The following is a 72089-nucleotide window of genomic DNA, read 5'->3' as shown; positions in this document are numbered from 1 at the left end:
ACAGGTCTGCTGTGCTACACTCAGCTCTTCCCTAGCAGGCTACCCTGCACCCAAAACTCAATAGTGTCTGCTGCCAGCTCATCTGATGTAGTTTCTGCACAGGAGAGAATTCCTCTTCCTCAAAAGGGGAATCTTCTGGAGAGGGAGGGATAGGGGGCAAGGATTTATCCTTTCTACCCCTAGCTTTTGGGAGCACTTAGTTCATTGTTGCAGGATCCAAGCTTCCCTGTCCTCTTTGCTTCTGGGCCTGAGCCCTTGTGAGATCAAAGATATGCCCTGGAATGCCCAGCATTGCTGCATGAGCCTCCAACTCTACTTCAGCCCAAGCTAATGTCTGCAAATCATTGCCTAGTAAGCAGTCTACAGGTAAATCATTGGCTACCACAACTTTCTTTGGACCAGTAACCCCCGCCCAGTTGAGATTCACAACAGCCATGGGGTGGCTAAGAGTGTTGTTATGAGCATCAGTCACATGGTACTGTTGACAAAGTAGGTGTTGATGAGGGTGAACCAGTTTCTCAATCACCATAGTGACACTGGCTCCTGAATCCCTGTAGGCCTCAACCTCAAAAACATTTATTAAGGGAAGTTGCTTATACTTACCCATATTAAGGGGACAAGCAACCAAGGTGGCAAAGTCAATACCACCATCAGAGACTAAAACAGCCTCTGTCATCTCCCTAACAAGACCAACCCCAACTACATTACCAATGGTGTGCCCAGCTACACCCTTTGATTGGCTATTTGTAGTAGTCTTCCCACCACCACTGCTATTACTAGGGACACTAGAGGTCGCATTTGAGGTTGTGGTGGTGGGAGCCTTGGTGTTTTTCTTTGGACAAGTGGAATCTCTTGCCCAACCGCCTTTACTTTTACATAAATAACACCATGGCTTCTTTTGATTTGTTAGAAGAGGATTTGGACCCACCTCCCCCAGAGGATTTTTGTGGGCCTGATGAAGACTGAGAATGTTTTTTATCTTTGTCCCCACCCTTGTCAGAAGACTTACCATCCTTCGTCTTGCCATCCTTGTCACCACCTGTATGAGCTTTTCTGATCACTCTTGTTCTGATCCATTTATCTGCCTTCTTTCACAATTCTTGAGGAGAGGTCAGATCTGAGTCTACCAAGTACTGATGCAACAAGTCAGACACACAATTATTCAAAATATGCTCTCTCAAAATACAATTATATAGGCTTTCATAGTCAGTCACCTTACTGCCATGTAACCATCCCTCCAAGGCCTTCACTGAACAGTCTACAAAGTCTGTCCAGTCTTGAGAGGACTCTTTTCTGATATCTCTGAACTTAATCCTGTATTGTTCAGTAGTTAAGCCAAATCCATCTAAGAGTGCATCTTTCAAAACTCTGCAGTTGTTGGCCTCACTCTCTCTGACAGTAATGAGCCTATCCCTACCCTTGCCAGTGAAAGATAGCCACAACATAGCAGCACACTGCCTTTGAGGGATGAACAGTACCATACAGGCCCTCTTAAGTGCAGCAAACCACTTGTTCATGTCATCCTCCTCCTTGTAAGGGGGGACAATTTTGTGCAGGTTTCTTGAATCTGTTTCTCTTACTGGATGACTATCAAGAATACTGCTGCTGCCACCATGGGGAACTAACACCAACTTCTGTCTTTCCCTTTCTACATCTAGAGATTCCCTGTTTAGGGCCACCTACTTCTGTCTCAGCTTCAGTCTGGCCTCTCCCAACCTCAGCTTTCTGAGTTCCTTGTCTAGGGTGTTATCCTCAGGGTGAGAGGCCTGGGAATTCTCTGACACTGAGGTGATGTGGAAACTGGCAGAAGTGGACCTGTCTCTAACTGCCTGAACTCTACTTACCTGGCCTTTTGGAGTGAAAGGTGCCTTACTGATGTGTGGCCCCCTCCCATTACCAGCTTCAATAGATGGGCTGTTAGCTTACAGGTCTTTGGAGGAACTCTCCCAGAGTCCTCAGGGCCCTCCCCTGATTCCACCTGGGTACCCTCCTCCTCTACCTTCTGATTCTGGGATGGGCCAGACTGGTTCTGGTCACTTTCTAGGAGAAGGCTAAGGAGAAGATCTTTGGTAGGGTTCTTAACAATACTTAAACTTCTTTCTATGCAGAGACCCCTCAAACTTTTAAAGTTTAAATTGCTTTCTGCACAACTTTGGGAGTGGCCTCTACTACAGACATAGGGGGTCATTCCGAACCTGGCGGTCCAAGACCGCCAGGGCCCACGGAAGCACCGCCAACAGGCTGGCGGTGCTTCAATGCCCATTCTGACCGCAGCGTTAAAGCCGCGGTCAGAAAAGGGAATCCGGCGGTTTCCCGACGGATTTCCCCTGCTTGGGCTGAATCTCCATGGCGGTGCTGCGACCCCCTTCCCGCCATCCTGTTCCTGGCGGTTTTTACCGCCAGGAACAGGATGGCGAGAACGGGTGTCGTGGGGCCCCAGCACTGCCCATGCCACTGTCATGGGCAGTGTAGGGGCCCCCTAACAGGGCCCCATAAAGATTTTCACTGTCTGCATTGCAGACAGTGAAAATCGTGACGGGTGCAACTGCACCCGTCGCACCCCTGCAACTCCGCCGGCTCCATTCGGAGCCGGCTTCATTGTTGCAGGGCCTTTCCCGCTGGGCCGCCGGGCGCTCCTTTGGCGGGCGCCCGCCGGCCCAGCGGGAAAGCCACAATGGCCTCCGCGGTCAGCGGCCAAATGGCGGTTTAGGCACCCGCCAATGTCGGAATGAGGGCCATAGTTGCAAGAAAGAGTTTAAGATAGAGAGAAAAAAGGTTTAGAAACTTTTAAAGAAAAGAGAAAACCTTTTCAAACTTTTCAAAACTTTTAGAAAGTTTTAGAAAGTTTCCAGAAAGAGAGTTAGACTGTTTAGGTTAACTGTGTATATTTTAAGTATTTAGAATATGTTTTTCTTATGAAAAGCACCAATGACTAAGTAGTAAAGCAGTTACAAGTACTTATCCCACCACTGCACCACCAATGTAGGAGGCTGGCCTGTCTTATAGTGGGTACCTGATAGAATTTACACCTTGTGCCAGGTCCAGTTATCCCTTATTAGTAGATTAGTAGTGTTCTAGCAGCTTAGGCTGATAGAGGTAGCGATAGCAGAGCAGTTTAGGATGAACTAGGTAACATTCAAAGCTCCTACTATACCACTTATATCATATAGGTACTATGGGCCTCATTACAACATTGAAGTTAAATGCTGCTTACCGCCGTGCAGAAGACCGCCAACACTCCGCCGCGGCTGCGGAATTCCGCCACAGCTATTACGACCCACAGCTCAGAAACCGCCAAAATCTAGACACCCACAGAAGTCCGCCACACCAAAGGTCAGTGATAAACTGGCGATAACAAAACCTCCACCATCACGCCAACAGGAATACGCCGACACTATCACGACCCACGAATCCACACGGCGGTCTTTCAACCGCGGTATTCACTGGCGGTACACACCGCCATGCTCAAAATACACGCACATTTACAAAACACACATACACACACCACTCCCACACACCCAATACAATATAAAACACCCACCCACATTACCCACAAACCCTTACTACCAAACATTTTGAAGAAGGCCAGAGAGACACCTCGCACATCACCCACACCACCCCATGGCACCAAAAAGACACCCCAGGTTTTCTGAGGAGGAGCTCAGGGTCATGGTGGAGGAAATCATCCGGGTAGAGCCACAGCTATTCGGATCACAGGTGCAGCACACTACCATAGCTAGGAAGATGGAGCTATGGCGCAGAATTGTGGACAGGGTCAACACAGTGGGACATCACCCAAGAACACGGGATGACAATAGGAAGAGGTGGAATGACCTATGGGGGAAGATGCGTTCTGTGGTCTCAAGACACCAAATTGCGGTTCAGAGGACTGGCAGCGGACCCCCACCTCCTACCCCACAACTAACAACATGGGAGGAGCAGGTCTTGGCTATACTGCATCCTGAGGGCCTTGCAGGAGTAGCTGGAGGAATGGACTCTGGTAAGTTAAATCTTTCATTACTTCATCCCCCACCCTACCTGCATGCTATCACATACCCCACCCTCGTCCTCACCCCCATCACTCCAACTCCTCACATATGTCCCACTACAACAAACCACACATCCCAACACCAAGCCCTGCATGCAACAACAAAGCATGGACACCCATAACCAATGCACGTCCAGTACACATATCCAACAGACCCCTAAACAATTATCACACAAGATCCTACACAGGAATGGAAGCACTGGGGTACAGGGTCACCCACCTATTGCACATGATGCCACACACAGATGCAATAATCATGCCTTTACACCCCTGCAGGACTCCTACCCAACGTCACCGAACAGGAGGTTCCAGACATGTCCACTCCACCCACAGAAGAGGCCCACAGTGATGACAGCAGCTCTGTCCAACTGGATCTGGATGACCAGCCCGGCTCATCTGGGACCTCGAGACAGTCGGTTTCCCTGACACAGTCACAGGCCACCACAGAGCCTCTCCCCTCAGGAAACTCCAGCACAGAAACCACCCATCTGGCCCATACCTCTGTCCCCAGGACACGTCAAGCAGTAGTGTGTCCACCACTACAGGGAACCCAGGCTAACCCACCACCCAAAGAACGGCAGGGACGTGGGGGCAGTGGTAGTGTGTACACAGTTCAAGGGACAGAGGCCCAGGAAAACCGGGGAACTGGGAGGGCTGCTGTGCGACAGGGGGAGGACAGGCCCAGGGAACCCACTCTCCACGAGGCCCTCTCCAACATCATGGAAGCCTACCATCATTCCCAGAAGACGATGGCAACGGTACTGGCCAAGTTTCAGGAGACCCAGCGGCTGCAGGAGGAACAGTATTTGGGGTTCAGGGAGGAACTCAAATCCATCAATACCACAGTGGGCACCATTGTAGGGGTGCTGAAGGACCTCATGAACACCAGGAGTGACACTGTGGCACAACAAGGGGCCCCTGACACTAGCCTGGATGATGAACTGCCCACCACCTCCGCCGGCGCTAGTGGACAGGAGGCACCGTCACAGGACCACAACACCAGCACCCCACCCCCTGCAGATGGAGAACCACCCCACAAACGGTCTCTGAGATCCAGGACAAAGACAGAGAACAATGCCAAGACCCCGCCAAGAAATGAGACCACCCTTATTGTCATCCTTCTGTCCCACTTTGTCACCCTGTCCATCCTTAAACTGCCCTAGCTCCACTTCCATTGCCCCTTTGGACAATGCACTTGTGAGACAAATAGGCTGGACTCTGCCATGGACATTCCTTCACCATCACCCCTGACCATTTTACACCCCGCCACTATTTAGCACTTAAATAAAAACCCTTAAATCACAAAACAATCTAGAGTCGGTCTGTGCTTTCACAATTGTGTATGTGCAATAACTGAGGGAAATAGCAATGTCCATTGTATTGTCAACATACCTATGTCACACAGCTCTAGTCCATGAGGTAACATAGCAGAGGTCACACAGTGGGACCCACATCTGTGAAATCGAAAGTCAAAGTGACAAATCAGGGTCCATACACTGGGTGAAAGTGACAGACAGAGGAGAGGTCGAACAATTTTATCAGATGTAGGAGGCAGTGATGTCTTCTTACCTGTGTATCACTGGAAGTATTGATGGATCACAGTGTTTCTGTTGTCTATGTTTTCTTCTTCTGTCTTCTCTTCTTCACTGTCCACAGGCTCCACAGCTGCCACAACACCTCCTTCAGGACCATCCTCCTGCAGAAAAGGCACCTGTCGTCGCAAAGCCAAGTTGTGCAGCATACAGCAGGCCACGATGATCTGGCAAACCTTCTTTGGTGAGTAGTATAGGGAACCACCTGTCATATGGAGGAACCTGAACCTGGCCTTCAGGAGGCCGAAGGTCCTCTCTATAACCCTCCTAGTTCGCCCATGTGCCTCATTGTAGCATTCCTCTGCCCTTGTCCTGAGATTGCTCACTGGGGTCATTAGCCATGACAGGTTGGGGTAGCCAGAGTCACCTGCAAATGTTGAGGGACAACTGTTAGACACACACTAACCCTTAGAGAGAACCCCATACCAAGACAACTATTCACACTATATAGGGTCCATGTCCTCACATAATAGCCACACACGGTGCCTCTGGAGTTGCCCCATCACATAAGGGATGCTGCTATTCCTCAGAATGTCATGCACTGAGCCAGGAATCTTGGCGTTCACATGGGAGATGTACTGGTCGGCCAAACACACCATCTTAACATTCATTAAATGGTAACTCTTCCGGTTTCTGTACACCTGTTCACTCCTGCGGGGGGACCAAGGCCACATGTGTCCCATCAATGGCACCTATGATGTTGGGGATATGTGCCAGGGCATAGAGGTCACCTTTCACAGTGGGAAAACCCTCCACCTGAGGGAAAACGATGTAGCTGTGCATGTGTTTCAGCGGGGTACGTTAGAGAACATTAGCTGGGACATGCCTGATGCAATGGCCACTGCTGTTTGAAATGACCCACTTGCCAGGAAATGGAGTACTGACAGGACCTGCACTAGAGGGGGGATTCCTGTGGGATGGCGGATAGCTGACATCAGGTCTGGCTCCAACTGGGCACACAGTTCCTGGATTGTGGCACAATCAAGTCTGTGGGTGACTATTAAATGTCGCTCTTCCATTGTCGACAGGTCCACCAGCGGTTTGTACACTGGAGGATGCCACCATCTCCTCTTCTGCCCTAGCGGATGTGCTCTATGGATGAAAACAGCAATCAGAGTGTCAGCCAACACTGAGGTACGAAATAAACAACGTTATTGCACACATTTGTCAATCCGCTATGTGCCTGTCTTAGTGTGTATGCAAGGCCTACATTGGTGTGACGCATTTAAATTAATGTCATGTGGCCCCTGAAATGGCGACAGCCTGACCTGTAATGTGGGATAAGGGGATATGAGGTAACTGCGCTGGCGTTGTACACCGTCGCGATAGGCGGTCAAAGACCGAGGCGCAGTCCTGCATTGGTAAACACTGGACCCTATGGGTCCCAGGAGCCAATGACGATGTATGCCGCGGACGTGACCGCCATTTTATCTCTGTTCACTCACTTGATACCTGATCTTCGACAGGAGAGGACCTACACTGCAAGTGCTGCTGTGTCCTCAGTCTGGAAGTGACAATGGCTCAAGTGTCTGGGGAAAGGGCCCCTACCTTCACTTCGGAGGAGTTGGAGAAACTAGTGGATGGGGTCCTCCCCAGTACACGCTACTCTATGGTCCTCCAGACAAACAGGTGAGTACACTGTGAGCATGCTGTATGGGCAATGTCTGTTTGGAGTGGTGTGGATGGGAGATAAGGGGGGGGAATGAGGCGTGCATGAAACATCGGTGAGTGGATGTGCGTCAGGGCAAGGGTGGGAACGTGTGCCAATGACTGTGATGGTCCAGACGGTTACAGTTTTTCCTTTTCCCCTGTATTATTCCTGTAGGTCAGCACCCACCAGAAGAAGGATATTTGGCGTGCCACCGCCGAGGATGTCCGGGCCTTGAGGGTCCAACACAGACAGAGCACCCACTGCTGTAAAAGATGGGAGGACATTCGCCGCTGGAGCAAGAAGACGGCGGAGGCCCAGCTGGGGATGGCCTCCCAACGTGGGAGGGGTGACCATCGCACCATGACCCCTTCCTGATGTTCCGGATCCTGGCGGTGGCGTATCCGGAGTTGGATGGGCACTTGAGGGCATCACAGCAGCCACAAGTTGGTGAGTACACTCACATCCATCTGATTCAGCGCACATTGGAGTTGTCTGGGTGGGGGTGGTGGGCTGTGGGTTCCCCAAGGCTAGGGCGAGCCTTGTAGGCAAGGACCCATTGTGAGGCAGGCTCAGTGGCACCCCATCCCCACCAGTGGTAAGAGCCATCTACACCTAGTCAGGCTTCTGTGAGTTGCGTGTGTGCCTCAATTGGGCATAGGCCTTGTACCCCATGTCCCTGTGATCAATTAGGGAACTCAAAGTGCATGGCGTAGTGCAGAGGGCAGCTGTGTCTGTAGTGTCCGCCAACGGTAGTGGTATTGCATGCACTGAACATGTCTTTCTACTTTCTTTCCCCCCCTCTTTGTGGTCTCCCTGTTCTTGTGTGCATTAGCATCATCAGGCGGAGGAGCTGTGCCACCGGAGCAGGAGGGAGCTGCATCCCACATGGCCCTGGAGGGCGAGACAACGGACTCTGAAGTCACCAGTGGGAAGGCGGGGGAGGGGAACTCCACGGAAGGGACAGGAGCTGAGACCAGCGACTCCGACTCCTCCTCTGATGAGTGCTCCCTTGCGGTGGCGGGCCCCTCTGTGCCCACTGCATCTACAGTTACAGCCGCCAACCCCCTACCAGCACCGCCCTCCAAGCAGCCCCTCAGCGTGTGCCCCGTGGCCGCTCACCCAGGAGGGTGGGCATCTCCTTCGCCCCAGGCACCTCAGCCCCTGCCCCAGTCAGCCCTGCTGCCCTCAGTGAGGAGGCCATTGACCTCCTCAGATCCCTCACTGTTGGGCAGTCTACCATTCTGAATGCCATCCAGGGTGTAGAGAGGCAGTTGCAACAGACAAATGCATACCTGGAGGGCATTCATTCTGGCCAGGCAGCCCAACTGCGAGCATTTCAAACTCTGGCCTCAACACTGATGGCAGCCATGGCCCTGTGTCCAACCTCCCCCTCCAACTTCCTCCACCCAGACCCAATCCCCAGTACCTTGGCCTATCCCAAGCACACCATCAGACCAGCATGCACACACCTCAACACACAAGGGTAGCTCTGGCAAACAGAAGCACCACACATCCCACAGGCACTCACACAAGCATCATACCCATACACACATACAAACCTCCACTGCCTCCACTGTGTCCCCCTCCTCCACATCTCCATCCTCCCTCCCTGTCACATCTCCACTCACACCTGCATGCACTACATCTTCAGCCACTACCTCCATCACCAGCACGTCCATCACCACACACTGCTCATGTGCACTCACCACCCCCACTACCATTCACACATCCCCTGTGTCATCTCCCAGTGTGTCTGTGAGCCCTCCTCCCAAACTACACAAACGCAGTCACACACCCACCCAACAGCCATCCACCTCACAACAGCCTCCAGCCCATGCACCTTCACCCAAAGTCAGTAAACGAACACCTCCTACAACCACTACCTCTTCCTCCACTCCAAAACCCCCCTCCATCTACCCGTCCCAGTGTGTCTAAAAAACTTTTCCTGTCAAACCTTGACCTCTTCCCTTCACCTCCCCCCCTTCCGTCCCCTAGGGCCCGCCTTTCTAGGTCCCAACCCAGCACCTCAGCCACCACATCACCGGGAACAGTGGTGCGAGCAGTCCCCGGCTTCTGGAGTGCGCCAAGCAGCAGGGCAGCCAGTGTCCCAAGGAGCGAGGAAAAGGACATTCCCCCACCTCCAAAACAAAAGATGTTGCACACAGCCTGGAGGGAGAAGGCCAAAACACCTGCCACGAAGTTTGGATTGGCAAGATAGCTGTGCCACCATCCAAGGTGGGGAAGGGCCATGGAAACAACTCTGCATCCTCCAGCACGCCGTGGGACACCTTCTGACCAAAGGAGAAGGTCCTGGCACCTTCCGTTGTTGCAGAATCTTTGGCTTCTTCCACCCAGAGGCAGCCCTTTTGCACCTTCATCCGGGGTTTAGTGGGCTCCTGCCCCCCTGGACACTTGTGTGACTCTTGGACTTGGTCCTGTTCGTTTGCAGGTCCTCAGGTTCAGGAATCCATCTTCAGTGCTTTGCAGTCAGTTGTTGTCTTTGCAGAATCCCATATGTCGACTTTACTGTCTTTATAGGGTAGTAGGGTAACTTTACTCCTACTTTTCAGGGTCTTGGGTTGGGGTATCTTGGGCACCCTTAGTGTTTTCTTACACTACCAGTGACCTTCTACACACTACACTAGGCCTGGGGTCCCTTCGTGGTTCGCATTCCACTTTTGGAGAATATGGTTTGTGTTGCCCCAAGGCCTATTGTCTCCTGTTCCATTCTATTGTGTCCTACAGTGTTTGCACTACTTTTCTAACTGTTTACTTACCTGATTTTGGTTTGTGTGTATATTTTGTGCATATTACTTACCTCCCAAGGGAGTATATCCTCCAAGATAATTTTGCCATATTGTTACTAAAATAAAGGCCCATATTTATACTTTTTGACGCAAAACTGCGCTAATGCAGTTTTGCGTCCAAAAAATTAGCGCCGGCTAACGCCATTCTGAAGCACCATGCAGGCGCCGTATTTATTCAATGGCGTTAGCTGGCGTTAGCCGACCGGCGCTGCCTGGTGTGCGTGAAAAAAAACCACGTACACCAGGCAGCGCCGGCGTAGGGAAAAATGGCGTTTGGGCGTCCAAAAATGGGGCAAGTCAGGCTGAGGCAAAAAAATTGTCTTAACCCGATTTGCGCCATTTTTTTGTGGCGCCCAGACGCCATTAACATGACTCCTGTCTTAGTAAAGACAGGAGTCATGCCCCCTTGCCCAATGGCCATGCCCAGGGGACTTATGTCCCCTGGGCATGGTCATTGGGTATAGTGGCATGTAGGGGGGCACATATCAGGTCCCCCTATGCCAATAAAAAAAATTAGAAAAAATACTTACTGCAACTTACCTTTTCTTCCCTGGAGTGGGTCCCTCCATCCTTGGGTGTCCTCCTGGGGTGGGCAAGGGTGGCAGGGGGTGTCCCTGGGGGCTTGGGAGGGCACCTCTGGGCTCATTCTGAGCCCACAGGTCCCTTAACGCCTGCCCTGACCCAGGTGCTAAAATCCGGCGCAAATGCAGGTTTTTAAGTCCCGCCCACTCCCGGGCGTCATTTTTGCCTGGGAGTATAAATCCGACGCAATAGCATCGCAGTCATTTTTTAAGGCGGGAACGCCTACCTTGCATATCATTAACGCAAGGAAGGTGTTCACGCAAAAAAATGACGTTAATTCCATGAACTTTGGCGCTAGACGCGTCTAACGCCAAAGTATAAATATGGAGTTAGTTTTGCGTAGAATTTGCGTTGAAAAAAATTACACAAATTCGGCGCACACAGAGTATAAATATGCCCCAAAGTACCTTTATTTTTAGTAACTCTGAGTATTGTGTTTTCTTATGATATAGTGCTATGTGATATAAGTGGTATAGTAGGAGCTTTGAATGTCTCCTAGTTCAGCCTAAGCTGCTCTGATATAGCTACCTCTATCAGCCTAAGCTGCTAGAACACCTCTCATCTACTAATAAGGGATAACTGGACCTGGCACCAGGTGTAAGTACCACAAGGTACCCACTATAAGCCAGGCCAGCCTCCTACAACAACACAATGCCAAACAACACCAACACAGACACAGCACTGTCACCAAACCTAGGGGCCACCTATCCAGATCAACAACCCTGAAATGGACTGAACATGGGCTTGTAAGTAAGAAGGTATTTTCCATTCACAACATGCACAGACAGGACAAGCAATGTTACAGGCACAGATATATCCCCTCCCACCTGGACATCATGCTTCAATGTACAGCCTTACCCACTCAAAACTTGCAAGCCTGAATTGCCACATTCTAACAGGGTACACCTGTCATGTGAATCATCACACAGTAACAGAACCCACCCACCGAGCTAATGTTACCAAGCATGACTGACAACAACCCCTATGGAGCATGGTGCATATGTCACAATCCACTATCCACAAACTGTGGTAGCAGTGCTGCATCGGTCATTGCCATTGCTGGAAATCAAGTCAAGCCACTGTATGCATCAGCAAAGAGACAATCATTCTCACCTCCACTAGTTAACCCTCTCACACTCCCCTCTGCCAGTGCCACCATGGAGAGGATACCAGAGATTCCCAGCCCTCCTCAGGATGAAGGTCCCAGTGAGGACAACGCCACTGGATGTCTGGACACTGATGACCTAGCTGGCCCACCTGGAAACCTTGGTCTGTCTACCACACCGTACCTCACCCTGCCTGCATCAAACCCCCCACACCCTGTGCCACCAATATCACGGCCAATCCTTAGTCCCCAAACCTGTGTGCCAAGGACTATTCACTCAGTAGTGTGCCTCAAAGTACAGGGACCAGAGTCAAGCCCTCACATCTTAGACACTTAAGGCTCTGGTGAAACTGGGAGTGGGCACACTGTGCCAGGTGCACCACACATGGAGGCAGGGGGCGTGGGAGGGAATCTGTGGGCCACAGGACAGGGCACTCAAGGCAGTCATCTGACCAGGAAGCCATCTCCCACGTCCTGGGAGCATATCAACAATCCCAGGACAGGTTGGACGAGATCATTACCATGTTGGGGGAAAACCAAAGGCTGCAGAGGGAATACCACCAGGAGGTCATGCAGAAGTGGCAGGCACATAATGCCACAATGGTCTCCATTGCAGGGCTGCTCAGGGACATTAACACTACCCTGTGTTCTTCCTCCACCCACTAGCAGGTCCCTTCCACTAGCCACATCACATCTGAGCCCTCAATATGTGCGGCAGCTGGAGGAATGGGAGCCCTGCCAGGGGAACCAAGGCTCTCAGGTACCCCTACCTCTCAATCAATCAATCATTTGTTAAGTGAGCTACTCACCCGGTACGGTCTCAAGGCGCTGGGGGGGTGCTACTGCTTGAATAGCCATGTCTTGAGACGCTTCCTGAAGGACAGAAGGTCCTCGTCAGACGTAGGTTGACGGGGAGGGATTTCAAGGTCTTGGTGGTAAGGTGGGAGAAGGATCTGCCGCCGGTTGTGGGACGGTTGTGAGGGCGAGGTTGGCGGAGCGGAGCTGGAGTGTCGGGACGTGGAAATTGAGACGCTCGTTGAGGTAGGCAGGGCCGGCGTCATCAAGAGCCTTGTTAGCGTGGATCAGGAGTTTGAAGATGATCCTTTTGTTGACGGGAAGCCAGTGGAGGTCTCTGAGGTGGGCTGAGATGTGTTCGTGGTGAGAAAGGTTAAGGATAAGTCGTGCTGAGGCATTCTGAATGCGCTGAAGTTTTCACTGGAGCTTGGCCATTGTTCCCGCATAGAGTGCATTGTCGTAGTCCGGTCTACCGCTAATGAGGGCGAGGGTGACCGTTCTTCTGGTTTCAATGGGGATCCATCTGAAGGTCTTGCAAAGCATGCAGAGGGTGTTGAAGCATGAGGATGAGATGGTGTTGACTTGCTGGGTCACAGTGAATGATAAGTCCAGTATGAAGCAGAGATTGCGTGCGTGGGTGGTGGGAGTTGGAGCGGCTCCTAGAGTGGCAGGCCACCAGGAGTCGTCCCATGCTGATTTGTTGGAGCCAAAGATGATGATCTCAGTCTTATCTGAGTTCAGTTTGAGGTGGCTTACCTCCATCCAGTTGGCAATCGCATGAAGTCCATTGTGAAGGTTGGTCTTAGCGGTGGTGGGGCTCTTCGTGAGTGAGAGGATCAGTTGTGTGTCATCCGCGTAGGAGACAATGTTAAGGCCATGGGATTGGACGATGTTGTTGAGTGGCGCCATGTAGACGTTGAAAAGGGTGGGGCTGAGAGAGGATCCTTGGGGTACTCCGCAGATGGTCTTGGTGGCTTTTGACAGGAACGGAGGGAGGCGGACTCTCTGAGTTCTTCCGGAGAGGAAGGATGTGATCCAGTCCAGGGCCTTGTGGTGGATACCCGTGTTGTGGAGGCGTGCGCGAAGTGTGTGGGGCCAGACGGCGTCAAAGGCTGCCGAGAGGTCAAGGAGGATGAGGGCCACGGTTTCGCCTTTGTCGAGCATGATGTTGTCGGTAGCAGCAATGTGAACGGTCAAGGTGCTGTGGTTCTTGTGGAAGCCAGATTAGAAGATGTTGAGTACAGACCTCTGTAGCTGATGAACCGATGCCCATCGAGACATCCAGCTGGAGCAGATACCAAGACTACACCCACTACTAGGAAGTGACTCTATCATGATTTTTCTCCCTTTTGTGCCACTAGTACATCACACTGTTGTGTTTAATGACATATTTCCATATTCCCATGGCCTTCGACACTGGACCTGTGCTACCTACATCTGTGCCACCTACTCTGATGAATTCAACCACCATGACTCCACTCATCCCCTGTTGGACAATTAATGCTAAATAAACACTGCAGATCACAGCAAATGCATATGTATATTTATTTGTACTATTACAAAAGTTTGTTCAGCAATATGTTATGTGGGTATGCCCCCCTGAAGCAACAGGCAGTGTAATTGACAGCAAAGGGAGTCATCCTCTGCAGGAGACAAAGTACAATGGATAGTACTAGAGGTGGTAAGTGCCCTGGGATATCCCTAATTTGTCACCATGGTGTGTGCATGGCATGTATGGCACAGCCTTAGCAATCCCTATGCTGCAAGGCTGAGTAAGTGCCTACATCATGTCAAGATGGACATTTGGGGGCATACCTGACGGCCTTTGACTATTACAGCTTGGCTTGGGCAATAGGTAATGGCAGATAATGAGTGGTTTGGGTTTGCATGACACATGGCTTGCTGATGTGATTCAATATTTGGATTCAGTCTCCTCAGGCTGCCTTATGTGGTAGTGCGATGTATAATTGGTATACAGCCAGTGGTGTGTGTCTACTGAATGCTAAACTTACCCCTCTGAGATGTGTGTTGTCTGGCCTCTGTTACAGGTTTTTCCATATGTGGAAGTCTGTGTGTGAGGCTGGAGTTGTCATGATGCATAGTCCAACTGGTGTACCTGCGTGTGTGGTAGCATTGGAAGTGATACATGATGTTACATGTGTGTTCCAGTGGTACTTCTGTAGTGACAGTGCACTCAGTGGATGCTTATGGATGTGTTATATGTGGTACATGGCCCATTGTTGGTACACTAAGCAGTGTGCTGAGTAGTTGTAGTATATATGTTGGGTGTCAGCTGCACTGGCTCTGTGATAGGGTCTGACTAATCACATGCCTATACCACAGATACCTGTGGTACAGATCAGATGTGCGTCTGACTTGTATTGGCTAACTCAGAGTAGTTCTCCATAATGCTATCACTGTACTGAGTGGGCAACCATGTAATATGACAGGTTGGTGCAGTGTGGTCTGTGAGTGGAGTTGTCTTCACTGTATTTGACATGTCACAGAGGACATGGACTTATTAGGTGTTGTTACTGTAGAGGCCTGATGTGTTGTGTTCAGTCAGCTGCACATCCTATGGGTGAAAGCGGTATGAAGAGATAAGATGAGTATCCAGGCATACTATTGATAGTGCATCCCGGCCATGATGTGCCCGTTAAAGGGGCTTTGAGTGGCATCATGGGGTTGACTCTAGTAGAGCTGTCCTAATTAGATTTTGATGTGAAGGATGGCATACAGGTGTGGGTAGAAGAGATATGTACAGACATGATGTAGATAAAGTGTAATGGGAATTGCTATTGCCTAGCTATGATATGTATTGTCACAAATAAACATGTTTTTCCATGTCTATGGGAGGAATAGGTGACCTTTTTCTCCCTATCTGCCTCTCTCCCCCTCCCTCCCTCTCACCCTTTTTGTGTTTCTGAGCATCGAAGGAGAAGGGGCTCAGGCTGGTGGGGAAGCAGCAGCCCACTGGTCCCAGGAAGCTGGCACCAGCAAGGGACGCAGTGGAACAGAGGACAATGGGAATGCCATACAAATAATCTGGTCAGAAACAGTTTCTTCCATAAGGTACGATAGTGCAGCCATGAGGGATCAAGATGCCGACAGTTTGAATAGCATAGTTGGGAAAGTTTTTACATCCTTATTCCATCTACCAGGTAACACTTCGCAAGCCCAAATTATGCTTGAGTTTGGCTATTTAAACCAAAATATAGCTAGGAAGTGCAGTTACATAAAAACCTTGGAATCACATACAGCTAACAATGGGGAACCAACTTTGCCAGGCCCTCTGGAAGGAGCTTAGGGCCAGATGTAGAAAGTTGTTTGCATGGTGCAAACTGCAAAAATCGCAGTTTGTGCCATGCAAAAAGCCTTTTGCGATGCACATTCACAATTTGCAAGTCGGTACCGACTCGCAAATTGTGAATGCGACTCGCAAATAGGAAGGGGTGTTCCTTTCCTATTTGCGACTCACATCACAATCCAGAATTGCATTGTGACCGTGAATGCGTTGCAAAGCAATTCGCAGTTACCACCAGTGTCACACTGGTGGTAACCCATTCGCAAAAGGGAAGGGGTCCCAATGGGACCCCTTCCCCTTTGTGAATGTTGCCAAAAAAGGTTTTTCAGAGAAACCTCAGAGAAACCGAAACCAAACGGTTTTGTTATTTTTTTATTTATTTTGCAACTCGTTTTCCTTTAAGGAAAACGGGCTGCAAAATAAAAAAATAAAAACTGCTTTATTTAAAAAGCAGTCACAGACATGGAGGTCTGCTGACTTCAGCAGGCACCCATCCCTGTGAGTTCAGGGACTCACTATGGGGTCGCAAAATGCAACCCACCTCATTAATATTAATGAGGTGGGTCTTTGCGACCCCATAGCGAGTCGCAGATGGTGTCTGAGACACCGTTCTGCATCAGGATTTGCGATTCTGCACCGACTCGCAATTTCAGAATCGCAAATTCTGACATTGCTACATCTGGCCCTTAGTTCAAATCCCATAACGAAATCCAGACAGTATCTAGAACAAGCACTGGAAGATATGGAGGCATGCGATTTGTGGGAAGCAAATCTCTCCCTTTTTGCTTTAAAAAAAATGATGAACCATATAGCGAAGAAGAAATCAGTGCTCATGGACAAGAACTTGTTAGCAGTCAGATCACATTCATGGATGGTAATCAATGAATATAAAACTCTAAAATGCCAACCATATTTGGAGGCCTGATGGTCAAAAGCTGATAAAAATGTATTTAATACACATCGATGTGGCCTCATTCCTGGTGGTGCCCACCTAGCACCCTGGGAACAAACCAAATTAACTCCTAAGTGTAGGCTGTGTGGGTGCGGAGCGGAGGATGTTACTCACCTGATTTGTATTTGTGAGGGGTTACTGAATGAGAGTAGGTCTTTATTAAAGGTAGCCTTTAATCAGAGGGGCATATAGTCCTGTAGAGAAGCGGTGATTGCTTGCTTCAGACCTTACGACTATACCATGAATGCAAGACTTACAAATTGTTTACATTTGGTATCCAAAAAACTACCATGTGCTAACTAATTAAGATAAAAAAATAGATACCTCTTAATAACTAGCCTATGGAGAGACTGATAGACTGTGACATAAACCTATTAATGAGGTAAAAAGACTTGCAGACAAGAACTAGGCAATAGACCAAATATTGCATTTTACACTCCCAAATGGAACAGGGTCGGTTATCAGTTGTCAAATATAAGGGGGAATCTCCTGAGTAAACATAAGAAATCAGGCTTATTCCCAACATGTAAGGCCTTTGGCCCCAACATTTTTTTGTCTGCTGTGAAATGTGACTTTGCGGATGACATTATCGCTTATGAATCTTGTAAAATAGCTATTGAAGAGATGAGGTGATTCATGGGTGGATAAAAATGTTGTAATCTCATAGTATCTAAGGATATCCCGATACCTGGTACATAATATCAGATTGATAAATTGGCCGCAGAGTAGCACCATAAATATGCAAGTCCTGGCTCTAATGCATACACACTATATAGGAAGATCTCGACAACATAGATAAATAATAGTGGCTCATATTTTAATTATATGTAGAAGTATAATCGGTTGAAAAATATGCTTTTTATGTTGAGTTTTCTAATGGAATAACTTACTACGAAGGCTTTTTATATCATAATGATGGTTTTATTTGCATGGATTTATTAATTGATTTCTTTTATATGTGCTGTATTAGTTTTAATTAAATATGTATTTAATAAACTTCTCTCTTGTCTCTCCCATGGGGGAGACCAGATCTATCACCCCTTCTTTGGAGTACTCCCTTGTGGACCCATCTGGGAACCCCCAGCACAATCTTTGTCTACCACCCCAATTACTACCACCGCACTCCCAGTTGCTCCCCACCCACTTGCCTGTGCCCACTTACCCACGAGGGTGGGCATCTCCTTTGCTGCAGGCACCTCTGCCCCTGCCCCAGTCTGCCCTGCTGCCTTCAGTGAGAAGGCTATTGACCTCTTGAGGTCCATCTCTGTGGGTCAGTTGACCATCGTGAATGCCATCCTGGGACTGGCATCTCAAGTCCAACAGAGAAATGCATTCCTCGAGGGCATTCACGTTGCCATGTCTAGTCAACAGAGATCCTTTCAGGCTCTGTCCTCCACTCTGATGGCAGCCAGTGTCCCTTTGTCTTCTGCCCCCCCAACTACCTCTACCCAATCCCAAACCCTTCGCCCCATAGTCATTCAAAGCACACGTACACACAAGCACACATCCACCTCAACAGACAAGGGTAGCTCAGACAAACAAAAGCACCACAAGACCCACCACTCACATGCACACAAGCAACACCCACCTGCAGACACACCAACATCCACTCCCTGCACTGACTCCCCCGCCACCCTTTCCTTCACAGATACTATACCGGATACACCTGCAGCCACCACACCATCATTCATGGATCCAGCCACCAGTCCTATCTTACCCACAGTCAGCACAATATCAAACCCACAGACATCCACCCCAGTCACCACATCCGCAGCCCCCACAACCTCCGACACCCCCACATGCAGCACATGTACCCTACCTGCAGACACAACCCCAACAGACAGTCACCCATCGTTCACAGCATCTCTCTGCAACTCCTCCCCCTCCTCCTAAGACACCTAAATGCTTGCACTTACCCACTCAACCGACACAAAACACCCACAAACATTCCATGCATGCACCTGCACCCAAGACATCCACCAAGACACATCTCACAACCACACCCTCTCCCTCCACACCCAAACCCTTTTGCCATGTCCACCCCGTGTGTCTAAGAAACATTTCCTTGCAGAGTTTTCCCTTTTCCCTACCCCTCTCCTACCAAGTGAAACCCCCAAGCACTCTGTGTTCCTCCCCAAGTCCGTGCCTTCCACCTCTAAGTCCTTCCCTGCCCCAGTATTGCCCATGTCCCTCCCCTGTGAAAAAGTCTGCCCCTCCCATGCCCAAGGCCAAACAACCCCCTCCCAAGCACAAACCCAAGCCCAAGAACCCCCATCCAAGCCCAACCCTGTCTCCATCCCCCCATCCCTGAGGTGCCTGCCTGCCCCCTTGATGCCTTTACCCTGTGGAGGTTATTTAGCAGTCAGGAGTCAAGTAGGGGCACAATGAAGTGCCATTAGTGCATTTGGCACTTGGAACTTTGGACTGGCCAGTGGCCACATGTTTGTACATAGTTCAATATTTATTTATTTCACTATTTATCATTATGAATACATCTGGACCAACCTGGTGTTGGGTTTGATGGTAACATTCTTGCCCTGCTTTTCTTTCTACATGGCTGTTTGGTGTTTGTGGGCTTTGGTTTGTATGTGTGTGTGTGTGACATGCGTGTGTGAGGGTTGTGCTAGCTGTTGTGCCTGGCCTGCATGTTATGTGTGTGGCTCTGCCATTTGTCCCGCTGTCATTGCTGTGGATTGTGTGTAGGATATGTTTGTTACATGCATAAATGTATGTTAATCATGTATTGTTTAATTAGAGATGTGTAATGGCGGTGTTGTGTGCCCTTGTGTGGTTGTTGTGTGTGGGGACATGTGTGTGGTGGTGGCTATTTCATATACATTGTGTGTGGTGTGTGCGTAGTGTGACATATGCTTCGTTGTGTGGCAGTGTGATTGTGTTAATTGGTTGCATGGTGTTGTTACATGATGTGGTAAGTATATGTTGTCATGGGAGATGTGCAGTGAGATTGCTTGGCCAAGAGTTTGTGTAGTTGCGGTTGTCGCGTTGTTGTGTCACTCAGTGGTGTTGTGAATGATTGTGTTGCACAGTGCCGGTACTGTGCATGGTTTGTTGTGTGTATGGCACATGTATGTTGGCCGTGGTGTGTGTAGTACTGGTGTGCATGTGTGTGATATGGATGTGGATGTGTGTATGTAGGTGTGTGTGTGTGGGTTCGTATGGGTGTGTGGTTATGTGTGTGTGGCCATTGCAAGCCATCCCGGATGTGTATGTTGTGAGTACTGATGAATTTCCCTCCAGTGTTATTAAGGTGTGTGTACTTATAGTTGTTGTTTTAATCACCATCACTTGTTCCAGAGTCAATGTGCAAGCAGCAGCAGTGGGAAGACTTCCAGTTCTGGTTCCATGGCAGGTCTGGGCCGGTATGTGTTCCTGAAGGTGAGTGGTTCCTTTATTGCATTGGTTTCCGCAAGGGTTTTCGTGGTGTTGGACTGCGTCAGAAAGTGTGCAGTCTCGTAATGTGTCCAGTGGAAACATTGCCCCTGCTGGTCTGAAGGTGCCTACTGCCATCTGCAGCAGCCTGACTGCACTTGCGGTACTGGCGGCACTGGCAGTAGTTTGACTGTGTTCTGTTCGGAACACTGCCATGGTCATAATTTGGCAGTCTTCAGTACGGGCCATCGGTGGTATGACCGCTGCCGCAAACATGGCAGTCCTGGGACCACCAAACTTGTAATGACCCCCTAAATGTTTTCTAGCACTTAGAAATCAAAAGTTCCAATATAGACATATGGTCATACTTGACATGGGCAAAGTTCAAATTTGAGGCAGACCACAATGGAGCGAAGCTAAGCTACACAGAGCAGCAGGCTTCAGTCAAAGTTTTACCTTCAGACTTAGAAGACTTTTTGAAGATCTCTCATTGGCCAGGACGAAGTCACAAGTTGAAGCTGACCTCGCTGGGGCCCTCTTCGGATACGCATCACAGAAGGCCTCAGTGAAGAGTTCTACATTTTGATTTAGACGATTTTCTAGGACGAAAATCTTTGTCTGGTACTAAGTGGAAGTTGAAGCCAAACTCATTGGAGCCCTCCTCAGATACACTGCACAGGATGCCTCAGTCAACTTTTTACCATCGGGCTTAGAAACATTTTTAGAGCTTTTCTTCTCCAACTTCAGACGACCGTCCACAGCAAGCAGATTTTGATGCAAAGTCATTAGATTGCCTTTCCACGACCCCCGGTGAAATCCTGGAAGCCTGGAGCTCCAGAACTTTTTAGTGGGCCAAACCCGCAAGTCATGCTGGGTTGCGGTCAACGTTGGCCGGCTTGACTCACAATGTCAGGTTAGACCACTTGTGGAGCTTTTTTTGCAAAGTTGCTCCAAACTTCTCCAAACATCTGGATCTTTTTTTATAAGTTCTTTTAAAGTTCTTTAGATATCCACAACTCACCCCAAGGTTCCAAAAGTTCTGACTTCCTCCTTGGACGTTAGGACTCTTACTCCCAGAATGCACCTGGTTCAAATCCAAATAAGAACTTCCTCCTTGGACGTTAGGACTCTTACTCCCAGAATGCACCTGGTTCAAATCCAAAAAAGACCACTGGTCACTGGTCAGCTGGCCAATGCCATCAGGGCTTGATGCAGGGGACTCTGGTCAGCTCTTTCTACCTGTATCTGTTAGAAATGGGGTCTTTAGTTGGCAGTCAGGTTACCCCCTGTCCAAGCAAGGACTCACACTCTAGTCAGGGTTAAAAAAGAATCACCCTCAGCTACCCCTGCTTACCCCCTTGGTAGCTTGGCACGAGCAGTAGGCATAACTTCAGAGTGGTAGGTATAAAGTATTTGTACAACACACACAGTAACTTAATGAAAACACTACAAAATGACACAAAACAGGTTTAGAAATATAGAAAATAATTATCTAAACAAAACAAGACCGAAATGACAAAAATCCAAAATACACAAGTACAGTTATTATTAAAAATGCAAAAAGAGTCTTCATGTAATTTTAAACACACACTAACACTGTTAGCGTGAAAATGTACTTGGGTGTGTCAAAAATAACCCTGCAATGGTGAGTGTGCGTCAAAAAGGGCTTGTGATGCATCGATATCACTCACAAGCGAGATATTGCATGGTTTCTCATTTAGTGAGGCAGGGGTGGGTTGCGATCTCACCAGCCTGTCAGCGATACTGCGCAGTGCTTCACCAGCCCCCCATGTCGATCTTCGTGTCGTGTTGCAGACAAGCATCTTTATTTAGCCGCGAAGCCGGTGGCAGATCGATTTTTCAACCGCAGATCGGAGACACGTCAATCTTTTCCCTGCACAGCATTCTGTGCATGGATTTCTCACTCTTGGGCTGCCAGCTTCTCATTTAAGGGCCCCAGGAACTGGATGGGCACCACTTGGCAAGGTAGGAGTCTCACCAGAGACTCCAGGTGCTTGCAGAGAGAAGTTTTTGCTGTCTCTGAGACTTCAAACAAGAGGAGGCAAGCTCTAAATCAAGCCCTTGGAGATTTTCACAAGAAGGAAGGCAGCACAAATTCCAGTCTTTGTCCTCTAGCACAGGCAGAAGCAGCAAATGCAGGATAGCTCCACAAAACACAGTCACAGGCAGGGCAGCTCGTCTTCCTCAGCTTGCAGATCTTCCCCAGGCAGAGGTTCCTCTTGGTTTCCAGAAGTGTTCTAAAGTCTGTGGTTTTGGGTGCCCTTCTTTAACCCATTTTGCCCTTTAAAGTAGGCTTACTTCATAGAAAATACTCTCTTGTTTGTGAAATCCTGCCTTGTGTGAGGGCATGCACAGCCCTTTTAGGTGTGAGTGACCACTCCTCCCATACCTCCTAGCACAGATGGCTCCTCAGGATATGCAGGCTACACCCCAGCTCCCCTTGCATCACTGAGGTGTAACCAGCCCAACTGTCAAACTGACCCAAACAGGGAATCCACAAACAGTCATAGAAATGGTTTAAGCAAGAAAATGCTCACTTTCTAAAAGTGGCATTTTCAAACACACAATCTCAAAACCAACTTTACTAAAGGATGTATTTTTAAATTGTGAACTAAGAGACCCCAAACTCCACATGTCTATCCGCTCCCAAAGGAAATCTACACTTTAATCATATTTAAAGGTAGCCCCCATCTTAACCTATGAGAGGGACAGGCCTTGCAACAAGGAAAAACTAATTTAGCAGTATTTCACTGTCAGGACATATAAAACACATTACTATATGTCCTACATTAAACATACACTGCACATTTCCCTTGGCGCTACCTAGGGCCTACCTTAGGGATCCCTTACATGTAAGCAAAGGGAAGCTTTAGGCCTGGCAAGTGGTACACTTGCCAATTCAAATTTACAGTTTGAAACTGCACACACAAACACAGCAGTGGAAGGTCTGAGACATGATTACAGGGTTATTCATGTGAATGACACAACCAATGCTGCAGGCCCATTAGTAGCATTTGGTTTACAGGCCCTTGGCACTTCTAGTGCACTTTATTAGGGACCCACTAGTAAATCAAATATGACAATCATGGATAAACCAATCAACAATACAATTTACACACAGAGCATATGCACTTTAGCACTGGTTAGCAGTGGTAAAGTGCTTAGAGTTCAAAAGCCAACAGCAACAGGTGAGAAAAAATAGGAGGCAGGAGGCAAAACGATTGGTGATGACCTTGCATAAGGAAAAAAATCCAACAGAACAGTATCATACAGGGAGTCCATTCTTGAAGCAGTAGAAGACAGGCAAAGCCCTTTTTTGGTGAAGCTCAATTGTGCCGCTAGGGCAGTTCTTCTGAGTGCAATGTCCAGGAGCACGCCAGGGGTCCAGCAGAGCAGTCCTTCTTCTTGTCTTGTTCTTACAGGGATCTGAGGAGGGGTGCAGCTCTGCCATATTCTTCCTTGCTCCTAGGATGGCAAGCAGGCAAGGGGCATGTCCAATCATGTGCAGGCCATCACCCTTGAGTGAGCACTTCACGGGAACTGTGGCAAAAATCAATCCCAGGGAACAAAATTTCTCCAAAATCCAAGATGGCAAACATTCAAACATTAAGATCTGACTGAGTCGACCCACTGGTGAAGCTGTTTCACTTTACACACACCTTTCCAGCCCTCTCTTAATCTACTCAGGGGGCCTTGCTGTCTAGGTTTGCAGGAAATGGGGAGGTATATTTGTTGTCCCAAATGTACTTCCCTCCTTTGAAGTCCAGTTTGGCTGCTCTCCTCCCATCCTGTTCTACCATCTGCTGAGGAATATCTCCTACCACCAGATGCTTCCTTTGTTTCAGCCCAGGCCACTTCACACCGCATCAAGGCAGCATGGCTCAAGCTGCCAAAGGCTGACCACTCAGAGAAGGCACTACAGGTCTGAAGTTGATAACTTTTAGTACGTGTTCTAAAACTCTTTCTAGGTACAAGTTCTATTAAATTCAACAATATCAAGTTGTTGAATTTATTAGAACTTTTAATTTGATACTAAATGTGCCATATGTAGCTAATTCCTAATGAAAATAAGACTTTATTACTTTAAAATAAAGGCTCTCCATGTTAGCGTGGGACGCTCATTCACTACAATGGGGAAAAACAAATTTAGCAATTTTTTCATCACCAGGGATTAAAATAACATATTTTATAATGTCCTTTCTTATAGCTACTCTGCACCCAACCCTGGAGGCACTTAGGGCATACATTAGGGGTGACCTATACGCAAATAAATATAGTTTAGGACTTTTGTAGAACTTTTAATTCCAAAGTCAAATTTGGGGTTAGCTTTAACTTAAAAGCTGCCAGCAAGACAGGCCTGCCTTTAAAATGACCCTGGGCAGCAAAGCAGTGCACGTATGTGTGTACTACCTTTGCTGGGGTTTCCTCAACCTACAGGCCCTACCATAAACTAGGTACTTATAGGTAGGTTGATATAGCCAATTATAATTAGCCTAATTTGTATAATCCATTTTATACAGAGCACTGGCCCTGACACTGGTTAGCAATACCCACGGCACAGTCAGAGTCAGTAACCACCAGTATCAGTGAGAAAGTTTGAGGGTGACCAGGGTAAAAAGGTATGAACCTATTAATTGTGTTTGACCAATGACTTTGTGTTTCACCACTGCGCATATTAGTTGCCCAATGTTCACCAGTAGCACATTACATTCTGTATTCAGTTTAGCTGCCTATTGGCTTTAACATGGCATTAGACATTACATTTGGTATTTAGGTTAGCTGCCTATTGGCTTTAAGGTGGAGTTAGACGTTGCAGATGAGCTGTGTTTTTCCAAGCTGTGTTTTTCCACATGATAGACCAAGCTGTGTTTTTCAAATTGAATTCACACCAAACCCTAGCTGATAAGATAGCGTAGATTTTGTGTTTACCTCTCAATCCAGTCTGGGAACGAATGAAGTTTGGAGAACTGGCCACTCTCCAAGTTTATTCGGTTCCCACACTGAGTTTGCTTTTAACGATGGCCCTGGGCAACAGCGAGGAGAGAAAGATCTTGACTTCAGACAGGAACGGACGTCAGTTGCCTGTCTCCCGTTTGGGTGAAAAATCTCTTTCTCGCAGTTGAACCGGAGTCACCAACTTGCATCCCTTAGAAAGATGAAGCAGAGTGATAGGCCCTATGGTGATGCAATTTTGACTTTTATGCTTTGCTTTGAAGTTATGCTATATTATAATCACATGTATTTGCTGTATACATTGCAACTGAGAAGTACTTTGATATATTTAGCTTTCATTCCTGCGACTACTTTTAAACGTGTGCTTCCAGCCTACTAATTTCGTCTTTCAGGAACCTTGTAGTGAAGTAATAATAATGATAAATGTCTTCTTTAAACTAAGAAGTGCATTCCAGAGACGTTTTGTAAGCTCGGTCATAATATAAGAGAAGGAAAGCAAAACAAAAGGAGAGACACACACAGCCAACAGCTTTTGTGCATTGCCGTCACACACATCAGCCAATGGCTATGTCTGTTGTGGAGTGTTACACCTACTACACAGTCAGCTTCCACCGACGGCCATCGGATTTCAAATGTCCTGATGGCAAAGGTCTGGTTGCTGCCATTTTAGGATGTGAATCAGTGTATTTTTAAATGTTAAGTACATCACAAACACTCAACATGATGGCTAGATGTAATGCAAAATCTGTGTGTTACTGTTTTTTGATAAATTCAACACAGTATATTATAATGTACTACTGTATCTCAATTCAATAGTGACAATGTTTTTTTTATACTTACGTTGATGAAATTAAAAAATATATATGTATAATGTGTAAATAGTATATTTAAAATGTATTATTTAAACATTTGTTTTAGAAAATATCAGCCATGTAAAAAATTGTTTATTTAAGTTCCAACAACGCAACAAATGATGGATACATATATGTCACAAAACATATGTGGTTTTACAGAGACATGAGATGTGTGTTGATTATCAGACTATTGTTTGGCCATTTGGAGTGATATTTTGCAGACATGTAAACCCAGGGACAGGTAGAAGACGACAGCCTGAAGTGTTCAGACATCTTCCAGACCTTGTCACCATGAAAGAAAGGGGTATTTAAAAAAAAATCTGATTGAATAGGCAAACTAGTCTTGATTAATGTCGTCAGCTAGAACCAGGTCTTCTGCCTCACAATAGGAATCCCACATCAATAACACCGGTGCTCTGTTTTTTGGCCACAGGATTCTCCCTATACACTGTGGCAGTATCCGGAGGCATGTCACAACCAACTTTTAGTGGTGTGATACTAGAAGTCCTTTCTTCAGTGATGAGACACATCAACAGCTTCATCCAATTTCCACGACATAAGGATTTTGGAAATGTGAAGGGATATTTTTATATTTTGAGTGACATTCCACGCGTGGTTGGATCAATTGACGGCACACATTTTGCCTTCGTGCACCACACACCAGGCAACAGGTCTACCGCAATCCGAAGAACTTCCATTCTATATGCAAGTTTTTTGCTTTCCAAATTTGTACATTTCAAGCATGAGTGCCCATTTCCCAGGGTCAACACAGGATTCCTTTGCACTACAAAACAGCAGCATACCCCTGCAAATGTCATAATATGAATCTGAGGCAGCCTGGCTTATTGCATTATTATCTGTGAAGTTTCTAATTTAAGAATCTAAAATTGGATGAAATATTTTTTCTTGTGGTCTAGATCACTGTCCCCTCATTGGGCTGGGGGGGTCCACAGATGCAGGGACTGAGGTGGTTTCAGGTGTTTCTGCTTATGGCAGGGCCTCCCTTTCTCTGCCTCAGGAAGATGTAGTAGGCTCAGAATATATAAGCCAACGGAAAGGAGTAGATGTTGCTGGGAAATCCCTGCAGAAATTATGGTAAATGTCAAACTGCACCCTAGTCAGGGAGCTCAAATTAGAATTTAGAGTTTGCATCTCTACATTGTGCTACCTCTTCAACTGCTTAATATCCCAGAGCACTGTAAGGATCTGGCCCATCATGTTTGGGACTGAGGTAGGGATCCCAAGACCTGGTCAATGGTGGTCTGGGTGACAATAAACTCAGTGGCTTCACTTTGTTGGCCCATTGATTCCCTCTCACATATCCTACCCCCACTACCCTGTGCCCTCTAGGCAGTGCGCCCCATCCTACCCGTTCCTGGCTGATCTGGAGGTGGTGGAAGAGGTGGTGTTGGCTCAACAGCAACCAGGACTGTATGGCACAAAATTGGGGTGATGCTTCTTTGGACACCAGGAGTGAAGGTGTCCATTGGTTGAGGTGGTGTAACGGCTGGGGTTGGAGGTGTAGGTATGGGCTGAGTGAAACTCAATGGAGCTGTCTGCCCAGACGGACAAGATGAACCAAGCTGCTTCACAAGGCTAGGAGGTGCTAGGCTGGGTTGTTGGGACCCTGCTCTTACGGGCAGGCCGGGGGGAGGGAAGATGTCAAGTTGGGAAAGGAAAAGCTTCTTACAGAGGTGGGATTGGATGAGGAAGGAGGGATGGGAGTGGATGTTGAGGGAGTGGTTGTTGGAGGTGTATGTCTGCTGGACTTGGTTGCATTGGTAGTGTTCTGGTGTGAGGTGGATGGCTGTTGGGTGTCTTAGAGCTTGCGTTTGTGTCCTTTGGGGGGACAGACAGGGTGGGAGAGGAAAAATTGCAAAAAAAACACAACAGACCAGGGCACTCCAAATAATATAATATATGAGAAGTCCAAGATGAGTAGAGTTGCAAAAGATATTTTAATCCTTGATAATAGGAAAGAAGACACGGTATTCCAAGGTAATCGTGTCTTTACGTGAGACAAAGCATATGGGAAAACAGAAAACAGCCAACACTTGTTTCGTCCTCACGGACTTTTTCAAGGCTGAAACATAAACAAATGTCAATTCTTACACATAGTGTTACTACCATCCAGGTAGATACAGTAATAAGTGATACATCGAATAAAGATCAATCTTAGGAAAACAAATTTTAGCACGAAGGGCATGACCCTCTATTGTGCACAGACAGTTCAACAAAAGCGATACCCCCATTGTTAAACGATTGAAGCAATTGGACGTGCCATTTTGTATAGGATGCAGTGCATATGAGAAAAAGGTGAAGATGATGTGTAGTCATGGTAGGTAAAGGTGAAAAAAGTCACAGCGTGAAAATAGAGAACAATACGAAGTGATCAGTTACTTATAACAGATAGCCAAGACAATGTTATTGCACTCATGGTATACAGCGAGTGGGACATACGGTGCTCGTGAGGAAGAGTTGAAGAAAGATAGCAATATTAAGATTTTACCTCATAAATTTGGTGTTAGGAGAAAAACCAGTTCAAATCAGGCTTCCGTAATATCTCAGAAGCAATTCTGTATCTAAGGGAGAAGCCCATAGAAACGAAAACTGTAGTACCAAATTTTTTTAACACTAAGGTGAGCAGATATAGATAGCGAGAGGAAAATAAAGATAGGGAGGAAGAGAGTCAGAGTCCACCTATCCACAAAATATGATTAGTCCCGCCTAAAGTATGGCTGACACTCATGTTGGTAAGATACGTAGCTTTCCGAATTCATGGAAGTGTGTCATGTAGTGTATCCGTGGTCCAAGAAAATGCTATCATGGGGGTCCACGAGGACCCAGTCTGTGAAGAATAAAACCAATAAGAAAACGAAAAAGAAAAAACCTTGTGGGCTACAGCAAAGGCTAAAGAAAGAGAAAGAAACAAATAACTACAAGCCCGAGTATCCAATAAAGTACCCATAATTAAAATCGAAAGATTTGGGCACTGACCTTGTAGTTGTTCTAAAAACAACCGTAAAAAATGCACTATAGCGTCAAAACCGACATAACATGTTAGCTTCCCCACGTAGGGCAATGACAATGTGTGGTGTATAAGCTAAACAGATTGAGGTGCAGACATAGGGCCAAGCGGGCGCTTTAGCAGACAAAGACAAAGGGCCTCATTCTGACCCTGGTGTGTTTTTTTGCAATGTGTACCTCACAGCACGGGACAGAGGCGGCCCTTATGTGGATTCCGCCTGTGTTTTCTGTGTACTTCTGAAACCCTTGGTGGTTGGGTTTCCTCGACCAGGTTGGCACCGTGTCTAAGACCTTATATACGTTATGCTACTTTGAGCTTTTTGTTTCAGATGTGCGGCATGAGCATCAACCACCTCTTTTCTAAAAAAGGGTGGGAGAGGACACAGGGGACATGTGGATGGATGTAGTGGAGGTGTCTGCCAGTGAGGTGTGTGTGCTGCTTGGTGTGATGAAGCTGGTGGTGGATGTTGATGCAGTGCATGCAGGTGTGAGTGTGGACATGACTGTGAGGGAGGTAGAGGAGGAGGAGAGGAAGACAGAGGAGGAAGTGGTTGTGGTTGTGTCTGCAACTGTCTGCTGTTTGCGTGACTGCTTGTGGGATGAAGTGTGGTGCCTGTGTTTGACTGTGACACTCTTGTGTGTTATCTTGTGTGCATGCTTGTCTGTATTTGTGTATGGGATGGGTTGTGGTTGAGGAGACTGGAACTGGGAAGTGGTAGTTGGAGGGGGGATGGTCAAAACAGGGGCAATGGCTGCCGTCAGATAGGAGGCCAGAGCCAGAATCAATCTCTGTTGGGCCGCCAATCCATTGTGGATGCTCTCTAGGAATGCATTGCATTACTGCATCTAGGATGCCATCCCCTGGAGGGCATTCACAATGGTTGACTGCCCTACAGAGATGGATCTAAGGAGGTCAATAGCCTCCTCACTCATGGCAGCAGGGCTCACTGGGGCATGGCCTGAGGCGCCTGGGGCGAAGGAGATGCCCACCCTCCTCTTTGAGCAGACAAGGGCAACTCATGAAGGGGCTACAAGGAGGGTGGTGCTGGTACAGGGTGACGGCTGTACCTGCAGCTGGGGTGATCACAGAGATGTCTACCGCCACCAGGGAGCTTCCATCGGAGGAGATATCTGAGTCTGTGTTGTCACCTCCTGTCTCTACTGTGGTGCTCCCCTCGCCCTACGTCCCACTGGTTCACTTGGTTTCCGTGGACTCCATGGTCCTGTGGAATGCAGCTCCCCTTGCTCCTCCACCAGATGATGATAATTTACAGATGGACAGGATGACAGAAGAAAAAAAAGGGGGGGAGACAGAGAAAGGAACACTGGGTCAATTACTACACCAACACCACAGTTGGCATACACAGCAGCGCCAGACACAGGGATCAGTACTATGCATTGCACTGCCAGTAATTTGGCTAGATGCCATGGCAAGATGAGGACCACACACTGCCAACTTCACCCCTCATGGGACCCACAAAGCCCTGACTGACATGGAATGCTAACAAGCTAGGTTACCTGCATTTGCCATGCACCCATTACTCTTGATCTGGATTACGCTGCAATGTCTGATGCGGCATTAGGGGCTCCCACTAACTGACACCCACCACCTAGATCCAATGCAACCTACCAATTATTGTAATATTGCCCACTGTACCCACCCCCTTGTGGCTGCTGTAATGCCCTCAACCGCCCATCCAGCTCTGGGTAGGCCACTGCCAATATGCGGACCATCAGGGGTGTTAGGTTCCGATGGACACCAATTCCTTGTTGGGAGGCCAGTCCCAGCTGGGCCTCCACGGTCTTCCATGCTCAGCGTCTCAGGTCCTCCCACCTTTTCCGACAGAGGGTGCTACGCCTGCCAAAGAACCCCAGGGTCCGCACATCCTTGGTGATGGCATGCCATAATCCCTTCTTTTGATGGGCGCTGACCTGCAGATGTAATGCAGACAGGAGGACACTATTACACATACAATCCGGCCTGTCACACATATGGTCCACCAATCCCATTTCCATCACCATTGGCACACACATCGCCCAGCGCACACCATGTACACCATCTTAAGACATCCCCCTGATGACACAATGCTTGCACACACATCTCCATGCATCCTCCCCACATGCATCGTGCCCAAACTGTACTCATCTATTGGTGTGGAGGCCCATACAGCAGTCCATACTGTGGTAGGACCCCATCCACCAATCGCTCCAACTCCTCTGAAGTGAAAGCAGGGGCCTTTTTCTCAGTCACACAGGCCATGGTAGGTTCCAGACACAGGTTACAGCAGCACACGCAGTGTAGGTGTCCTCCTGTTGAAGCTCAGGAAACAAGTGAGGAATCTGATGGAAAATGGTGGTCTTGTCGCGAAGGTGTACACCGTCACCGCCGGCGCTGATCCCCATTGGCCACTGTACTCCATAGAGCCCGATATTGTCTAATGAGGAATTGCACGACAGTGCAAGAACATCCAACATCAGCGGAGATAACTCACTTCCACCTGTCCCTCCATACAGGACAGGCGGTCGCCATTTCATGGTGATAGACAGCGATCATATCAACCTTAACTCCATCACAGCCTAGATTAATACATACCTCGCCATTCCCACTATCCCATCACATAAATTCACTATGTAAACTGAGGTGGTGGTTCCATTGTTCAAATTGTGACAGCCTACTCACTCTTGTGTTCCTTAGATACCTACCGCTGTGGATAAATAGGAGGAGACAAACCCCTGTGTAAAGACCCATTTTGGACTTGGCTACACTGGAGGACAGGCACATTATACTCCCTCTAGACTGGACAGGGCTACAATTACACAACCTGACCTGATATCTGCTATCCGTCATCCGACTATGATCCCCCCTTCTTGTGCAAGTGCTATCAGTGCTCCATTTCCTGACAAATGGTTCTTTCCAAGTGACAGTGGGCTTGGCAGCGGGAATGTCACAGTTAATGTTTTCAATTGTGCTGGCAAGAGGTTTGTCTGCCCTGGTGAAACACATGTGCAGCTACATTGCTTTCCCCGAGGTGGAAGATCTGGCCACTGTGAAGGCCGGATTCTATGCAATGGGACATATCCCAATACTGTTGGGGTGATTGACGGGACATATATTGCGTTTGTCCCCCGCCCGCCAGAATGAACAGGTGTTCAGGAATCAGAAGCGTTTCCACTCACTCAATGTGCAAATGGTGTGCCTGGCGGACCAGTACATCTCTCACGTCACTGTCAAGTATCCTGGGTCGGTGCATGATGCCTTTGTGCTGAGGAAAAGCAGCATTCCAAATGTGATGGCCCAACTACAGAGGCACAGGGTGTGGCTAATAGGTGAGCCATGCCCCCCCACTGTATGTTAGTGTATGCCTTCAGGTGTAATCCCCAAAGCATTGTGTAAGGCTAAGTATTGTCCCTCAATACTTACAGGTGACTCTGGCTACCCAAACCTATCCTGGCTACTGACCCCTGTGGGGAATGCCAGGACAGGGGCTGAGGAACGTTATAATGAGGCACATGGGCAAAACAGAAGGATCATCGAGGGGACCTTCGGGCTCCTGAATGCCAGGTTCAGGTGCCTCCATCTGACAGGTGGAGCCCTGTGCTACTCACTCAGGAAGGTCTGCCAGTTAGTAGTGGCATGCTGCATGTTGCACAACCTGGCCCTCAGACGGAATGTTCCTTTTCTGCAGGAGGAGGATACTGGAGATGACCCTGTGGCAGCAGTGGACCCTGAGGACAGCGAGGATGAGGAGGCAGAGGATGAGAATGAGGACAAGAGACATCTGTTATAAGTCAATATTTCCAATGACACACAGGTGGTACAGTGCAACTGACCAAACCTCTGATTAGTGATGTTTTGTGTGTGGCTGTAGCATTTTGGCATTAACTTCCTTTGCATCTCAACTTACTGTTACCTATGGCTTGTCATTTTACAGATGTTAGTGTGATAACAACTGTGTACTGATGTGATGACTACAGGCAACTACAGGTCATTATTTCTATACTCTGCACTAGAAGTGACTGTTTCCATAAATGCACATTTTCAACACATAAAATACTAGTAGTCAAGTTGTGTTCAAGGGTGTTTATTGTAGTGATATGAAATTGAGGGAAAAGTGCAATAGAATGGGGCGATGATGGAGGAAAGTCCTGGGTATTGTTCCATTCTGTTTGTAGCACAGGTCCAGTGTCCCAGGGGCCATAGGAAGGGGAGCAAAGGCAGTTCAAAGTGGACAAGGTGACAGTGTGGGACACAAGGGGGACAATCAGGAGAGTCCAATTTTCTGGTGGTGGTCTTGGGAAGTGTCTCTGGCTTCTGTCCGGGTCGAAGGGAACATTTGTGGGATGGTTCACCTTATGCAGGTGGAGGGGTGTTGGTGGCCTGTGGGTCCTGTGGCAGGGCCTCATGTCCACTAGCTGCAGTGGTAGTGGAAGGTTGGTCAATGGATTGGCTAGTGGTAGGGGTCCCGCTGCTGTGCTGTTGCCTCCCTCATGATGTTGGCCATGTCTGCCAGCACCCCTGATATGGAGATCAAGGTGGTGTTGATGGACTGCAAGTCCTCCCTGATTCCCTGATACTGTTCCTCCTGTTGCCGCCTGTTCTTCTCCACGTTGTCAAGGATCTGGCCCATTGTGTCCTGGGAATGTTAGTAGGCTCCCAGGATCTCGGTGAGTGCCTCGTGGAGAGTCGGTTTCCTGGGCCTGTCCTCCCCCAGCAAACAGCGGTCCTCTACTGTCCCTGTTGACCTGTGCCTCTGACCCCTGAGTGGTGTGCCCACCGCCACTGACTCCAGGTCCTTGATTGTCTTGTGGGCAAGGTCTGGACTGGAGTCGCTGTACAGGTGGGCACACTGCTGATTGACGTGTCCAAGGGACAGAGATATTGGTACGCTGTGTGGGTGCTGTGGTGTTGGATACTGATGGGGGAGGCTCTGCGGTGGACTGTGAGTGGGCTGGGGTGACTGACTGTAAAGTGGTCCCTGATGGGCCAGGTTGTTGGTCCAGATCCTGAAGTCCAGAGGTACTGTCATCACTGGGGGAATCTTCTGTTGGGGGACTTGATAGTTGTGGCACCTCCTCTCTGCTTTAATTGGCTGGGGCACCTGTGAGAATATAAGTGATGTATTATGCTTCATGTCTGTGACATATTGTACATCCCTGGCTTCCCCTCTATCGTTGTTGCTCTGTTACCTGTGTTGTGGGTTTGTTAGTTTCCCTATGCTGTGCATGCTTTAGTGACATGTGTCCATGCAGGCCTGGGAGGGCTGTCCATGAATTGGTATGGCATGCAGGATTTTGCATTGGCGTTAATCTTATGTGTAGGTACAGTGTGTGGGATAGAGTGGAGCGATTGAAGTGAGGGTGACGGGGTGTGATGGCATGCGGGTATGGGGGTGATAAGCAGTAAATATTGACTCACCAGTGTCCAGTCCTCCGGCTACTCCAGGGAGTCCCTCAGGATGCAGGATTGCCAAGGCTTGCTCCTTCAATGCTGTGAGCTGTGGTGGTCCACCGCCAGTCCTCTGCATGGCGAGCAGGTGCCTTCCTGCCACGGAATGTACCTTCCCATGTAGGTTGTTCCATCTCTTCCTGATGTCATCCCTTGTTCTTGGATGCTGTCCCACGGTGTTCACCCTCTTCTCGATTCTCTGCCATAGCTCCATCTTCCTGTACCTGTGCTCCAAACAGCTGTGGCTCTACCCTGACAATTTCCTCCACCATGACCATTAGCTCCTCATCAGTGAAACAAGGGTGGACATGAGTGTTGTGTGGTGTGTGTTGGTGAGAGTATGTTGAGTAATGTGGTGGGGTGTGTGATGTGGGGTTCGTGAGGGATGTATGGGTGTATGTGGTGTGTGTATCTAGTTGTCGCTCTGCTGTTTTTGTCAATCTCCTGGCAGTAATTATTGTTTGTAAAGGTTGTGGGTAATATGGGTGTGTGTTTTATGGTGTTGTGGGTGTGTATGTGTGTCAGTTGTGTGTTTTTAGTACTGGCCAATGTAGTGTTGTTTTGTATGTGGGTGTCCATTCTGAGCTAGGCCGTATATACTGCCAATGGTTTACAGCCATTGAATGTTTGCCGTGGTGATTTGTGGGTAATAATGTGGTGGTCGTTGTTTTGTTGATGTAATGGTATGGGCGCTGGTACTGCCACTTTAGCACTGACCTTTGGGCTGGCGGATGTGTGTATGTGGCAGTGTTCTGTCGGATTGGTGTGTCTGTGTCATAATATGGGGAATGGATATTCACTACCGCAGCAGTATGTTGGCGGCCGTCACCGTGGCGGTAAGTGGCATTTACTACCAATGGTATAATGAGGGCCTAAGAGTCTTAGGCCCTCCTTATCACTTTGGTGATCTTTTTAGTAGACCGCCAAAGTCAAGCCCACCACATCACCACCAGTGTTGGCAGTCTTCAGACCCTTATAATATGGCTTCTGGCTGCTCTCTGCCACCATACCGGCGTTTTGTGATCTAGTGGAGCTTGCTCCGCCTCCTCACCACATCACCACCACACAGCCCGCCTTATTACAATATTATAAATGGTGTGGCGGTGTTGTGTTGGCGGGACACTGGTGGTGGAGCAAGCTCCATGGACACCGTTCCCTCCCGGATGACCACTGCGACCACCAGGTAAGGTGATCATCCGACAGGGGAGGATGGGGTGCTGACTGTTGTGTACATGAATAGGAGTGTGTGTGTGTGTGAATGGAGGGTGCTGGGGGTGTTGTGTGTGTTTGCATGCGTGTGTGTGCTTGTGTGAATGCGTGTATGCAGGTGATGGGGGGAGTATGTGTGCATGTTTGGGGGGTGAGGGGAGTGTTGTGGCCATGTGTGCACGTGTGTGAATGAGTGAGCGTGGATGTGTGTGTGTGATATGTATGTAAGTGTGGTGTGTGCCCGCGTGGAACGGGGTGGGGGTCAGTAAGGGGTTTGGGGAGGGGGTGAGTATGAGGATTGGGAAAGAGGGGGGGCATCGCTGCTTGTGGGTAGAGGGCTCCTGTTGGAGTCGGGAGGGTGAGGGGGATTCCTACATGGAGGGAGGGGGGTTTGGGAGTCCTGTAGTGGTGACAGGAATTAGTATTCCTCTCCCAGAACCCTTACCGCCAGGGATTTCGTGGCAGAGATGCCACCATGGAATTCCTGTCAGTAAGGATATTCATTATACTGTGGGTGGTGTTAGGTGGACCAAGGGGCCGAAGGTGGTCAACCTTCGGCCAGGCGGTCCCACCCCCCTCACAGTAGAGGTGGTGAACTGGCTGCAATGCATCCAGTTATCTGCATGGTCATAATTTGGCGGTCCTGCACCGCCATGCTGTCGGCAGTCTGACCGCCACTGAAGGGATGGTGGGACACGATGCCATGGTCATAATAACCCCCTTAATCATTAGAAAACAGTGAGAATGCTGTTGTTACACCAAGTACCTGGTTAGAGTAAAAAATATAGCCGCACAGGCAAGCATGCCTTGGAAAAGTCAGAGATGTGTTGATTCCTTACTCGCAAGTGAGGCCATGCTTCGTTTCCTTCTCTGGTGTGGTCAGCAATGCGTTGTTTTTTTCCCTCGCAAGAGAGTGGTGTGTCGATTTCCGAACGGGGCACCTCAGATCCGCGCAGAGTCATGTTGACTTGGACGCCCAGGGACGATGCGTGGAAAGTTCGGTCTCCTGGAGATAGAAAACCGTGCTGCGTGGGGTTTGCATCACTATCAGCCTCCGTGAGTGTTGCACGTTGTTTCTCCAGCTGCGATGTGTCGATTTCCCAGCCGCAATGCAGGTGGAGCACCGATTTCAGCCGCAAAGCCAGCAACACTTCGTTTATCAGCTGCATTGTGGAAGGTGTGCCAAAAATGTCCCCGCACAGAGTTCTGTGTGTGGATTTTCTGTTCTTGTCTGCCAGCTTCACCTCTTAAGGGCCCAGGGACTGGATAGGGCACCACTTGGCAGGGCAGGAGTCTCAGCAGAGAGTCCAGGCGCTAGAAGGGGAAGTCTTTGATGGCCCTGAGATTTTACAACTGGAGTCAAGCTCTGTTCAAGCCCTTCGAGATTCTTCTCAAGCAGGAATGCACAACAAAGTCCAGTTTTTGTCTCCATTCACAGGCAGAAGCAGCAACTGCAGGATAGCCCAACAAAGCACAGTCACAGGCAGGCAAAGCACTTCTCCTCAGCTCTTCTCCAGGCAGACGTTCCTCTTGATTCCAGAAGTGATCTAATTTTCAAGGGTTTTGGGTCCACTACTTATACTCCTTTCTGCATTTGAAGTAGGCAAACTTCAAAGGAAAGTCTCTCTTGTTTGTGAGATCCTGCGTTGCTAAGGTCACGTCCCAGACACACACCAAAGGATTGTAGACTGCATTGTGTGAGGGCAGGCACAGCCCTATCAGGTGTGAGTGACCACTCCTCCTCTCCCTCCCAGCACAGATGGCTCATCAGGATATTCAGGCTACACCCCAGCTCCCTTTGTGTCACTGCCTAGAGAGAGGTGCAAACAGCCCAACTGTCAAATTGACCCAGACAGGGAATCCACAAACAGGAAGAGTCACAGAATGGTTTAAGCAAGAAAATGTCTCCTTTCTAAAAGTGTAATTTCCAAACAAACAATCTAAAAACGAACTTCACTAAAAGATGTATTTTTAAATTGTGAGCTCAAAGACTTTCTATCTGTTCCTAAAGAGAACCTGCACTTTTATATCATTGAAAGCAACTTCCATGTTAATCTATGAGAGAGATAGGCCTTGCAACAGTGAAAACCGGATTTGGCAGTTTCTCACTGTTCGGACATGCGAAACACCTAAATACATGCCCCTCCTTTAACATACACTGCACAATGTCCATGGGGCTATCTAGGGTCTACCCTAGGGGCGCCTTACATGTATAAAAACTGAAGGTTTAGGCTTGACAAGTGGAGGTACTTGCCAAGTCAAATTGACAGTTTAAAACTGCACACACAGACACTGCAGTGGAAGGTCTGAACCATGTTTACAGGGCTACACATGTGGGTGGCACAACCAGTGCTGCAGGGCGACTTGTACCATTTGATTTACAGGCCCTGGGCATCTCTAGTGCACTGTACTAGGGACGTACTAGTAAATCAAATATGACAATCAGGGAAAGCCAATTGCACATACATTTTAAATAGGAACACTTGCACTTAAGCACTGGATAGCAGTGGTAAAGTACCCAGAGTAACACAAACAGCAAAAAACAGAATCCAGCACACATCAACAATGTGGGAAACAGAGGCAAAACGTTAGGGGAGACCACACCAAGGATGCCAAGTCTAACAGTCTACAAAAATGATAACAAATGTTCTACCTAACAGGAGAAATGAGAAGTAAACCATTCCAAGGATTAGCAGGCTAAAATTCAAACTATTATACAATTTAGTAGGACTAATGGCTCTGGTCATCATATGAACTTTGCTACCCTTGCTACTTATATTTTGCATACATTTGGGTTTTCAGAGATATGGTTGCATTTTGTACTTTGGCTCCAAAAATGTTGGCTCTACTCTAATGATTTCATCCAACATTACTAACAATTCTCCCTTTTTAAAACATGTATTCCTCCTCCATGCCATTATTAAGCTTGGGCGAATAACTCCGATCCGCTGGTGGAGTTTGCGGAATTTGGTAATCCCACGTTCCACAGAGAATGCAGAGTTACCGATAGACTGCACAAAGTAGCAGAGTTTTTTTCTGTTTTTCCTCCATTGGCATGTGCTTTCTTTCATTTTCCACATGCGATAAGTGAGACGAGAGGCTTCCGTCTCTCACAAGCACAAATATGATTTTTTACCCGCTTCCGAGAGTTAGCGCCATGCCAGCAACTTCCAGTGTGTATTTTTTACATAAGCAAGTGCAAGTGAGCGCGATCGACTGCTGCTGCAACCTGCAGAAGCTGAAGCAGCTAAGTTCTACAACTTGATGGTTTTTTTTTTCCAACAACAGGAAATGCCCCAGAGACTCCAACTGCCTGTAGCTGTCCAGCAGGCTCCTCTTACTGCTTTGTCCATCTCCTGGCTACTTTTCACTTGGATTTCGAGCTGGAAGAATCACTTATTTTTCTCCTGGATATATCAGTAGATTTGAGGACTTTGTTGTATTTGAGATTTCACAAGTAAGTTAAAAAACACATGCAAAGAAGTATTGTACATGTTGTTTGTTTGATAGGGGCCATGCCCAAGGATTTATCAGCAGTTGTATTTGATTTTTTAAATTTATTGTGGTGGGTGGCCTGAATTTAGGGTGCAGTTATAGTTTTACTTGTAGTCTGTGTTCTACAAAGAAAAATGTTTTACATTTCACTACATTTTCTCCTTGTTTTCTTTTGTAAATTTGCAACATTCATTATATTGAATATTAATCTTAAGTGGCCTGGACTGCGAATGAAATAGGCCTTCCAGCTGTAGGCCCGGTACTAGTCATGAGTTCATGATGAAAAAACAACTGTTGTTTGGCAGTATTTTACATTTTTTTCTGCAAACAGTGTATGGTGGGGTTATAGTACCTGATGCCTTTGTATGTTGTGTGTTGTTGTGGTAACATTTGTAGTCCCTTTAATTTTAGTTTTTTGAATTACTAACACTGTCTTAAAGCTGTTTTTTTTCTCCTGTACCAATACCTTCTTTGTCTGGCTAGTGCGTGAGAGTGTTTGTCATAGGCCACCATTTGTCTTTGTTCCCCATGGCAGGTGGCCAGAGACCCATTTTGTATAGTCATGCTTGTTGTTTGATGTGGCTGGTGGCCATTTTGTTTAAGCAGCCAGTAGTCCTGCATGTGCTTTTCTTTGTTGTGATGGCCTTGGCTCCTTGCAGGTTTTCGTTTGACCATGTTTCTGGTGGACATTTTTTATAGGCAGCCAGTGTGCTTTAGGCTTGCATGTGTTCTTCTTTGTTGTGGTGGCCATGCCTCCTTGTTGGTTGTTGTTTGACCATGTGGCTGGTGGCCATTTTTTGTAGGCAGCCAGTGTGCTTTAGGCCTGCATGTGTTATTTTTTGTTGTGGTGGCCATGCCTCCTTGCTGGAGGTTGTTTAACCATGTGGCTTGTGGCTATTTTATGTAGGCAGCCAGTGCGCTTTAGGGCTGCATGTGTTCTTCTTTGTTGTGGTGGCCATGCCTCCTTTCTGATTGTTGCTTGACCAAGTGGCTGGTATCCTTTTTGTGTAGGCAGCCAGTGTGCTTTAGGGCTACATGTGTTCTTCTTTGTTGTGGTGGCCTCCACCACTCCTTGCCTCCTAAAACCCTTTGATTTTCCATGCTAGTCCCCTTCCCCTAGTACATCAGCAATTGAAATTTATTTTAGAAAAATGTTATCCTTTTTTTCTAATTTGTTTCACAACCAATATTTTCTTTAAATTTATAATATCAGTCAAATAATAATAATAATAATAATAATAATAATAATAATATTTAAATATGTGTTATCTTTTTTCTTGCTTTTTGATTTAAAATAAATAAATACATTGTTTAGATTTTTTTCCTATTTTTCCCATTAGCTCCATGTCTACCATAGGCATACAGTTGCACTACATTACATAACATTACATTATTCCAGGATTATTATTCCATTTGTCACCACCACCTCCCTGAGTGCCACATGCCATTTTGACGCAGACAGATAAAGCTAACATTTACCTTCTATATGTTGTAATTGTTTTTTTTTTTTTTATCCTTAATAACTGTACATGATAATGAAAGTGAATGTTGGTGTGTTGTTTTTACGAATGGATACACTGTATTTCATAAATATTTATACGTTTATTTAAGTATCCACTGAATGATATTGACCTTCATTATGACATTGGCAGTAAATCCTGCTTCCTGCCACGTTGACGGCCGCCAACATACTGCTGCGGTGGCGTATATCCATTCACCATACTATGACACACACACAAATCTGACAGAATAAAGCCACATACACAAATCCGCCAGACCAAAGGTCACTGATAAAGTGGTGGTCCCAAAACCCATATTGTTACCCCAACAAAACAACGCCCACCACATTATGGCCCACGAATCACCACGGCAGACATTCACCGGTGGTAAACCATTGGCGGTACATACCGCCGCGCACAGAATGGACACCCACATACAAAACAATGCAACATTGGCCATACACACACCTGACACCCATACACACACCACACCCACATCACAATAAAAACACACCCACATTAACCACAACCCTTTACCAACAGCAATTGCCACCAGAAGACTGAGAAGAAGAGCACAGAGAAACTAAACACACACAACACTTACACCAACACACCCCTCATGCACTCCACATCACACACACCACCACATTACCCAACACACTCTCACCAACACACATCACACAACACCCATGGCAACACAAAGGCATCCCTGTTTTACTGAGGAGGATTTGAGGGTCACAGTGGAGGAAATTGTCAAGCTAGAGCCACAGCTGTTTAGAGCACAGGTACAGCAGATATCCATTGCAAGGAAGATGAAGCTATGGAGGAGAATCGTGGACAGGGTCAACACCGTTGGACAGCAACCAAGAACAAGGGACGACATCAAGAAGAGGTGGAACGACCTATGGGGAAGGTACGTTCCATAGCAGCAAGGCACCAGCTCGACCATACAGAGGACTGGCGGTGGACCCTCACCTCCTCCCCCACAGCTCTCAGAATGGGAGGAGCAAGTACTGGCATTAGTGCTCCCTGAGGGACTCACTGGAGTTGCCGAAGGACTGGACACTGGTAAGTCAACATTTACTACACATCACCCCCACCAAAACATGCATGCCATTTCACACCCACACCCTCACTCCCATCACTCCACTCCAACCCACACACTGAACCTACATATCTCACTAACCCCAATGCCAAGCCCAGCATGCCATACCAATGCATGGACACCCCTCCCAGTCCTGCATGTACACCCAATACTAAAGCATGCACAGCATAGGGAAACCAACAATCCCACAATATATCACCTACTGAAGCAAAAGCTGGCAGGGCAACACCAAACATAGATTGGAAGCTAGGGATATACACATTTCATACCCTTGAAGCATAATACATCACTTACATCCCCACAGATACCCCAGCCAATGTCAGGGGGGAGGAGGTGCCACCACTATCCAGTCGCACAACAGAAGAGGCCCCCAGTGATGACAGTAACTCTGAACTTCTTGATCTGGAGGACCTACCCGGCCCATCAGGGACCACTGGACAGCCGGTCACCCAAGCACAATCACAGACCACCACAGAGCCTCCCCCATCAGGATCCAATACCACAGCACCCACCCAGCATACCTAAACCTCTGTCCCCAGGGCACGTCAATCAGCAGTGTGCCCACCTGTACAGGGACCCCAGTCCCTCCAGGCCACACTCCACCCCCAAGACAATCAGGGACCTTGGGTCCCTGGCAGTTGGCACACCGTTCAGGGAACAGGGGCAAAGTCCAACAGGGAAACTGGGAGGACTGATGTGCACCAGGGGGAGGACAGGACCAGGGAACCAGCTCTCCAGGAGGCACTCTCCGAGATCCTGAGAGCCTACCTACATTCCCAGGACACGATGGGCCATATCCTAGACAATGTACAGGAGAACAGGCGGCTGCAGGAGGGACAGTATCAATGGATCAGGGAGGACTTGCAGGCCATTAACACCACCCTGATCTCCATAGCAGGTGTGCTGGCAGACATGGCCAACATCATGAGGGCGGCAACAGCACACCAGTGGGCCCCTACCACTAGCCAGTCCATTGACCAGCCTTCCACTTCCGCTACTGCTAGTGGACAGGAGGCCCTGCCACAGGACCCACAGGCCACCAGCACCCCTACAGAAGGTGAATCACCCGCAAACGTTCCCTGCGACCCAGACAAAAGCCAGAGACACTTGCCAAGACCACCGCCAAGAAATGAGACTCTCCTGATTGTCCCCCTTGTGTCCCACTCAGTCACCTTGTCCACCTTGACCTGCCATTGCCCCCCTTCCTTTCGCCCCTTGTAAACTGCACCTGTGCTACAATCAGACTGGAACAATACCCTGGACCTTCCTCCATCATCACCCCATTCCAATGCACTTCCCCTCAATTTCTTAGCATTACCAGAAACACCCTTGGAAAAAACTCAACTGATAGTATTTAATGTATTGACAATTTGTATTGATGGAAACAGCTACATCCATTGCAAATTAACTGTACATAGTGAGAACATAGAAAGAACGACCTGTAGCTGGCTGTAATGATCACATAAGGACATTGTTGTCATATCACTAACATCTGTAAAATGATCATCCATAGGTGACAGTAAGTAGATGTAAAAAGTGGGTAATGCCATGATGTCACAGCCACACAGAATACACCAATAGTCATAGAAATATGAGGTTGCACTGCCTCACCTGTGTGTCATTGGAAGTACTGATGGGTAACTGATGTTCTGTTGCCCACATCCTCACCTCTGTCTCTTCATTCTCACTGTCCTCCGGGTCCACTTCTGCAACAGGTGTGAGAGGAGGCCTCTTTTTGCATGCTTAGCCCCCACTTTTTGCCTGATGTGGATGTGTTCTAGAAGTTGGTAATGCCCAGGGCCCCTGCTAAACAGGTTCCCTGGGTCAGAGCTCTTTCCTTAAAACTGTTGTGATGCTTGGCACAATTGGTTACACTCTTAAATACCCCTTTAAGTCCCTAGTAAATGGGTACCCTAATACCCAGGGCAGGAGATATTAAAAGTAGGCCCCTAGGGGTGGCAGCACTGATTGTGCCACCCCCAGGGGCTCTGCACCAGATGCACCCAGCATTGCCATTGATAGCTGAGAGAACTGGGACAACCCTAAAAGGATGAACTAGACATGGCACTCTCTCTGTGTGCCTTGTCCCCATACACTGCATATGTTATGGGTAAGTCACCCCTCTAGCAGGCCTTTCAGCCCTAAGGCAGGGTGCACCATACTATATGTGAGGGCATAGCTGCATGAGCAATATACCCCCACTGTGTTCTTGCTAAACCTAGGACATAGTGCAATTCATTTCTGGAGGGCATTCACGGTGGATTGGCATCCCAATAGAGATCCATTCAGCCTCTGGCATCCTTTCTGATGGCAGCCATTGTCCCTGTTTCTACTGTTCCCCCCTCCAACTACCACTTCCCAGTCCCCTTCCCCTCAACCCCAACCCATCCCAGGCACACATACAGACGAGCATGCACACAAGGCAACACACAAGAATGGCACAGGCAAACACAAGCACCACACTTCGTCCCACAGGCACTCACACGAACACCATACTGTTGCAGGCACAACAACATCCACAGCCTCCACTGACTCCCCCCTCCTCCTCCTTCTCCACCTCCCTCCCAGTCACGTCCACATTCACACCCGCATGCACTACATTTACAGCCACTCTTAGCATCACCACACCAAGCAGAACACACACCACAATGGCATACACCTCCACAACAACCATGCACATGTCCCCTGTGTCCTCTACCACTGTGTCTGTCCCCCCTCCTAAGGGACACAAACGCAAGCATTCATACACCCAATAGCCACCCACCTCACATCAGCATACTGCCCATGCACCTGCACCCAAGTCTAGCAGACATACACCTCCAACAACAACTCCCTCATCCTCCACTCCCATTAATCCTCCCTCCTCCTGCCCCAACATCCCTAAAAAGTTTCCCTATGCTGTGCATACTTTAGTGATGGGTGTCCATGCAGGGCTGGGAGGTGTCCATGCATTTGTTTGGCATGCAGGACTTGACATTGGGCTTAGTGAGATGTGTAGGTGCAGTGTGTGTGATGGAGTGGAGTGATGGGAGTGAGGGTGTGGGTGTGAGTGGATGTACAGCATGTCACAGGTATGAAGCATAATACATCACTTACATCCTCACAGGTGCCCCAGCCAATCTCAGTGGAGAGGAGGCACCCAGTCCCCCAACAGAAGATGCCCACAGTGATGACAGTCTCTATGGACTCTAGGATCTGGATCAATAACCTGTCCTATCAGGGACCACTGGACAGTCAGTCAACTCAAGCCCACTCACAGTCCACCACAGCGCCTCCCCATCAGTTACCAACACCACAGCACCCACCCAGCGTACCCACACCTCTGTCCCTAGGACACATCAATCAGCAGTGTGCCCACCTGTATAGGTACCCCAGTCCCCACCTCATACCCAAGATAATTAGGGACCGGGGGTTGGTGGCAGTGGGCACACCATTCAGGGGACAGAGGCACAGGGCAACAGGGACACTGGGAGGACAGCTGTGCGCCAAGGGGAGAACAGGCCCAGGTAACTGACTCCCAGGAGACACTTACTAATGTCCTGGGCACTTACCAACAATCTCAGGACACGATGGGCCAGATCCTGAACAACATACAGGAGAACAAGCGGATTCAGAAGGAACACCATGAGGAGATCAGGGAGGACTTACAGGCCCTCAACACCACCATGATCTTCATAGCAGGGGTGCTGGCAGACATGGCCAACATCATGAGGGAATGGACTGCACAGCAGTGGGCCCTTACCACTAGCGAGTCTATTGAGCAGACCCCCACTTCCACTGCAGCTGGTGAACAGGAGGCCCCACCATAAGACCCACAGGCCACCAGCACCTCTCCCCTGCAGAAGGTGAATCACCCCGCAAACGTTCCTGCAAACCAAACAGAATCCAGAGACACTTGCAAAGACCACCTCCAGAAAATGAGACTCTCCTGAGTGTCCCCCTTGCATCCCAATATGTCACCCTGTCCCCTTTGAACTGCCATTTCTCCCCTTCCTATGGCCCCTTAGACACTGGACCTGTGCTGCACACAGAAGGGAACAATACCCTGGACTTTCCTCCACCATCACCCCATTCCATTGCACTTTACCCTCAATTATATAGCACTACAATAAACACCCTAGAACACAATTTGATTAACACTGTTTTATGTGTATTAAATGTGCATTTGTGGGAACAGGCACATCAAGTACAAATGATCTGAACACTGTGATAGCTAACATATAATGACCTGTAACAGTCTGTAGTGATTACATCAGGGCACTGTTGTCAAATTACCAACATCTGGAAAATGAGAAGCCATAGGTGACAGTAAGTTGAGATGCAAAGGAAGTGCATGCCATCCTGCCACAGACACACAGATAAATCAATAGTCAGAGTACTGGTCAGTTCCACTGTCTCACCTGTTTGTCATTGGAAGTATTGTTTTGTAACTGATGTTCTGTTATCCTCATCCTCATCCTGTGCCTCCTCATCCTCACTGTTATCAGGGTCCACTGCTGCCACAGGGTCATCTCCAGTCCCCTCCTTCTGCAGAAAAGGCACATGTCATCTGAGGGCTAGGTTGTACAACATGCAGCATGCCACTACTATCTGGCAGCACAGGGATCCACCTGTCAGATGGAGGCACTTGAACCTGGCCTTTAGGAGGCCGAAGGTCTACTCCATTAATCTTCCGATTCACCAATGTGCCTCATTATAACAGTCCTTAGCCCCTGTCCTGGAATTCCTCACAGGGGTCATCAGCCATGATTGGTTTGGGTAGCCAGAGTCACCTGCAAGTACTGAGGGACACCATTTAGCCTTACATAATCATATGGGGAAAACACCTGAAGGCATCCACTGACACAGTGGGTTGGGGGTCTGGCTTATCTATTAGCCACACCCCGTGCCTCTGTAGTTGGGCCATCACACTTAGGATGCTGTTATTCCTCAGGACAAAGAGGTCATGCACTGACCCAGGATACTTGACAGTGACGTTGGAGATGTATTGGTCCACCAGGCAAACCATATGCACATTTAGTGAGTGGAAACTCTTACGATTACTGAACACTTGTTCATTCTGGCAGGGGGGACTAACGCAATATATGTACTACATCAATTATATTGGGGCATGGCCCATTACATAGAATCCTGCCTTTATAGTGGCCAAATCTTCAACCGGGGGGAAAGCAATTTAGCTGCACATGTGTTTCACCAGGGCAGACAAGACCCTTGCCAGTGCAATAGAAAACATTGGCTCTGACATTTCCACTGCCAAGCCAACTGTCACAAAGTGAACCCAACTACACCCTTAGTTTGGCTATTGCCAGAAGTCCCACCACTATTACCACTATTGCTAGGGGCACTAGTGTTTGATGTATAAATGGTGGTAGGCTCAGGGCTTTACCTGGGCAGGACTTGTCCCCTGACTAATGGCCTTTACCTCTGCACAAATAGCACCAAGGCTTTTTCTGGTTGTGTGAAGAGTGAGAAGAAGATGAAGAAGATGATGTATCCCCACCCCCAGAAGAGTGTTTTGGACCTAAAGAAGGATCTTCCGCCGCCGGCCTGGCTGGGACCGCCAGAATACCGCTGCGCGGTCAAAAGACCGCCGCAGGTATTCTGGGTTTCCCGCTGGGCTGGCGGGCGACCGCCAGAAGGCCGCCCGCCAGCCCAGCGGGAAACACCCTTCCATGAGGATGCCGGCTCCGAATGGCATGGCAGACACTGAAAATCTTTGTGGGGCCCTGTTACGGGGGCCCCACGACACCCCATACCGCCATTCTGTTCCAGGCGGCCAAAACCGCCAGGAACAGGATGGCGTTATGGGGGTCGGAATCCCCATGGCAGCGCAGCAAGCTGCGCCGCCATGGAGGATTCCCCAGGGCAGCGGGAAACCGGCGGTACACCGCCGGTTTTCCATTTCTGACCGCGGCTGTACCGCCGCGGTCAGAATGCCCATGGGAGCACCGCCAGCCTGTTGGCGGTGCTCCCGCGGTCGTTGGCCCTGGCGGATTTTACCGCCAGGGTCAGAATGACCCCCTTTGTGTTTACTTTTATCCCCATGCTTGTACTGAGATTTTCTGCTCACCCTTGTTCTGACCCATTTGTCTGCCTTCTTTCCCAATTCTTGGGGAGAGGTCAGATCTGAGTCCACAAGATACTGATGCAACAAATCAGACACACAATTATTCAATATATGCTCCCCCAGAATCAAGTTATATAGGTTTTCATAGTCAGTCACCTTACTGCAATTTAACCAACCTTCTAGGGCCTTCACTGAACAGTCTACAAAATCTGTCCAACCCTGTGATGACTCCTTTCTGGTCTCGCTAGACTTTATCCTGTATTGTTCAGTGGTGAAGCCAAGACCATCTAAGAGTGCACTTTTGATAATATGGTAGTTATCTGCATCATCTTCTCTGACAAAAAGGAGTCTGTCCCTTCCCCTGCCAGTGAACGATAGCCATAGGATAGCAGCCCACTGAACTTGAGGGACCCTCTGAACTTTACAGGCCCTCTCAAATTCAGCAAACCGCTAGTATATGTCATCTCCATCCTTGTAAGGAGGAAAAACTTTATGCAGATTTCTTGACTCAAATGAGGGTTCCCTAACATTAGAATTCCTGAAACTGCTGCTGCCACCATGGGAAACTAACCCCAACCTCTGCCTTTCGTTTTCCACAGCCAGGGATTCCATGTCTAAGACCAACTGCTGCTGCTGTAGCCTAATATGGCCTCTTCTAACCTCAGCTTTCTGAGTTCCCTATCTAGGGACTGGTCCTCAGGGTTAAAATTGTGGGATAATTCTGAAACAGAAGTAACATTGGAATATGCTGATCTTTCCCTAACTTGAGCCACCCTAGTGACCTGGCCTCTAGGAGTGAGAAGGGAGACCCACTAATGTGTGAACCCTTCCCACTCCCAGTTACACTAGGGGGTTTGTTGACAGAAAGATCAGTGGAGGGACCCTCCCCAGGATTATCAGTGTGCTCATCTGAGCCTGCCTGGTTGGAATCTTCCTCCCCCCCCCATCTGGCTAATCCTGACCCATGCTAAGTCCCTGGTCCTCCTTCAGGAGAAGATTTAAAAGGAAATACGTGTTGGGGTTCTTCCCAATCCCTAAACTTCTTTCAATACAGAGACCACTCAAACTTTTAAAGTTAAGATTCTCATATCTAGGGGTAGCTTCTACAGAAGACATATTTAAAAGAAAAGAGTTTAGGAAAGTGAGTAAAAAGTTAGTAGACTAACAGATTTAACTTTTTAGAGAAAAGAAGAAACTTTTCAGAAACTTTATAAAACTTTTGCAAAGTTTAAAGAACTTTTTAGAAAGTTCGAAATTACTACTAGGTATAGATTATGTGTAGCTCTAAGAATTGTAGAAAGCTTTTCTTGTGAAAAGCACTAGTAACAAAGTGGTAAAGCAATTGTAAGTACTTATCCCACCGCTGCACCACCAATGCAGGAGGTTGGCCTGCATTGGCTTGGGTACTTACACCTTACTCCAGGTCCAGTTATCCCTTATTAGTGAAATGAAGTAGTGTTCTAGCAGCTTAGAATGATAGAGGTAGCTACAGCAGAGCAGCTTAGGCTGAATTAGGAGACACGCAAAGCTCCTGCAATACCACATATGGTTACACAGTACTTATGCACAAGTAAAGACAATACTCAGTGTTACCAAAAATAAAGGTCGTTTATTTGGGTGACACAAGACCAAAAATATCTTAGAGGCAATACTCCTTCTGAAGATAAGTTTTATACACAATATATACCCTAGACACCAAAATAAGGTAAGTAATTAGACATAGGATAGTGCAAACAAAAAGAAATGCTATAGAATGCAAAGGGACAAAATAGGTCTAGGGGCAACACAATCCATATACTAAGAAAGTAGAATGCAAATCACGAATTCCCCCCTAGACAAGTGTAATGTGTAGAGAATCGCTGGAAGACTAAGAATACAGCAAAGGTAAGTAAAATGCCCCACCCCAGAGTCCAGGAAAGGAGGAGTAAAGTAGTGAAGTTTCCTTAGGACACATTACGAGTCGTGATTAGAGTTATTGCAAGAACCAAGCAAGACTGGTGGATTTCTGGACCAGAAGACCTGCAAAGGAAGTAGACCAAGTCCAGATGTCGGAAGAAGTTCCAGGAAGGACAGGAGCCCTTGCCAACCCAGAAGAGGGTGCAAAAGAAGAGTCCCTGTTGTACAAAGACTACAAAAGTTCACCCAAGGAAGATGCCAGTGGGTTCCTGCATGATGCAATGGATGTCACACAAAGAGATGGTGGATGCATGCGGGTACAACATCCTTGGTTCCGGCAAAGTCCTGTTTTACATCAAAGTGGTGCTGTCTAGACCCAGGAAGGACCTAAGGGCCTGATCTCTGTGTGAGTAGGAAGAGGGAGCTCCCAGCACTTCAGATAGGACTGTACGACAAAACAACGACTGCAAAAAAAAATACTGCCTTAACAACGAGGTCGGAACACCGACCTCGTTGCTACTACTAATGATTTTACAACGAATGCCTTAACAATGATATTTCGTTGTAAAGGCATTCCTGAAAAAATCATTAGCAATAGGCACCATTCACCCTACATCCCTCACCCCACCCCCCAACCCCACCCCAAAACCTAAAACCCCCTGACCCCCCACCCACTCCCCAAAACCAAAAACGCCCCACCCCCCCAAACCCACCCCAAAACCTAAAACCCCCTGACCCCCCACCCACTCCCCAAAACCAAAAACGCTGCACCCCCCAACCCCACCCTAAAACCTAAAACCCCCTGACCCCCCACCCACTCCCCAAAACCAAAAACGTCCCACCCCCCAACCCCACCCCAAAACCTAAAACCCCCTGACCCCCCACCCCCTCCCCAAAACCTAAACCCACACTTACCTTCGCCAAGTCCCTTCTTTGTACCTTAACCACGCATGTTCGTTGTTCAGAACATACGTAGATAAGGCACAAAAAACCGAAGTCGTGGCTAAAAAAAGCGTTGTTGCGCTTTCGTTAACCACGACCTTCGGAAAAAAAAAGTCGTAAAAAAGGATGTTTCCCCTTCAGATAGTCCTCAGTCGACCAGACAGCACCCATGGGGGTGCCAGGACACAGGGACAAAGGAGGTGCAAAATACAGTTGGTGCAGCACTACAAAGGAAGGTCCCACACCACTGGAGGTCAACTCACCAAGTTTAGCCTCACTAGATAGAGTGCTGGGACCTGGGCCAGGCTGTGCATGAAGGAATTTTGCAAATAGTGCACAGAGGCCTCAGGAGGTGCAGAAGTTACAGTGCACAGGGGTACTGTCATGCTCAGGGAAGGCAAGCTCTTACCTCCTCCAAATTGGGACAGCAGGACCTCAGGACAGTCTGTGTCGAAGGGGTCCACCACCTGTGTTTGAAGGAGCACTCTCATCACTAGGAGAGGAGTCCAAGAGAACCAGTCGTTGACTTAGAAGGTGCCTGCGTGAGCACAAAAGTGACTCCCTCACTCCACTGGAGATTTCTCCAGTCCTTCTGATGCACGGTGAAGACAGAGAGCTCCCAGAGCCTGCACACTGAGGAAACTGTTTCAGTTGCTGGCTGGAGCTGAAGTTGCAGGGGAAGAGTAGCCCTTCTGGATACTTTGTTGCTGTTACAGCAGTTCCTGGAGCAGTCTGTGGTCGATCTGAGGTCAGAGGATGAAGTAGTAGTTCAAGAGGATTCCTGCTGGAAACTTGCAAGTAGGATCTGAAGAGAAACCCACAGGAGAGACCCTAAATAGCCCTGAGATGGGGGCTCGCTACCTTATCAGGAATGGACCTATCAGGATGGGTCTCTGACGTCACCTGCTGCCACTGGCCACTCAGAGGCCTCCAGAGTGTCCCCACACCTTGGAAAACAAGAATGCTGAAGTCTGAGACACACTTGAAGAGCTCTGGGCACCCCCCTGGAAAGGTAATGGCCAGAGGAGTGGTCACTCCCCTTTCCTTTGTCCAGTTTCACGCCAGAGCAGGGACTGTGAGTCCCTGAACCGGTGGAAACTGGCTTATCCAAGGAGGGCTCCATCTGTGCCTGTCAAAGCATTTCCAAAGGCTGGTACACCTATTTCCAAAGGGAGAGAGTGTAACACTCTCCTCCCAAAGGAAATGCTTTGTTCTACCTTCCTGGGACTGAGCTGAGCTGCTCAGACCCCAGGAGGGCAGAACCCTGTCTGTGAGGTGGCAGCAGTGGTAACTTCATTGCAAGCCTCAGAGAGCAGGATTGGTAGTACTGGGGGTCCATGGTGGAGCCCCAGGATGCATGGAATTGGCTACGCAATACCAGATTTAGAATGGGGGGGACAATTCCATGATCTTAGACACCTTACATAGCCATATTCTGAGTTACCATTGTTAAGCTACATATAGGTATTGACCTCTATGTAGTGCATGTGTGTAATGGCATCCCCGCACTCACAAAGTCCCGGGAATTGGCCCTGAACTATGTGGGGGCACCTTTGCTAGTACAAGGGTGCCCTCACACTTAGTAATTTTGCACCTAACATTCAGTAAATAAAGGTTAGACAAATAGGTGACTTATAAGTTACTTAAGTACAGTGAAAATGGCGGTGAGGTAGTGTGTGCACTATGTTATGGAGGCTGCAATTGCTGGCCTGTGGAAGGGTTTGCCTGAGCTCTTTATGGGTGGCTAAAGAAATGCTGGAGCCCATAAGGATCTCCTGGAACCCCAATGCCCTGGGTACCTAGATACTATATACTAGGGTCTTATAAGGGGGGTCCAGTGTGCCAATTGAAATTGGTAAATGAAGTCCCTAGCCTATAATGACAAATTTAAAAGCAGAGAGAGCATAAGCACTAAGGTTCTGGTTAGCAGAGCCTCAGTGACACAGTTAAGCACTACTGACAACACACACATTAGACCACAAACTATGAGCACTGGGGTCCTGGCTAGCAGGATCCCAGTGAGACAGGCAAAACACACTGGCATATAGGCTTTTCACTGTGAGCACTGGGGTTATGGCTAGCAGGATCCCAGTGACACAGGAAATACACACTGACACACACTCACAAACAGGCCAAAAGTGGGTGTATCCATGCTAGAAAGAGGCTACTTTCGCACACACATACACACACACACTCACAAACAGCCCAAAAGTGTGGGTAACCATGATAGAAAGTGGATACTTTCTCACACCCAGTGCAGCCCTCACCTCCAGCAGAGGCTGGCAGGATGACACCACCATCACCACCAGTGGTAACGGTGCCCTCACCTCAAGCTGAGGCAGTGCAGCCTACTCCTCCTGCAGAGGCTGCACCTTCATCCGCTGAGATAGTGCAGCCCTCACCTCCAGCAGAGACTGCCTAGGAGGCACCTTCACCTGTTGACACAGTGCAGCCTTCACCTCCAGCAGAGGCTGACAGGATGACACCATTACCACCAGCAGAGGGCATGCAGGCTACCCTCCTGCAACTGCTGTACAAGGAGCCCCCTCTAGAACCAATGGGCAAGTCACCCACCTGAGAGACTGTGGTCTTGCACTCCCCAGCACAGAGAAGTGGGCATGGAGTCCCCTTCAGAACCAGTGGGCAAGTCACCCACTCCAGAGACTGGCCTTGCACTCCCCAGCACAGAGAAATGGGCATGGAGCCCCTCCAGAACCAGTGGGCAAGTCACTCACCTGAGAGACTGCGACCTTGCACTCCCCAACCCAGAGAAATGGGCATGAAGCCCTCTCCAGAACCACTCGGAGAGTTTCCAATTTCGGCTGAGGTGCCCCCCACCCCCTGTCCCCCTGAGGTGCCTGCCCACTTACACAATTATGCCCCTGAAGAGTTCAGCGCAGTTGATGTCAGAAGACAAGGTGGGCATTGGACTGTGCCCTGTGGCCATGTCAAATCAAATCAAATCATTAGCATTTATAAAGCGCGCTACTCACCCGTGCTGGTCTCAAGGCGCTAGGGACAAAGGGGGTGGTTATCGCTGCTCGAACAGCCAGGTCTTTAGGAGTCTCCGGAAAGCGGAGTGGTCCTGGGTGGTCCTGAGGCTGGTGGGGAGGGAGTTACAGGTCTTGGCCGCCAGGAAGGAGAAAGATCTCCCACCCGCCGTGGAGCGTCGGATGCGAGTGACGGCGGCGAGTGCGAGGCCAGAGGAGCGGAGGGGGCGGGTGGGGACGTAGAAGTTGAGCCATCTGTTGAGGTATTCTGGTCCCTTGTCGTGGAGGGCTTTGTGTGCGTGGGTGAGAAGTCGGAAGGTGATCCTTTTGCTGACTGGGAGCCAATGCAGGTGCCTCAGGTGTGCGGAGATGTGGCTGTTGCGGGGTACGTCGAGGATGAGGCGGGCTGAGGCGTTTTGAATGCGTTGCAGGCGATTTTGGAGTTTGGCGGTGGTCCCAGCGTAGAGGGTGTTGCCGTAGTCCAGGCGGCTCGTGACGAGGGCGTGGGTCACGTTTTTTCTGGTGTCGGCGGGGATCCAGCGGAAGATCTTGCGGAGCATGCGGAGGGTGAGGAAGCAGGCGGAGGACACGGCGTTGACTTGCTTGGTCATGGTGAGAAGGGGGTCCAAGATGAAGCCGAGGTTGCGGGCGTGGTCTGCGGGGGTCGGTGCGGTGCCGAGGGCCGTGGGCCACCAGGAGTCGTCCCAGGCGGACGGGGTGTTGCCGAGGATGAGGACTTCAGTTTTTTCAGAGTTCAGCTTTAGGTGGCCCCTTTGTACTTTGGATTGGGCACTAGCCCTTTGTGGACAATTCATATCATGTTCATGAGTTGGCTTTTCCCTTGCTAATATATTTTCAGTACTTCCGAAACCTGGTCCATGTTTTATTGTGCTGTGTGCCGTGTGCGATTGGTTTACATGGGCAGCTGGTTGTGTGCATAGTGTGTGTGTGTTTGGTATGTGTTGTGCGTATGTGTGCCATTCTCGTTTTTCTCCCTTCCTCCCATGTGTGCTAGGTGGCTGTACTCACCGTCGGCATTGGTGTTCCAGGTGGAGCATGGCGTAGAAGAGCATCAGGAAGACTTCCAGTTCTGGTTCCACGGCGGCGGCAGAGTCCTCTGTGTACTTGTTGGTCAGTCTTTTATTTTCTGTCTTTCAGGCTTGGCAGTTTCTTGTGTCATATTATGGTGGGTGGTACTTTGTCTTCACCTGGCTGTTGATGGTGACCGCTGTGGTGTGTTTTGTTAACACCCTGGCGGATGGTGTGGTACATTGGCTGTCTATGGGAGTTCTCACCGCCATGGTCGGAATTTGGTGGTAATTACCGCTGGCCTGTTGACGGAATTTCCATCACTTTATCACTCACTGCCAATGTCATAATGAGGTCCTTTATTCCTAACCCTAACTTTTTATAACCAAACTCCATGCCCTTGATCAACAACCTCAGTCCTTAACTAACAAGCCTTATCTTCATCATTTCTAACCACTATTCCTCAAGCATTTAACCCTATACCTTTACCACATACATTTTAAACATGCCTTTCCCTGGTCATGCACCCAGAGTATGGAATGAATTAATTGCCTTTAAACATAAGATCCAGGGATAACTATCTTATCTTCAGAAGACTACTCAAGAGTTGGCTCTTTTCTGCATAACCACATATTAAACCACTAATGTACAGCATTTTGGTGTGCATGAAAATATTTATAATTTGATTATGTATATGTTTCTATATATGTGTATTTCTTTCTACAAATATGTATAGTAACTATGGTTTTAAAATATATAGATATTCTTCGGGTCTGCTTTTATATAAAACCTAGTGGCGGTCACCACTAGGTAGTTATAGTTAGGACTATGTTTCCACAGAAAAATAATTTTTTGACTTGTCTGTATCTTTGTCACCATTTGATGGATCTTCAAGGAATATCCCCCCAAAAAGTGCCCTGGTGATTTTTGTTGTGCATGGAAGGTTTGGGTTGATCCGTCAAGCAGGGATCGAGAAAAAGTGGGGGTCAAAAAGTTGTTTCCCATGATAATTCCTGTAGGAGTTTTAGACACGACTACAGCCCTAACAACTGAGTGGAATTGCACCAAATTTGGCAGAAAGCTAGCTTTCAGTGCGCAGATTGTGCTTTCGCTTATTTGGTTTAAATCCATTCAGTAGTTTTTGAGGTATTAAAGGGAAAACAAATTTGAATATCTCTGGCTGTGATGACTTTGCGAAGATTAAGAGCTCGTGCATGGCAAATGCACAGCTCTGATTGGGTGCCAAAAATTCAAACCAGGAAGTATTGCCAGCCATCTTTGGACTCGGCTTCAATCAAGTTCCATTACAAATTATGAAAAAAGGGAAAAGGGGTCAGGGTAGGGACACCCTGACCCCTTAGCTCTGGTGATGGATTCCTAGAGGGACCCCTGACCTTCGGGTAAAAATCATGTTTTTGAAATGTTTCTGCAAATACCCCAAATTTGCGGCAAAAAATGAATAAAAACAAGCACTTGATTCTGTGAGGCCCCTAGGTGGCCCAGGTCCGGGGGACATTTCCTGGGTGGACCAGGCCCCCTCACAGTCCCAGGGACCACCATCTCCCCAAAGCTTCAGACAATTGTAATGGAGATCCCTTATACCCCCATGCAGACCCATGAACCACCACCTTCTAGGACTTTATATAAATATAATGCGGAGGCCATCCAGCCCCCCTGCAGCCCCGGGGACTGTCACCTCCTCGGCACATTGCTGAATTTGTGTGGGGGGGCATGCAAACCCCCCCCCGCAGCCCCAGGGACCACCAGGTCTCAGAGAATTGGCCAGATTGTGTGTGGGGGGTTGCACTGCCCCTCTGCAGCCCTGGGAACATCCACATCCCTGGAGCATTTCTCAAATTGTATGTGGTGGGACACGGGCCCCCCCCCCCACAGACCTGGGCACCATCACCTCACCTGGGCATTATATAACTCACACACTAAGGTAACTATATCTCCCATCCTTGCTATGCACTGCTAATTACCCCAGATATTCCAGCAGTCATGAGAACTTGTATAACATCCTTAAAAGTATAAATGAAACATTAACAGTCACATTTTTTAAGAAAAAGCTGTACATAGTGGGGGCACAAGTTATAGTTACCTTAGGGCGCAAGATATAGTTACTTGAAAGAACTCAAACTGTAACTGATGGATTTCTTTGGTTTTGTATGAGTACGTTTAGAACCTAACTATAACTGCCCTGTAACCTTTGTTTTTTTCAGTGAATTTCTACGTTTTTTTCAATTCTTTTTCCTAACGTCCCAATAACCTTTTGTTTTTCATTGAATTTCTAAGGTTTTATTAATTCTTTTCCCTAACTCTAACATCCCTGAAACCTTTTATAGGTCATTGCATAGTTTTAAAATAAGTTGCCTGATTAGATGGTTTCAGGTCTCTGTTTGTTATCTATAACAGTATGTAAATATTATCATAACTATTTTATCTACAAGTGTGTCATTATTGAAATATTGAGAAAAACATAACATGTTAAAAAAAATTGAGTTAAAAAACAATTCACAAATAAATTAGCTTCAAGTAGAGCAGCACTTGAAATTCGAGTTTATACACTATGGGCCTGATTTACAAAGGTAAACTTAGACTTTTTGGTCTAAGTTTTGACCAAAAGTCAAAAGATTTTTAATTGTTCATAAAGGTAAGTTATGAGTAGTATATTTACGTCTATGCTCTGGATGGATGATCCACACTCGTGCCAGAGGAGACAATCCTACATACTGACACACCTGTGTCAGTGCCTACTGTCCCCCCACCTAGCTCCAGATGAAACTCCTTGGCCCGACAGCCAATCTCATCCTTGCTGCACACATAAAAGTAGACCTGCCTCAAACAAACCCTTTCAGACCTTTCATCATGTCACTGAATGTGTTTGTTGGTTTGAGGAGGAAGAGAGAAGAGAGGAATTTCAGACAAAGCATAAACCTCTATGAGATTTCCAGCCAGGATGTTAGATACTATTTGCCCCTTGATATCACCTTGGAGATGGTTTGTGAGTGGGAACATAATATTGACTCTGACTTGCCACTCCCACGCCATCCCAGCCTATGTCAAGATCCTAGTAGCCCTCCATGTATTTGCTATGTGGTCATTCAGAAGGTTTGGTGACCTTGTGGTCATCTCCCAGGCATTTCAGTCTCAATGCTTGCATTAGGCACTGAGCTGCATTAATAGGAGATCCCTTTTTCACATACAAATGTCCCATACACTGACCAGAAGGCAAAAGAGTAGCTAGGTATTTCTACATCATGTCCTAATTCCCACTTGTGCTGGGTACAATTGATTGCACACATGTGGCTCTTCAACCACCTCGCCACAATGCGCAATTCTGCATCAAACACTGCTGGCACTCCAATAACGTGCAGGGCATCTGTGATTCCAGTTGCAGCTTTATTAATGTGCTTGCAGTGTTCCTAGGCAGTACTCATGACAGCTGTAGTATTGCTCATGACACCTACCTCTTGCCCGCAGATGGCAGAGGGAGAATTTGGCAAAATGTGGCCACTAGGTAAGTACTAAACACCACACAAGTATGTTTTTTCAATATGCACAACCATCATACTACATTAATCCTCATGCCTCCTACATGCCCTTAACAGGCACAACATGTATCATTTCATACATCATATACTGTATAGATGCAAGATGGATATGCACAGATATTACTCCATTATGTGGGAAAACTGGGCTGATTGCAGAGCCTCCTCACCTTTTGCCCCCATATTTAGATGATACTGGTGTTTTCTGACATTAACTGTGCCCTGGGCACTGCTAACAAGTCAGAGGGCCAGTGCTCTGTTTAAAATGGGATATACAAATTAGCCCTAATTATAATTGGGTCTGACAATCTACCCATAAATCTCATGTACATGATAGGGCATGTACAGTTGGTGCACCCATAGGTGCACTGCTGCGGTGTCCAGTGTCTTGATGGCTGCATTTAGGATAACATTAACCTCAAAGTCGACTTTGGAATTATAAGTACTTCCAAAGTCTCCAACTACCTTATTTTTACATATGAGTCACCCCTAAGGACTGCCATAGGTTCCCCAAGGGTTGGGTGAGGCATAAATACAAGTAGAGACTTTATGAAAAAATGTTTTATAAGCCCTGGTGAGAGAAAAACAGCCAAATAATTGTTTCCACATTATAGTCAATAGGCTCCATATGCTAATATTAGGAGACTTTATTTTAAAATAATAAAGGCTTATTTCCAATTGCAATTATCTAAATAGTTCAAGTTTGGTATCAAATGAAATGTTATAATAAAGACAACAATTTTTCAATGTTGAATTTACTATAGCTAGCACAGTGAAAGTATTTAAGAACTCTTTCTGAAAGTTACCAAATTCAGCCCTTTAGTGCCCTTTCCTTATTGTTCAGCCTCTCATAGCCCGAGCCAGGCTACCTTAATGAGGTCTGAAGTGGTGTGGAAACTGGCTAAGGAATCCATGTTATTATCCCCCCAGGCCTGACCTCATCCTGTGATACTCAATGATGTACAGGCCTGAAAAACATAAGCAGAAGGTTGGATGACCTTTAGTACATTAACCCTGATAGGCAGCTTGTAAAGCAAGGCTTGCTTAAAAGAGAAAGCTCATGCGACATGCATTGCTTCATTCGCCCAGCAAAAGACAGACATCTCGATGTCCACATAGGTCTGAGGAGAGGTTATGAGGAAGCTGGATTGGTGACGCCTTGGAAAGTCCCAAACGTCTGAGAAATGTGAAGGTCACGCTTGTGGTCATCTTGTATCACGCTGCCATCATGAAATGTTATTCTACTGTGATTGGATAGATGCCTTATATATGTGTAATACCATACGTCTCCTGATCAACATCACGCCATGTACTTGATGAAGAAATTATCTTTCGGTTGTTCTGATTGGATGATGTATTTTCACACTTTTGTGGTTTTCATGCATAAAAGATTGTATTGGAGTTCTGCAATTCAGACTGCTTGGCCTTAGCATTTCAAGCCACAGTCTCCATGTACATGTCTTTCTATTTCTAATAAATTCTTTATGTTTACCCAGAAGAGCTGGCTAACGGTCGTTTGTATCCTGGATGGGTGCTGAATAATTTAGCTTCTACATTTGGTGAATAATTGTGGTCTCGTTCAGCGGATGACTCCCTTCAGCCCGGCTCCTGTTTCGGTTGGGGAGACAGCTGACCCATTGGACAGGGCCCCTCCTGCAGGAGAGGCTGGGGCTGTCGTGAGTATCTGTGCTTCATGGTCCTGCTCTCCCTGTTTGCTCTACTGTATTTTCGGTGTAAATATTGTGAAACAGGGAGGTAACTGAGGTGTTTCGTTAATATGTTTCCTGCATAGAGTGGTTATGCATTTATGGTTAATATTTCTATTTGCCGCACCCCTTAGCCTGCTCTTCTTTATAATAGCTTTCTTTCTCTGTCTCCGGTGGCATGCCAAGGGCATTTCATCCTCTGTTGCAGGCTCCTCTAAGCACCTCGTGAAAACATTCAGATGGTTACCTATAGCCATTTCCTTACTCCCTGTGCTGCAACTGTATAATTAGATTAGCTTCCTGTGTTTCATGTAGCTTGTTATTGTTAAAAACGAAGTCCGAGGAATAGAGGCAACTAGCGGTGTTGCTTCAGAACACAGCGCGAGTCGCTGTTTGCAGTCTCCAGCTGGAGGGGCTGGAGCGGATAACTCTGGCCAGAGGGGGTGGTAAGCGTCAACCCCACAGTACAAGGGCAGGTGTTGCCCAGATGTGGAATGGTAGTGGTCCATTCCAGAACAACTGGCAGGTGGTGTCAGGGTCTATGTGTATGGGAATGGTAGTGGTCCATTCCAGAGGAACTGGCAGGTGGTGCCAGGGTCCGTGTGTATGGGAATGATAGTGGTTCATTCCAGTGTAGCAGACAGGTGGTGCCAGGCTCTGTTTGTCAAATTATCCGTTTATCATGTTATTTGATTGTCATGTTATCTGTTTCCTGTGATATTGCAGCTCTGTGAACTATGCCTATTACATGTTGAACTATTGGCTCTTAATGTAAAATAAGTGTGAAATATAGATGCTGATTTCATTACGTGTGTGTGTGAAAGTGGTTTTTGATTAGTGAGTGAAGGGTTCGCCACAAGGTGGTGTAGTGTGATTTATGTTGACTGCATGCATTTACGCGTTATAAAGTGAAGCTTTAGAAAATAGAAGACTAGCTGGGTGGATTCCTGGTTGACATTATACCGACACATATGACAATTGACTGACTTAAACTGCCAACAGACCCAAACACCGATGCCACCCTGCACTCGCCACATATCGACACAAGGGGTGGGAACGGGATGATTCCATAGGGCAAGTTGTACTGTGACCCTTGTCTATGGTTGTACCGTTACATGTGGATGCCTGAGTTGTTCACCGCTCTTGCATTATCTGTGTGTCACTGGCCACGGATCTGGTCCAGTTTCCAATATCATACAGCCGCACCCTGCCCCAGGGCAGGAAAGCAAGGGTGTGATATTCTTATCTTTCCCCCCTGACTGTTCTGTCATCTCTTGTTCGCCCCACAGAACGCCAGTGTGGAAGCCGTCACTAGCACCTGGGGAACTGTCTGTTTTCAAACATTGTGTGCACTTAAGGTGGACAGGGCTGACTGAGTTGTGGTATAATTGCAGACCGGCTTTCTGCTTTTACTAATAACTGATTGCTGTTGGCAGTGAGAAGCTGTGTGCATAAATGCTCCCACTGTTTTCCCCCCTGTGTGAAAAGGGTATGAGCAGTGTAAAGAACACACCAACACCCTAGTGTTACAAGAGTGGTTGTAATTGTATTTGTATTGCGTCACCAGTCAGAAAAAGGGTAAGACAGCCATGGGGAACCCTCTCAGTAAAGACAAACTAAAGACACATCAACCTAGCCCCCCTAAGGACTTTCTCTCTTCACTTGTCAATTCCTTACCCCTTTCTTTCTGGGCTAATACTGGTGTTTGTTTCCTCTACTCCGAGGATGCGAGCAGGTTTCATGTTTTTATGAATGTGTGTAGCCGGTGGGGCTGCAGTGTGGTTTTCTGGACAGCTCGAGGGCTTGTCCAGGGTCGCAGCCTGAGGGACTGTAACAGTGGAGCGGTCAGCCGGTGGGGCTGAGGCGCATGTTTTCTGGGACGCCCAGTGGGGTGGTCTCTGGTCACGGCTGGAGGGGTTGTGACTGATATGTACCCAGCTGGAGGGACTGTGGGGGAAACCTTCCCAGGGGGGCAGTAGTGGTCTGCCCCGGTACAGCAGGCAGGGAATGCGCTGCTTATTTGCCTGTCACCTCCTCGGTTTATTTCTTCTGTGAACCACTCTTCCGGACACCTGGTGCCCGGGGGGCCTCCGAATTGTCCCTAGGGACTTTTTTGCCCTGGGTACAAGAGGTGCGTGGTGGGAGGGGTATTTAGACAGTTTTATAGTACCTGTGTTTTGCATGTTGCCATTTATCACATTGTAGCATTGTGTTGTTTTCCATACTGTTCAGTTTTGAGCGTCTGCTCTATTGTGGTGAGGGCCTCTTTTTGACTTTGCAAGGAAACTGACAGTATTGTTTGCGGACATATGTTGCGCTTTACAATGCCACCTACATACTAGTAGCATATGGAATGTCCCTTGAATGTGGGGCTGTCCTGTATGTGGAGGATAATCTAAAAATAAAAAATGCCTGAACTGAAGAATGGTTTCCTCCACATGGTGGGGGGGCTGACAAGGGCAGGGAAGATTGGAGGACGAAAGAATTAGAGATAATAGGGGCTTGCCAAGCTCTCTTCCTGTGGCGAGTGCACCGTCACGGGAACAAAACATCGATTTTGCTTGAGGACATTTGGGAAATACACTACAGCCTGAGGGCACCACAACAGGGACCAAACAATCTGAGCTGCCTCTACAACAGCAGGCAGAGAGGAAACGTGAAAGCCGCACCCTAGCATGGCGTTTGATGGATGAGGAAGTGAAAAATAAAAGAAAAATGTAAGAGACATTGTGAAAGAATTAGACAGTTATTCCATAGCCAGGGTAAAGAGGAAGTGGCTAACGCCATTAGAAAACATGAACAGAAGTATGAACAGATATCAAATGAAATGGAAGGGTGTATTGGCAAGGGGCGTGAGGGATCACACAATTTACTATGGGATATGTCCATGTATGCACATCACACAATCCATAACATCAAGATATGGAAGGAGGTGCTCAGCAATACAAACACACAGCTGGAGATCACAAGACACAGTCTCTCGACATACATAAAAATGTACAGAGTTAAACATAATAATAGCCATGGGAAGGGCTGCTTTGGAAGGATCTGGATACATTGTTTAGCATTATTGTACCATGAGATTTGTGGGAGGATTGTAAGAAAGCGATACACTGGTCTGAAATATGTAACCACCACTCCAATTACTAGACTATCATTTGGCACTAGACTAAGGGGGTCATTCCGACCCCGCCGGGGCCGGGGATGCAGGAGCACCGCCAACAGGCTGGCGGTGCTCCTCAGGACATTCTGACCGCAGCGGTTCAGCCGCGGTCAGAACAGGAAAACCGGCGGTCTCCCGCCGGTTTTCCGCTGTCCTGCAGAATCCTCCATGGGGATTCTGACACCCCATACCGCCATCCTGTTCCTGGCGGGTCGCCCGCCAGGAACAGGATGGCGGTATGGGGTGTTGTGGGGCCCCTGGGGGCCCCTGCAGTGCCCATGCCAAAGGCATGGGCACTGCAGGGGCCCCCGTAAGAGGGCCCCACTTTGTATTTCAGTGTCTGCTTTGCAGACACTGAAATACGCGACGGGTGCCACTGCACCCGTCGCACATACCCACTCAACCGGCTCCATTCGGAGCCGGCTTCCTCGTGGGGAGGGGTTTCCCGCTGGGCTGGCGGGCGGCCTTCTGGCGGTCGCCCGCCAGCCCAGCGGGAAAGCCAGAATGGCCTCCGCGGTCTTTCGACCGCGGAGCGGCCATATGGCGGCTCCCCCAGGCGGGCGGCGACTGCCGCCCGCGGGGGTCAGAATGACCCCCTAAGTATGGGAAAGGTTTGCAAGTAGACAAGGGATGGCTGTAAAATGCTTACACACTGTAGAAAATGTAAGTTCAATTGTTAAGTTACCACACGTAATAGGACACAAGCTTCTGACTTTATTACTTGTTAGTGGCTTTAGGTTAAGATCCTCAGTGGGGCATTTCACTGTACAGCTGTGGATAGTGTACAACAGTGGTTCCCAACCTATAGTCCGTTGACCCACTGGGGTCTGTGACACATTCCCAGGGGATCCGCAGGCCTGGCTGGAAGGAAGTCACTTCTCTAGCTGGTGCCTCTACAGAAACATGTGTGTGCATGTTTTTATATTTATTACTTCCTTTCTTCAGCAGGTTTAAAAGCACTGCAAAGCTCCTTGTACAGCGAAAACAAAAGCGTCAAGATAACTCTAGTGATTAATGTACCTGCTGGGGAGGAATAAGAGTTTTGGACAGTGGCAGTTTTGACTGAAAGGTAGTGCAGATGGTTAATATGCCGGCTGCAAAGGATGTGTATAATGCAAAAAACAGTATTTTATGTGGATGGCACAGTGGGTTACTGCTTTTGTCACAGAGATTCTTTAGTTACTGTACAGTTCATAATAGTAATCTAGCACAGTGAGCTATGAACTGCGATTAAGGAGCTGCATGCCAACTGCATAGCACAAATTAGAAAGCTGTTTTTTCCCAGTCTTATATGAACTGCAATTAAGGAGCTGCATGCCAACTGCATAGCACAAATTAGAAAGCTGTTTTTTCCCAGTCTTTCATTGTCCTTATGCTGCTCAAAAGAACAAAAAAAAGGTTTGCTTGTGTAGAAATACATTCTTATTATTAAAGACAATGCTAACAACTGTGTAGTGTTCTGAATGCTGAGTTTGTGCTTCTCCAGACCAAGCACTCTTAGCAAAATGCCTACCAGTGTGGATGCCATGTGAATCCTACACCTTGTACTCCCCTGTAAAGTGCTCCAACACCTACACTGGTATGAGCGATGCTATAATAAAAATTAATTACCATGTGACAAAGAGGATAGAGAGAGATGAGAGGCACTTATGGTTTACTTCCTTTCCCCACCACAATATTTATGTATAAAAGCTTTCTTAGATCTTATGTATCTAAAAATAATAACAGAAACAGCCCCGGAAATAATTGCCGGAAGGATTCACCTTTCCTAAATAAAACAAAAAATTGAAAAGTTAGTCGCCGAGATGCAGCACCAACATTCCCTCAAAAATATTTGACCCATGCAAAGGTTGCCAAAATTCTTACACTGAACAAATTTAGTCTTGAGGGAACAGAGGATTCATTTGCAGCAGTTAACAATATGTTGTCAGGAGTGTGGAATTTTATAAGATGTCTTATTGTCCATGGGACAGTTTGTGTCATCAGTCTACTTGTCCTGTAAAAACACATGCATATTTTCTCCTGCTAAAACGATGTTTACAAATATTGTCTAGGCGTCCGATTTCCTGGTCTGCCTCGTTAAATGCTAGCTCATGCATAAAAGCTGTAAATATGCACAAATGCAAGAAGAGATACCATGGGTGCACTTTGTGATTTTCTTTAAGAATTCTGCCACAAACTGGTTACCACAGACCTTTTGTTATTTGAATTCTGTCTCTCTGTTTATTGACTGGCTTCATTGGTAGTGACACCATTCTGCTCTTCCATACGAAGCATACTGGCATAAAGTAGTTTTGTCCATGCCAGGAACTACTGTGGCAATTTGGAACTTTGCTGAAAAGGTTACATTGATTTTTCCGTTATGAATATAAATTTTGGAAATACCACCATGCATCCGCACATTTTACTAAATGATGCTTCAAAGAAATGACACCTAAAATTTAATGGTAGTTTAGCAAAATGTTTCTTTCCTAGTTACATTGTTTGTGAAGATATTTTGAAAGCAAAGAATAGCAAATTTTGCTTTCTAGCTTCTACAAATATTTGCATCTGATGAGAGAGCATTCTGGAAGAATTGTGCTAGGCATTTGTTTACGGTAATTCTATACCCCTGGTTGTGTATTTCTTCATAGCTCTATATAGTACATACAAATAATTTAGTCATGTTCAATGATGGAAGAGATCTAGAAATTAACAGAAGAGTTACTATGTGCTGAATTGTAAATAATATAAGGAAATAATAGATATATAAAAATGTGGGTTCTTGTTGGGATGTAGAGTGAGTTAATTATGTGATAACATACTTCTACTAAGGTGTATTGATAATTAAAATAAACATATTAGTGCAGTAATAATAATGACACATGACGTGTTAGTGACTGATTGATTTCACTTAATTAGAGGCTAAAAGACAATGGGGGTCATTCTAAGTCTGGCGGGCGGCGGAGGCCGCCCGCCAGACTTCCCCCACCAAAATACCGCTCCGCGGTCGAAAGACCGCTGAGGGTATTTTGGGATTTGCCCTGGGCTGGCGGGCGACCGCCAAAAGGCCACCCGTTAGCCCAGGGCAAATCATCCTTCCCACGAGGACGCCGGCTCAGAATTGAGCCGGCGGAGTGGGAAGGTGCGACGGGTGCAGTGGCACCCGTCGCGTATTTCAGTGTCTGCATAGCAGACACTGAAATACAAAGTGGGGCCCTCTTACGGGGGCCCCGTGGCACCCCCTACCGCCATCCTGTTCCTGGCGGGAGACCCGCCAGGAACAGGATGGCGGTAGGGGGTGTCAGAATCCCCATGGTGGCGGAGCGCGCTCCGCCGCCATGGAGGATTCACAAGGGCAGCGGAAAACCGGCGGGAGACCGCCGGTTTTCCGCATCTGACCGCGGCCGAACCGCCGCGGTTATAATGCCCTGCGGGGCACCGCCGGCCTGTCGGCAGTGCTCCTGCCGACCCTGGCCCCGGCGGTCTCTGACCGCCGGGGTCAGAATCACCCCCAATGACACAACTGGATGTTTAAACATCTGCAGTACATGTAGTATGTTGAAGTCATGTGAGTGCAACTAAAGTATCAAAAGGGCTATGAATAAATAAAAATGCAACACATTTGTCACAAATGTATTTTATTTTGTAGCAGAAACGGCAATACTGCTTATATTGTATCAGGACAGTAGATCTTGTGTAAATATTAATGGATTCTTTAATGGATCCACCTAATTAATGTGCATTGCACTTTGTACAATGTCTCTAGCTATAGGAATATGTTTTGAACAAAAAAAGTGAATGCAATGTTTTAGGGTAAAACATTCTGGTTACACATATCTTATGAGATACACAGGGTGAATTCTGCACTCATAGTTCAGAAAAATGTGAATATGAAAGGAAATAAATTTATTGAAGGAAAAAAATCTGGGTGCAGTTTTACAATGTTACAGGTTATGTCTCCTCCACAGGTAAAAGAAGAGTGCGTGGTTTTTTATCCCACGTGTATCCACTGACTGGATGGTATTGATCCAATGTTTTTACTGTAATTTTATCTGAGGCATTAACTGATACGCTCTGGGCACAAATTTACCATTTATATGCAAGGTCCCTGCATTAGTTGTGGCAGTTAAGATTACCTTCTCCATTTCTGAAAACCACAGACGCTGGGCATGGCTCCAAGGGCAAAGCCACAGATTGTTGCGATATGTCACCATGACGGACAAAGTAGAAGTGTGGTGCACACGATGATGGGATAGTGTGCTGGATTTAGCATGATTCTTTGAAGTGCAGAATAAAGAATAAATGTACAGCTGAATGTTGATGTATAATAAGTATTTGGATAGAGTTAATTTTAAAGTTTATAGGATATTTTTATACATCCTGGACGCAGGGATGTATCTATTTACGTATATATGTATGTGCGAATACCCATGACATATAGGGCCATATGTACGAATACATTTTCCCATTGACACAGAATGGGAAAAACCCTTTGCTACATCTGGCCCATAATTGGCTGCAGGAGGAGTATTTTTCTATCCATGTTTTTTCCTAGGTTTCAGAACATGGACGAGAAGATGTGGTTTCTGTATCTGTCTGTCTATGTTCCGTTTTATGTTTTCATAATAAATGGGAGTCTTCCGGGGTACATCTTAATGTGCACAGTGACATGGATTGCCTTCATGTGTTGGTAGATTGCAACTAAATATTCTCCATACTGGTTTTGGGTATTGAACATACATGTATTGGGATAGAGTTATTACTACCTTAGGATGTGCTATGCAGTACTGCAATACAGCTATTAGTAATATACTTCTGATGATGAGGGTGCCAAATATAAATAAATAAAATAAATATAATATCTTAAAGGAACATCTGTATTTCACAACATCACACTTGTACGAGAAAGGGGAAGTGACTTCTGATGGCGGTGATGCCTGCAAAGTCCCAACCCTTCCAGCATTGATGCAGATATTCTGTGTGTTGAAATAGAATAATAAGATACAATGCTGTGTTCCAAAAATACTGGCTGTATACCAGTGTAACATGTGTTTTCTCCTGACCTTTGGATCACCATTTGTTTGGTGAAATAGTTTGTGTGAATATTCCACTGTTACTGAGTGCAATTGTTATTTTTTTTTTGAGTGTTGATTTCCGTTTAAGAGTGTACTAGTATATGTGATTAGAAGGGCTATCCTATAGCATATATTTGTTAATACTTATTAAAAGCCTCAGTGATGGGGCTTTAGATACAGGGACAGTAACAAAATATTAATTTAATGTTATCAGTAGATCTACAATGTCACTTCCGAATGTATGTCCTGTGTTACACTTACACTATAAGAGAAGGACTTGATGCATTGATTATGCACATGACTATAGAATGATGGCTGGCTATTACTATTAACGTGTTTTCTAAATGTATTACTGCATAATATTTTTGAAAGTATAATTAGAGAAGTTTATGTTGCAAGTGTGATGCAGGGATGAGAGGGAGAGAAATTTTAGTTATGTGTACCGATTTATGTCATGTTTCAATATACCTTTCTTCTTTCAGAAGCATGTGGTTACACAGAGAGTAGAGAGCCTTTCCTCCCACGTACCTCGATTGGGTTTTCCTTTCCTGATTAAAAAAAAATGTTTTGGTGCATATTACCCCTAGCTCCACTTTAATTTCACTTGGTTGAGTTACAGGTTTCCGATGTAGCACATGTATGGTTTGCAGTGATAAAGATTGTGCCTTTGATATGTGAATATTACTGTGCTGCCTACATTAGTAGAATGGAATGGTGCTACTAACAGTGATGTTGTATGTTACATGTGTTATGATGACCTAGTTTTTGATGTGAGTAACAGCTGACAGGTGGTACAATAGACTGTGGGATTAGGTGTGCGCAAAGAGGAGTGGTTGAAATAATTTATTTAATTTAGTTACCCCATAAACCAGTCAGATATGTCCCTTTATGAGATTTTCTGCATCTGCTGAGCGGTTCTAGATTGATGCACTACCACTTGCTTCATTGGTCAAGAGAGGCACACTTGACAAAGTTGTGAAAATGAGCACCGACTCAAATACGGTTTGACTGGCCTATGAACATGTCTGGTGCTGAGAAGTTATTATCTGATAAGACATTTTGACAGCAGTTTGCATTGCCTTCAGCATTAGGTGCTGCAGGCCCTTCCTGGCTAGACAACACTACCTGGACATGATCTCCAACAGGGAGATTGGGCTTGGGTCACCTGTAAAGTAGGAGGGACTGACCTCCTGGATCCACAGCTCTCACACCAAGAAGGTAGCGGAACATGGACATCCGCAGCAGCAGAAACGAGTGAAACAACTGGTGGACCCACCATCACAATAGATTCTCCGCTCAACAAGGGCTGCTCGTGCTGCACGCCAAGAGACCGAGGGTGTAAGCGGGCCCTGTTTGGTTCTAATACAAAGTAATCAAGTTATCCTTTGATGCCACACTGAGGGGGTACCACCGACTGTGGCACAGTGGATTGCCATTCCAAGGTACTGTAACTGCAGGCTGTTGGCTCCGGGAATAGGAGCCCTCTACAACTTCAACATTTAAGGATCTCTTCGTCTCCTCCAAAGAGTATAACTGCAAGGACTATGGGCACCGTCAACCTCACCAACTGTCAACTTCAACTTCACAACCTTCACCTCCTGCAGTTCTGGCTGAAAGACCTCAGTAAACCTTCAGTTCTAGAGTACCTGGCCTCCATTCTACAATACCTTTTGCCTCAAGGACTGGTGACCTCTGGGGCAAAATATAAGGTATAGGAAATTGATCATTTTGAAATTCTCTTTTATAATTCAATAAGGCAACAATGTCCGACACCCCTTCAAGGCCCACCAAGAAATAGCCATGGGCACTAGATTTTGTTGTTATTTTTGTGCTACTTCTCATGGAGTTTGCTGATTTCCCACGGATCACCCTTACTTCGAATAGGAGCATTAAATGACAATGAGACTTTGAACATTAAAAGTTTGAACTTCTTTCCCAAATTATCAGTAGAAGTAAGCACCACAGAGATGAGCAAAGATTTTTTGAGGGACAAAGAAGAATGTTAGAAGAATGTTAAATTGAAAGTGAAGTATGATGCAAAGCTAAATATATTGTGTCATTTGAAGTTTGCGCACACCTGCTCCAACAGTGCTTAGTAAAAAAAAAAAAAAAAAATACAGAGTAGTACCGTACATCACCTTTACCAACTATAGCTGTGAAAGACATAGAACAGCATCAACATTCCATTTCCTGTCAAATAAGAGTTGTCATTGATAATAATGCAAAATATCAAGTACAGGTGTAGTGATCATAATAGGAGGAATGGGTTGTTATTAGGTTAAGACTAGATTAGTAAGTAGTGGCCCAACTTTGCTTCCCAGATTCCAGGTAGAGGAAACAAATATTTGTTCCTAATTACACACACACACACACGCACACACACACACACACACACACACACCAGATAACAACTAAGGTTAATGTCCCATGTGCAACATTGCTTACAAAACAAAAAAACACATATAGTAATATATCAGGTATCCTCTGAAGTTTGAACAAGAGGTACAAAAGATGACAAAAGACAGCCATAGTAATGTTTGCCAAGATAACAACAGCATGCATACCAGACACAATATCTAGACCTAAACACTGACGGGTGGGAGACAGTTCCAGGAGGATTGGGAAAACCATTTCATCATTGATTATCACAGGAGGGAATGTGGAAACTGGCTAAGGAATCCATTTTATCATCCCCCCAGGCCTGACCTCATCCTGTGATACTCAATGATGTACAGGCCTGAAAAACATAAGCAGAAGGTTGGATGACCTTTAGTACATTAATCCTGACAGGCAGCTTGTAAAGCAAGGCTTGCTTAAAAGAGAAAGCTCATGCGACATGCATTGCTTCATTCGCCCAGCAAAAGACAGACATCTCGATGTCCACATAGGTCTGAGGAGAGGTTATGAGGAAGCTGGATTGGTGACGCCTTGGAAAGTCCCAAATGTCTGAGAAATGTGAAGGTCACGCTTGTGGTCATCTTGTATCACGCTGCCACCATGAAATGTTATTCTACTGTGATTGGATAGATGCCTAATATATGTGTAATACCATGCATCTCCTGATCAACATCACGCCATGTACTTGATGAAGAAATTATCTTTCAGTTGTTCTGATTCGATGATGTATTTTCACACTTTTGTGGTTTTCATGCATAAAAGATTGTATTGGAGTTCTGCAATTCATACTGCTTGGCCTTAGCATTTCAAGCCACAGTCTCCATGTACATGTCTTTCTATTTCTAATAAATTCTTTATGTTTACCCAGAAGAGCTGGCTAACGGTCGTTTGTATCCTGGATGGGTGCTGAATAATTTAGCTTCTACAGTGGCCTGGGCTGAGAAAAAGGAAGCATCTGGTGGGAGGAGAACTGCTACACCAGGTGGGAGAGCAGGATGGGGGAAGAGTTGACAAACTGGTTTTCAAAGGAGGGAAAGTTACTTGGGACAGGAAATGGCCATCTCCCATTTCCTGCTCCCACTGATGAGATTGAGAGAAGGGCTGGAAGGGGTGTGTTAAGAAAGACTAACCACACCAGTAGGTGGACTCAGCCAGATAGAATCTCAAACGATCAATTTTCTCCATATTGCATTTTTGTAGAATGTTGCGTTCTGGGATTGATTTTTGCCACCCTTCAAAGGAAGTGGTCACCCCAGAAGGTGTCACCCTGCACCCAATTGGACAAGAGTAGCCCCTGATTCCTAACTGAGGAGCAAGAATAAATATGACAGGGCTGCCTCACAATTGAGATCCCTTCTGGAAGAATATATCAGAGAAGAAGGACTGCCCTGTTAGACCTCTGGCCTGCACCTGAAACGCTGCACTCACAAGGACTGCACCAGTAGCACACTTTGGG

The sequence above is a fragment of the Pleurodeles waltl genome, chromosome 9 (genome assembly GCF_031143425.1).
Source record: "Pleurodeles waltl isolate 20211129_DDA chromosome 9, aPleWal1.hap1.20221129, whole genome shotgun sequence".
In the NCBI taxonomy this organism is placed as follows: Eukaryota; Metazoa; Chordata; class Amphibia; order Caudata; family Salamandridae; genus Pleurodeles; species Pleurodeles waltl.
Note: the sequence above shows the minus strand (reverse complement) of the source record.